General features: G+C 50.3%; 4 protein-coding genes across 6 annotated transcripts in view; 1 reads left to right on the plus strand and 3 right to left on the minus strand.

Moving 5' to 3' along the window:
* Positions 1 to 2,262, plus strand: part of LOC134497527 (zinc finger protein 398-like) — an 8,794-nt gene extending 6,532 nt beyond the window's left edge. Inside the window, exon 6 of the mRNA XM_063303224.1 lies at positions 1 to 2,262. This exon is cut by the window's left edge and continues 364 nt beyond it. Within this exon, the coding sequence (XP_063159294.1) occupies positions 1 to 949 (949 nt within the window). The 3' untranslated portion in view covers positions 950 to 2,262.
* Positions 2,263 to 6,373: 4,111 nt separating this feature from the next.
* On the minus strand, positions 6,374 to 41,633 carry LOC134497524 (zinc finger protein 135-like). Of its 2 annotated transcripts, none has more exons than XM_063303218.1 (7): positions 41,289 to 41,633; positions 40,015 to 40,141; positions 38,221 to 38,334; positions 37,865 to 37,975; positions 36,926 to 37,039; positions 36,452 to 36,550; positions 6,374 to 7,944 (listed from the first exon to the last, which is right to left on the minus strand). In XM_063303218.1, exons 1-7 carry the CDS (start codon positions 41,607 to 41,609, stop codon positions 6,389 to 6,391), a joined length of 2,442 nt encoding a protein of 813 aa, XP_063159288.1. In that variant the 5' UTR covers positions 41,610 to 41,633; the 3' UTR covers positions 6,374 to 6,388. The 2 variants fall into 2 exon arrangements, with proteins under 2 accessions (XP_063159288.1, XP_063159289.1); XM_063303219.1 differs by lacking the exon at positions 41,289 to 41,633 and adding an exon at positions 40,576 to 40,646.
* A 1,588-nt stretch (positions 41,634 to 43,221) lies between these two features.
* On the minus strand, positions 43,222 to 53,322 carry LOC134497534 (zinc finger protein 398-like). Its single transcript, XM_063303232.1, has 9 exons — positions 53,260 to 53,322; positions 51,937 to 52,039; positions 50,369 to 50,775; positions 49,487 to 49,613; positions 49,248 to 49,364; positions 47,695 to 47,994; positions 46,740 to 46,835; positions 46,269 to 46,343; positions 43,222 to 45,257 (listed from the first exon to the last, which is right to left on the minus strand). Exons 3-9 carry the CDS (start codon positions 50,687 to 50,689, stop codon positions 44,452 to 44,454), a joined length of 1,842 nt encoding a protein of 613 aa, XP_063159302.1. The 5' UTR covers positions 50,690 to 50,775; positions 51,937 to 52,039; positions 53,260 to 53,322; the 3' UTR covers positions 43,222 to 44,451.
* A 4,948-nt stretch (positions 53,323 to 58,270) lies between these two features.
* Positions 58,271 to 69,599, minus strand: part of LOC134497532 (zinc finger protein 777-like) — a 16,988-nt gene continuing 5,659 nt past the window's right edge. Inside the window, exons 5-8 of one of the 2 annotated variants that reach the window (XM_063303230.1) lie at positions 67,823 to 67,936; positions 67,156 to 67,272; positions 66,578 to 66,691; positions 58,271 to 60,224 (exon numbers count right to left, since the gene is read on the minus strand). In XM_063303230.1, the coding sequence (XP_063159300.1) occupies positions 59,215 to 60,224; positions 66,578 to 66,691; positions 67,156 to 67,272; positions 67,823 to 67,936 (1,355 nt within the window). In that variant the 3' untranslated portion in view covers positions 58,271 to 59,214. Of the gene's footprint in view, positions 60,225 to 62,200; positions 63,537 to 66,577; positions 66,692 to 67,155; positions 67,273 to 67,822; positions 67,937 to 69,599 lie in introns of those variants that run through there. The other variant, XM_063303231.1, reaches the window with a different exon arrangement.

A 69,599-nucleotide genomic window follows, 5' to 3' on the forward strand; every position in this document is an offset into this window, starting at 1 on the left:
CCCGGTCCCTGAGGCCTACCTGTGCTCGGAATACGGGAGTGGCTTCGGCGGCCCGTCTGCCTCCGAAGCGGCCGGGAGGCCCCACGCCTGCTCCCTCTGTCCTAAGCGCTTCCGGCTGAAGACCAGCCTGTTGATCCACGAAAAGACCCACGCGGTGGGGAAGGGTGACAGCGCCTTCGTGTGCGCCGAGTGTGGGTGTGGCTTCAGCCACCCAGGGCAGCTCACTCGGCACCAGGCCGCCCATGCCGACCGGCCGCACCAGTGCTCGGAGTGCCACAAGGCCTTCAACCGCAAGTCCAGCCTGGTGGTCCATCAGAAAACCCACCGCGAGAGGCCCCGCCCCTTCCAGTGCCCCCAGTGCAGCAAGACCTTTATTCGGAAGCAGCACCTGGATGACCACACCCGGACCCACACCGGAGAAAAGCCCTACCAGTGCCCTGAGTGCGAGAAGCGCTTCGCCGAAAAGTCCAAGCTGACAAACCACTACCGGATCCACACTGGGGAGCGGCCGTACCGCTGCGGGCAATGCGACAAGCGCTTTGTGCGCGCTCACCACCTGGTCAAGCACCAAAGCAGCGTCCACCAAGCCGGGGCCAAGCTGTACTCCTGCCATGAGTGTGGGCAGGGCTTCGGCCACGCACAGGCCTTCCTCAGCCACCAGGCCAGCCATGCCAATGGCGAGAGGCGCCACCGCTGCACGGAATGCCTCAAGACCTTTGCCCGCAGGAAGTACCTGCTGGAGCACCAGCGGATGCACACGGGGGAGAACCCTTACTCCTGTCCACACTGCGGCAAGCGCTTCCGCTACAAGCAGTCTCTCAAGCAGCACCTGCGCATGCATGGGGAACAGCCGCTGACGCCTGGGCCTGCTCTGCCGCAGAGGCTGCCGGTCACCGGGACTCTGGAGAAAGACCCTCTCTTCGAGGATGACCCGCCCAGCGGAACCTGAAGCATGCCACCAGGCAGTCTCCTCCACCCAAGGAACGGGTGGGCCAGGAGCAGACCCTCGGGAGGACTGGCCCCCAGGCGGGTCGGCTGAGGCCACCTTCCATGGCAGCCTCAACGCTGCTTCTCTCCCCACGGGGAGGCTCGCCTCTTTCTCGCCAGCTGGGACTGCAGAGGGCACGAGCCCAGCAAGCCAAGTTTCTGAAGCATTTCTTTGATCAGGAAAGCCGTCCAGTAACTCTGACTGCCCTGCCTTTCAGTCCGGGGCGCTGCTATCCTGGCCAGACTCAGGATGCCTAAAACGCGATCGTGTCCATTTACCCTTTTGGTCCCATCGCCCAGTCCAGCACCGGAGGCAGGACTGCTGGAATGGAAAGGGAGGACATGGAATGACATCCCGAGGCCTCCCCTTCCTCGGCCTACAGGGAGTGGCACCAGCCTCGGTGCCTGTCCCAGAGCCCTGCAGGGCTGTGGTCTCCCGGCCAAGCACCCCACCCAGTTTGCTAGATGATTGGGTGAGAATTTTAAAGCGCTCTGTGTAGTGCTTTGCAGAGTAGTTTTGCAGAGAGTGCTGCAAAACTAATAAAAACTTTCAGGGCATGAAGAAGCCCCACCTGGGAGAAAAACCTACACTGCGAGAGAAAGCCAGAAGGCAAGGGAACCGGCTGGTCTCCAGCAGCCTGCCTCTCCCTGCTGGAGGGCGATGCAGGGTGGCTGTCCCCAGCCAGCATTCTGGAGTCTCCCGCAAACAGTTCCATCTTCAGGGGCCACAGGGGCCCCTTCTGGGAAATGCTATTTCTTCTTTTCCCCCGGTCCTGATCAAGGTGCGTTGCGGAACCCGCCGTCTCCTGGTTTCCTGCCAGAGTCATTCTGTGCCAAAAAGTTATCCCGTGTAAGGCTTGGCCCTCACTTTGGCTGTGGTTTTCCACGGGCTTTTATGAATTTGTTGCGGTCCTCCTACAGAGAGCAGAGCACCCAGCTCTTACCCACTCTGCCCTCTGCCTGTTCAGGCGGTTAAGTGAAATTTCTTCCTGGGTTTTGCGGTGTGTCTCTGAGTCCACTTCTTGCCATGAGGACACAGCCTTTGCGTAGTTCTCTCCAGCCCTGAAGGTGCCCCCACCCCAAGAAGGCCCTGCGGGGAGCCCAAGGCCCTGGCTGATCAGCGGAGTTCTTCGGCCTCTTCCAGGCCTTAAATCCAACTGCACAGTTATCAAAGAAGCAGACGGCGTTCTGGAGACACCAGGATCAACAGCTTTTGCTACAAATACCTTTTAGCTTTCTAAAGTGAAAAATACTGGGGAGATGTTAATAAAGGATTGGTATCCCTCCTCTGGATTGCTCCATGCGGCACGGGCTTCTCTTTCTAAGGTGGAAGGTGGCCGGTTCCTTTGCGATCCAGCAGCTGCTCCTTTGTGCGAGCAGCAGCAGCAGCACGAGGCAAGTCTAACACTGACCGCAGGTGGCCTTTCCCAACCGGGTGCCCTTCAGATGTGTGAGAGTCCCTCAGCCAACATGGCCTCTGGTGGGCACTGAGCTGTACAGACCAGTGGTCCTCTAGGGAGGGACAAAAGGTATGGGGTAGATTTGGCTTAGAGTCAAATCAAGTTGTTTTTCCAAAATCACCCAGGTCAAATCAGCACATGCGTTTGAGACCTCCGGAGAGTAGCAGCGTTTTGTATCTGCGTTGGTCTTGCAATGCCATAGAGGAGGGGATGTTCTTTCCTCTGCTTCCTCCCTGCTCCACCGAACATCCAGAAAGTCACCCAATGGTGAAGTCACAAGATCCAGTTTCCTAGGAAGCTGGCTTTGTTCCAGCCACACTGCTGGGCAGGAGAAGGGAAACGATTTAGTTCCAGGCAGGGGACGTCTTTGCCTGCTCCTCAGCTACCAGGTTCCCGTGGCATGCAGTCAGAACAGAAAAACAGCAAAATAATACAAGGGGTAAAATACCTGGCTGGGATGGAGGGAGGGGGTTGTCAGCCAGACAGGGTATAGTACAGCTGTCCCGTCCCCCCCCCCCCCGCTGTCACAGTGGAACAGACCCTGGCTGAGCATGTCCGGGATTTCTTGAAATGCTGCACTCACTGAGCTTACGGTGGCCATCCTTGAACGATGCATTTCACCAGCCTTCCCATCCCACCCTTGCGAAGCCACTCAGCCGTTCACATCTTTCACTTGTTTTATGTTTGGGGCTGTTACCTAGTGGTATCTTCTGCACTTCGTTCTCCCATCGGCAACTCTTGTTGTTGAGCAGGTAAAAACACGTTGCTCCCACTCACCAACCTAGCTGTGTCAGTCTATCTCACAGCAACACTCTGCTCTATCCCGGGCCCCGGTTTGGGCAGAAGCACGTGGGGTTCGAGCTTAACCCATGATGATTCAGCCCAAGGATGAATCCAGTGGGTTCACACAACAGGTTAAACCCCAGTATGAACAGGTGCTTGGGAGAAGTGGCTGACGCATCCCACAGAACCTGCACATCCATCTTTAAATACGGGCTTAACGATCCCCCTTGCCAGAGGCTCCTGGTAGAAGTTACAGTGTGATGACGTGTGTCGTGGCCATCAACAAGTTCCACCATTTGCGTGATGATGCAACATGTGCCACATCACACAGACGCCCCCAAGTTCTTAGAAACAAAACTTGTTATTTAGAAGTTACCAGGATACATTCTGGGGGACGGGGGTCCCAATATATTTAGTGACTCTAGAAGGTGAAGCTTCACCAAGAGAACACAGGTACTCTCTCGTTCCAAATAAGTCACTGCTTGGAAGTTGAGGGGAGCAGCAGCATCCCAAAACGGCTCTCCCACCATGAGCATTGCAAGGACGACATGGGAGCCAAGAACTGGCTTTGGAAGTTGCACAACGGGAAGCTTTATTAAATCTCCACCAGATATCAAATCTTGACAGTGATTTCAGGCCTATACAAGCACAAAAAACTAACACGCTGACAAACTGGGGCAGCAAGTTTTTGGTATACAGGTAAGTCCTCACTTAATGACCACTCATTCAGCAACTGTTCAGGGTTCTGATGGCACTGAACGAGGGGTACTTACAACTGGTTCTCAGAGTTCCAGCCGTCCATCACCCCTGTGCTCATGTGATAGCAATTTGGGGCTTGGCAACCAGCTCACGCGATGGTTGCAGTGCCCTGCAGTCACATGATCACCATTTGTGACCTTCCCTGCCAGCTTCCCACAAGCAAAGTCAATGCGGAAGCTGGCAGGGAAGCTTGCAAGTCACTTCTGTAAAGCCCCCAGCCTCCCTGCACTCACAGTGCCGCCCCCTGCTTTTCTGCACTCACGTGTGGCCTGCGTTGGGCCTCCCCGCAGCACCCCCACATTCCTTACCTGGGACTCTAGCCACTTCCCACTTAATGACCCACACATCTTGGGGTTACAATGGGAACTGGGACTGCTGGGATTGTCACTAAATGATGCGGTCACGTCATGTTGCGCTTTACGACCACATCACTCAGCAACAAGAATCCTGGCAGTCCCAGTTGCCATCATAACCCAACAACTACCTGATTGTATTTTTCACATATCTTTTAACCCCAACAAAATATTTTTCAACACCCTGTTCTTATCCTAACTGGCTTCATTCTCCTGAAGAGTCACAAAATCCATGAGCATCAAAACATTTGGGTGGGTACAGGGTGGGGTGGCACCCTTGAACCCCAGCACAGCCTCGCCTCAGCCTCTCACCTGGAAATCAGAAAAGCCCAGGGCCATCCAGGTTTGTTGGCCTCCGTCTCCCATCATTCTGACCCAGACCTCTTCCTCTCTCATCCTGGTATCTGAAGCAAGTCAGCCCCAGAGATTCTCACAACAAAGCCAACAAGATCTATTTGTGTGTGTTGTGTGTGCAAGCACACAACTTTCTACCATTCTGTAGGTGACAGGGTTAAGAGGTAATCACAAACACGATCGCAGGGGCAGAATAGGCCAGCTCTCCTCGTCGCCACTTCCACCCTTGGGGAGACGCTCCTCAGTCCGCATCCTGGAATCTCCTGACTCTCAGAGGGCAGAGATGCAAACAGCTGCGCCTCCACAAATGGGACCGATCCACAGCTGGATTGGAGAAGGGGGTGCTGCTGGGATGCTTCCCCCCTTTGAGCAGCCTTCTCCAGCACCGCTCTAGTGGTAAGGCTGTCCCCACCTGCTTCGAGATTGCGACAGTGCTGGGGCAAAGGGGACCCACCTCTTGCTGTTCTTCCGTCTATTTTAATTCTGCCCCAACCAGCACAGCCACCTGCTGGCTCTCCTGGGCATCGGGAGGGAAGGGGGAGTGATACCACATTCACGCCACGTTGTCACAGATTGATCGATGCTGTGGTGCACACAAATGCCACTGCGGCTTGCACCAGAAAGCAACGCAAGCTCTCCTGCCTGGAACTTTCAGTAAAACATTTGCCCGCCCTGGAAAATGGGAGGGAGGGAGGGAGGGAGGGTGGGGGGAGGTTTTTCCCATTTCAACCCCCACCGAGGCTGCTTCCCTTCCTAAGGGGGCACAGCCCCAACACATCTCCAAAACGAGAGGGGAGGGGGAGAATAGGGTCAATGCAACAGGGTAGCTGGCAACGTACGTGTGACCAAGACGTCACTTGGCTACAGGAGATGCTCCTTCTGCCGTTCCTCCTACGAAAGTTCTGCCAAAGCTGGGAAATGCTTTTTCATAGAGACCAGAGCAGGCTGACACACGCAACTGTATTTGTAGCTCAGGGTCGAACTGTGGAGTCCTCGGTGCTCTCTGAGCCTTGTTGTTTTCTTGCAGACGTTTCATTGCCAGGCTAGTGCACTGAAGACATTGCCTAGCCTGGCAATGAAACGTCTGCAAGACAACAGCCACACGCAACTGCGCTCAGGGTCAACATCCCAAAGGGCTACGAGTCCTCCTCAACGGGGCTCATCTTCTCTGGGGCAAGAGCTACTTTTTGTTCCCGATGGATCGGTTGGGAGCGGCAAAGCGAAAGTAGCACCATCAGGGTGTCCAAAGTATACACCTGTCTGGGCTGCGTAAACCTAGCCTTGCACACACAAACACACACACACATACCAAATGTCTCCTACGCACCATCACAATAAGCCTTTTAAAATCAATTGATTTTCCACTTTATAATCATTTCCTGCCCTCTCCGAGCATCAGTTGTGACTGCCTGATCACTGAGTCCTCTGCCCGCGGATGCCAGAGCGCTTGCTGGTGAGATTCCTGACTGTCCTGAGTTAGGAAGGAAAAAACCGCTGGTGTCAGCGGCTAGGGCAGGAATCGACAGTTCCCCCTCCCCCAAGAGGCCAACAGGTCCTAAGGGGCTGCGTCCCAAGGCACTGGGGATGCTGAGCGGGTCTTACGGCCCAAGACGGTGCTGTAGAGCAGGGCGGCTGGATTCGCCGGGTTCCTGTACGACCAGAGCCGCCACCCGCCTCTCTTCCAAGCCAACCTCACACCGGCCAGTCTCTGCAGTCCGGCGAGGGCTCGGTTGCGTCTCCCTTGGCTTCTCCAGGGTGCAGAGCCGCTTTCGCATGCTTCCTTCTGTGCTCCTCCAGCAGGGCCTGATGCATGTAACTCCTGGTACACTGGTCACACTGGAAGGGGCGCTCCGCCGTGTGGGAGAGCAGGTGCTCCTTCAACAGGGCAGGGTGGCCAAAACGCCGACTGCACCTGGGGCAGAAGTACAGCTTTCCCACGTGGTCCTGCTGGTGCTCCATCAGCAGCCCGGGGAACATGAAGCTCCTTGAGCAGTGGCTGCACTGGAAGGGGCGCTCCACCAAGTGTGCACTAAGGTGCTCGGCAAGCAGCGACGCCCGGGCAAAGTCCTGGCCACAGACACCGCAGCGGAAGGGCTCTTCCAGGAAATGGCTCTGCAGGTGGTTGAGGAGACTAACCCTGTACACAAAGCTGCGGTTGCAGTGAGGGCACGGAAAGGGATACCCACCGCTGGGGATGGGCACGTGCTTCCTCGCCGGGTCTTTCTGCAGAGAGCAGCTGCTGCAGAGGTGGCACTGATATGGCTGCTCCAGGGTGGAGGCCTGGCCTGTCTCCGCCTTCAGGGGGCTCGGGGGCTTTCCTGAAGCAGCGGAGGTCTGGCTGGCAGAGACACAGAGGCTGAAGAAGACGGTGCCGCACTGCACGCAGGGGTAAGGCCTCAGCTGCGAGTTTGTCTGCAGGAATTTGCTGAACACCCGCCCTGGAGAACCACTGAAGGGATTCCTCAGATAAAGCTTCACCAGCTCGCCCAGGAACTCCTGCCAGCCGAAGGAGAAGTTGGCCCTGACGTGGGGAAAGAGCTTCTTCACGGCTGCTGTGTGCCGCTCCTGGTGGTTGCTGAGCACTTTTTGGCTGGCAAAGCTGCCCTGGCACCAGTTGCAGATGAAGGGCCAGCCAGCCACATGGGTCCTGCGGTGATCCTCGAGCTCAGAGAAGGAAAGGAAGCTCTTGGGGCAGCTGGCGCAGCCAAAGGCCTTCCCCACCGAGGCGTGAGCGCCCTGGTGCTTGGTGAATTCTTGGCGGCCTTCCGCTCTGGTCCCACACTCCTCGCAAAAGTGCTCCCAGGCCTGCCGGTGGCTCTCTTGGTGCGCAAGCTGCATGGACCACTGGCTGAACCTGATGCCACAGGTGGCACACGCAAAGATCTGTGGCTTTTTGGCATGCACAGAGCTTGCGCTTTTCCTGCGCAGGCGCCATCTGCACTCAGGGCAGGTGGCCGGGAGCTGGCCTTCAGGTGCTGGCGGACTCCTGGGGCCAAAGCTCTTCTGGCATTCCACACACTTAAGCGGGAGCGCCGTGGAATCTGCCTTCCCAGGGCTGAGCGCAGACCGCTTCCGGCGGAGGCGCTTCCCAGAGCCCACGCATCCGTGAGGCTGCTTCCCTTTCACATGCTGTGCCCCAGGGGCAGGCTGCACCTCGCGACCAGAAGCGGCTCTTCTAGAGGAGCGCCGGAGAAGCTGCGGCGTCACGTCTGCTTCCTCCTCTATCTTGACCGTGATTTCATGTTCTGCTGAGAAAGGAGGGGGGAGAAGAGAAAAGGACCAGGTGTTAAATGGGGAGCCTCCCCTGCAGCAGCCTGCTTTTCCGCGGCTCCGCTGGACATCAGAGGCCCCGGCTTCCCAGTGCAGAGCGCGCGCTGAGCCTTGCCCCAGGAGCGGAGGGTCCGGGAAGTCAGCCCAGCAGAGCAGAGCTGGTGCAGATCTCGCTCCCACCCGTGTGTTCAGCTCCAATCTGGGCACCAGAGAGCGCATTTGAAGAATGCGCCGAAACGTAATGGGTGGCGGGTCGTGGGGCTGCCTTTTTTCACAGCTCGGTGGAAGGGAAGGGAATCCCAGGGTAGGATAATGTAGTGGTCAAGAGGCTGGACTCATACCATGGAAATCTAGCTTCAGGTCTACCCTCAGCCACGCAAACTCATTGGGTGACCTTGGATGAGTCGCTGCCTCCTGCCCAACCCGCCTCATAGGGCTGTTGTGAGGATGAAAATGAAGGGAGAGCCACCTTGAGTGTGTGAAGGAAAAGCAGACGCAGATAGAAGAACTAAATCAATCTGTAAGGGCCTACACAGCTCACAGTCCTGGTATCCCAAGGGAGCCTGCCTTTCAAGGCTCAGCTGGACATGAGGATGAGCCGGCCTCCCCCAGTGGCACTGAACTCCACCTCCTCTGCAGGGTCTTTAGTACCTTTCCAGAACCTTTTGCAATGTTTTAAGTGGTTCTGAAGCCCCATGCAGGATTGTCCATTCTGTAGCATGGAGGGATACGAGCCCCATTTCCCACCTCACTTGCAGTCACCACAACTATGCAGACAGTATTGGGGGGCGGCAGGCGCTCTGGCAACCCCAAACCCCAGGCAACCAATTCCTAGCAAGCCTATCAATGTGCCATTCTATGCTTGTGTGTGCAAAAACACTGCGGCACGGCTTCCTAAGATCCAAATACGCACTGGAGATGTTCAGGCTTCCTTGCCAATCAACGCAGACACCCTCCAAGGGATGGGTGCACTTCCCCAAATCCCCATGGACCCAGAACAGACGCACTGCACTCTTTCATTGCAAAAGTCTCTAGAGAGTCACTCACTCACTTTTGTAAATTGCTTCCCTGGCAATTTGTATGTTATCTAAGTGGTGGTAGTTGGTGGATTTGCTTTTGGATTGTTAAGGCATAAGCCCACGTACCCTTTACTTTCCTCTGTTACATGCCAGGCCATGTGCCTCAACTGTCTCGTATAAGTAAAGCAAAGGGGTGAATCAGGAGACATTCCTGCTCGCCCAGGGCAAAACAAGCACTTTCACTTTCAATAAAAAAATAATGCCAGGTGTTCATTTTGAGGAGCCATATACAGGTAGTCCTTGACTTATTACCATTTGTTCAGTGACTGTTCCAAGTTATGATGGCGCTGGGAAAAGTGACTTGCAACCAGTCCTCACACTTATGACTGTCGCAGCGGTCTTGCAGTCACGTGCTCAAAATTCAGGCACTTGGCAACTGGCACGTGGTTACAATGGTTGGAGTGCCCTGGGGTCACCATCTGCAACCTTCCCAGCCGGCTTCCAACAAGCAAAGTCAATGGGGGAAGTTGGATTCACTTTAGAACCATGTGGTTCACTTAACCGCTGTGATTCACTTAAGGGCTATGGCAAAAAAGGTAAAATTTGGCATGACTCACTTAATGACCACCTTGCTTAGTGATGGAAGTTCTTGTCACGATTGTCATAAGTCCAGGACTACCTGGTATGTGTGGTCTCAAAACCTTGGAGCTATGGAGGAAGGCGAGGCAGGGCTTGGACCTCATCTAACCGAGCTTTTCTCGTCTTCCCAACCTCATTCAGTCCACACTCGAGTTAATCAGTGACACTTTTCACTTTTTTTTCTTAACCAGTGACACTTTTCAGACCGCTTTCTCACAAGCCCTATAAATGAGATACACGGAGATCATTTTCAAAACAAACCACAAGAGACTCTTGGCAACGAGCAACTGAGCAGAGGCCATGTCTGCCGCCCCGCCTGGGGTGGGAAGGGCAACAGTTCTTCCTGGGGGTGGCTGGCGCCATAGAGAGCCCTCCTTGCCGAATTAGATCGTGTCGCTTCTTGGATTCTATATTTATATTTATATTTTATTTATAGTCCGTTGTTTGTATTCCATTTATATGCTCATGGTTTTGTTAATTTTATTGTAAACCGCCTGAGGTCCCCCTTTTTGGGGAGATGGGTGGTGATAAAAAAATTTGAAAAATAAATAAATAGATGTTCAGATGGAAGGATTTTTATTTTCTGTTAACATTCACCCAGCACCGCGCAAAGCCAATCCGTATTTAACTGAAAGTAACGGCTTTTTCCTATCCTATGACACGGATGCAGATGTCCAGGATCTCATGGACCGTTCTGTTCTTGATCAGCATACAGAGGGCTGCACACAGTTAGACCATCGGGAGACGCATCCGTGCCCTGGCCCGAGGGCACGTGAACCTTTTGCAAGGATCCTTTTAGCGCTGGACAGTCCCCAGAAGAGAGATCCAAAACGTCTCCCAGAGAAAGGCAAAAGCAAGCGAAGCACTTAAAGTAGCTTCTCGGCCTTTTGGCTAAGATCAAGCGTAGTATCAAGTGGCGTGAATTTGATCCAGAAAGCGTTTTTACCCTAAACAATTCTCTCTTCCCTCAGCAATAACGTCAAGTAGCCCAAACTGAGAAATTAAGGATGTTTTCCCACCTGTCTAGATTATCCAAACACAGTAGAGCAAGTGATCGGAAGAAAACAGCAACAAGTAAAAAAGTAGAGTATTTTAGAATCTAGCCAGGACGTTTTAGTCCCAAACAGGCAACTATTTCAAGAGGAGAATCTCTGCAGCTCAGGGTTGAACGGTGGAGTCCTGGGTGCTCTCTGAGCTGGCGGTTGGCTTGCAGACGTTTCGTTACCCAGCTAGGGAACATCATCAGCGCTGGTGACAGTGGGGTTTGCTCCCTGTTTATATACAGTAAACAGTGAGCAATAAACAGGGAATAAACAAGCAAGCTACTGTAATGAAATGTCTGCAAGTAAACAACCAAGCTCAGAGAGCACCAAGGACTCCACAGGCAACTATTTGATGGGGTCTTACAAATTTTAGGTGGAGATGTTCTAAGTGAGCCCCGATGCGAGATTGTGTCAGAGTAGACAATGCACCACTCCCAAGTCTGTGTCAGCACTTTCCTTATAAGCAGAAGCACTCTGAACTGATTTTACAACACGGTGTGACTTTCTCCTTGTAGTGAACTCAGCAGCTTTTGGAAAAAAATATTCCTAAGGACTCAATTTCTGATTTTTATTTATTGGAGGGATTGGTCCTCAGTAAGATTCAGTTCACGGTAACTGGTGTCTTGAAGCAAGTCGGGATTTGCACCATCCTCTTGATGGAAGTCAGAACCTCAAAGATATTTGAAGGCATGGCTAGAACACCCAGGGGCATCCCAAGGCAGTTTGGCAGGGCCGTCTTTTCACACCACCACCACCACCTTGACTCCTCCTCCTCTGAATGAAACTCCTTCCGACCTCATTTATATGCAGCACCGCCGGCCGCGGTGACTTTTAGAGTCCCAGTCAAAGTACGCAACAGAACCTTAACTTAGATCATTTTGGCCTCCCATTAGGAAAGGTAGCTTTACCCCACACTTGGCAATTTTTTCCAGTTATATGACATCACGTTTTTCGCCATTACTACAGCAGAGAAAACAGATCACGTGAAGAAGCTTTATCATCCAAGTTCTTCAGTTGCTCTTCCAAAGCAGCCGTGCCATACCGTGAACTTGCGTTTACCAAACTGAGCTACACGGAAGTGATCTCGAAGACAACGTGAACGCTGTTCCCCACGTAGGGCAGGCCTTCCTACAAAACCCCTCTTCAGTCCATTCCGCTTTCTCTGGCACCACTCCCGCAGCTCCAAGTACGTCATCACGGCTTCCGCAGTAATGCTTTTGTACTTACGGCTCCATTTCTTCAGCATCCCTGTCGGGCCTCTGTGGCCAATCACAACCTGAACGGCGTGCAGAACGCCAAACAAATCCTCATACTGCACAAAATGTTCCACCTCAGTATGTCCAGGTGAGACAGGCATCTCCCTTTTGGGGGGGAGATGAACGGTGATAGAAATTTGCACAATCAATCAATCAACCAATCCTGACTTCTTTGCTTCTGCACCAACATTAAGAATGTTGATTCATCTCAAGACAGCAGTCATCTTTGCCTCTGTTGCTCTGGAGCCTTTTTGCCTCTTTGACTTCTTCAGTCAATGTCCTGTGCCTGTCATGGTTAACGTAACCGTTGTTGCCCTCTTGCTTAGTGGACAGACCCTCTTCCATCATCTTGTAAAAGGGCCTTTGGCGTTGTTCTCGCAGCGCATGCTCCATGTGGCCGGCAGGAGCATCAGCCCAAGCCAGAAAGGGGGCAGGACCTGAGCACAGAGGAAGCTCTTACTCAGGAGCCTTCAACTTCCAGCTGGGAAGAAAGGACTTCCAGCTAGACCAGGGCCAGCCTAATGTGAACTCAGGGGGCACTCTAAGCTTTGCTTCTCCACCTGCTGGAGAGAATCTCACTTCCTCAATTGATTTTTCCATGGTTTATAGTTTCGCCCATTCTTCCCTAAGGCTCACTTTATACCCCAGTTCTTGCTTTATGCCCAGAGTATCACCCGACCCCACTTAGCACCCAACACCGTGAGTCCTGTATGCACATACTGAGTCAGAGGAAACCTAAACAGAAGGCTGCTTTCCAATCTGAAACAGTGTTAAGAAGCTCCCAAACTGGTTTCTAAGAATGATTATCAGAAAGAACGGGGAAATAAATGAAGGAAACACAATGCAGTTCTGTACAAGCTTCCTCGGAAATAAAATCCATGTGACTTACTCCGAGGGAAGGGCTGCAGCCTCAAATTCCTGGGATCGAGACTACAATGGCGTACAACCGAACTGGTGCCTCCAGAAGACACAAGCCACGAGTCACCCTCTAGCCTACCTCGCATGCGCCTGGACCTCCACTCCAAATCAAGTCAAACCAAGTGTTAAGGAAATTATCAGCACATGCAGAGATGCCACCATAACCCTGGAAAACTCTTCCATGAGGTCCTAAGAAAACTCTGCTCTGTGTCGACATTGATCTGACCAATGCTGTGCTTGGACTTAGACACCCCCCCCTTCCCTGGCTACAATCAAGGGGGAAAGCATGGGGGGACTGTGCACGTTGTGTGCCTCTAAAGGAAACCCAGCTGGTTCGTGAGTGCCCCAAACCCACTAAGCAGCTGCTCCTGAAGCACAGGAGAGGTTTCTGCACAACTCCTGAGAGCCCTCCTTTGGGAATATGCCTGGGAAGCCTCTTCTTCTCATATCATCTCACCTTCCTTCCTCCTGCCTCTACTTCCAGACCTGGCACCTATGAACACCTTTCCAGCCAGCCTACCCATGGCATGTACAGGAAGGCAGGGTATGATGATCTGTGAGAAAAGCCAAAGAGCCCTACATGGGAGTGAAGTAGCAAAGGGCAAAATGCACAACGCAGAAGGCCAGAAAGACACCAAGGTTTTCCACATTCCGGGATCTGCTGCCTCTCAAATCCCTTTTAAGCTACTGGGGTCGGCCCTTTGAGACAGTCCCACAAGCAGCACCAGCCTTGGGCCCTGACACCACCTCTACTGTACAGTTACAGTAACAGGATCTTGCTAGCCTGAAAGTATCTTTCTCCTCCCTTACTTCTACTCTCCCCAAAACTAGGGAGGGTCCCTTCCAAGATGCATTCTCCACCCCCACCCTCCTTCGAACTCAGGTTTCACTTACCAGACTGTTGTCTGGGCTGTGGCCCTTCCTCCTGTCTCCCAAGGTCATTCCCACAGACCATCACAACTGGTAAAAACTCAAGATGTAAATATTCAACTTTGATCCTTCAATGCCTGTCAATTATGCGCGAAGAGTTAAAATAATTATTTTAGCAGAAGACCAATATACGGGTGGTCCTCGTTTAGTGAACACAGTCAGGACCAGCAACTCAGTCGCTAAATGACATGGTCACTAAGTGGAAAATCACATGACCATGACTTACAATTTTACTTCTGCCTTCCATATTCAATTTCTTTTATCCTTAACGAACTGAACATTTTTAACATTTTAAAACATCTTTAATTCTAACATGTATCATTATTAGGCATAATATTGCATTATAGTACAAAAATAAAAGAATACAAAATCAGATTTTACAATTACAGTACAGTACCTGTAAACATCAATATAAATCCTTCAAAAGATTAGTCTTTTTCTGTGTTTTTGCAGAAACGCTGGCATAGCTGGCTGATGACCGAGGATGTCTGGATCTTCTATTCCTGTGGACGGGGAGGGCAGTAGAGTCAAGGAAGGACTAACTTTCTTAAAGAACTAAGTTTGGTTTGCACAGGGTTATTTTCCCTCGTATATTTTACTGTAACACACGCATTTCCCGATGTACCTTTCCAAAATGATCTACATTTGGATCCATACTTTCTAATTTTGATAAAATTTTGTTAAATCCGAGAAAGCACCAGTCTCTTCGCACTGAACTTTCTGGGCTTAACTTCTACAATTTTTCTTCTTCTTCCCCAACCCCTTGTGCTTCCAATTCTTCTTTCAGTTCAATTAAATCTTCATTTGAAAGCTCTCCCTCAGTGTAGGCTATCAATTTTTTCACATCTTCAGCGTCAACCTCTAAATCAAGAGATTTTGCGAGTGTCAAAATGTTCTTATTTATTTCATCCAAATCTTTGTTATGGTCAAATCCTTCAAAATTATTTACAAGAACAGCAAAACGTTTTAAACACTTTTTCCAAATCCCTTGCATGCATCGCACACTAACGTCCTGCCATGCTGTTGCGATGTTTTTGATGCAGTGGAGGATACCGTACCCTTTCCAAAACTCACGCAACGTCACCCTCTCACTCTTCGTTGCGGCTACGGCCATGGTGAACATTGCATGGAAATAGTACGCCTTGAATGCTGCGACAGCTCCCTGGTCCATCGGCTGCAGGAGAGGGGTGGTGTTTTTGGGTAGATAAAGTACCTTCACGTCTGGGTGGAGATCGTCGAGATGCGGGGGGTGCCCAGGCGCGCTGTCGAGGAGCAGGAGAATTTTAAAAGGAATTCTGTTTTGCAAGCAATAATCTTTTACTTGGGGTATGAAACAATTCATAAACCAATCCTCGAAAAGGACTTGCGTCATCCAAGCCTTCCGATCAGATTGGTAATAAACAGGCAGCATGTGCTGGCCTACGTTTTTGAACACACAGGGATTCTCTGATTTGTGGATCAGAAACGGCTGCAGCTTGAATCCGGCGACATTTCCTCCCAACAGCAAGGTGACTCTGTCCTCAAAGGCTTTATCTCCAGGCGCTGCTTGGGCCTCATTGTGAATGTAGGTCCGCTCTGGCATTTTTTTCCAGAATAACCCGGTTTTGTCCACATTGAATATCTGCTCAGGCAAATAGTTCCCTTCTGCTATGACACCATCAAGCTCCTCCAGAAAACGCTGGGCAGCTTCTTCGTCAGTGCCCGCAGCTTCACCTGACGTGTGTATGTTGTGGTAATTAAACCTTCGCTGGAACCGCATAAACCAGCCACGGCTGGCAGTGAAGGTTTCGGTGCACTCCTCACCTGCTCGTTCCTTCAGCGTTTTGAAAATGCTGCGTGCCTTGGCCTGAATGAGCAGAAGGCCGATCGGCATCCTCTTCTGTATCTGGTCCTCGATCCAAAGCATAAGGAGTTTTTCCGTTTCGTGGATGAGGCCTTTTCGCTGCCTTGTAATAATCGCTTTCGTTCCTGGGGATCCTTTCATCGCCTCTCTGATCCTTTCCTTATTCTTCAAAATAGTGGAGATGGTGGAATGGGCCAGCCCTTCTTCTTGGGCGATAACGTTCACCTTCTTCCCGGCGTCGTACGCTCTGATGATCTTCATCTTCAAATTGAGACTGATGGCTTTCCTTTGCTTCTTGCTGCTTCCTTCCGCTGAGCTTGGGCTCTTCCTCTTTCCCTTTGAAGACATTGCCAGTGAAAATAAGAGCCCATTGCAAAGCACTGTGAATAGAGAGAGACGGAGAGATGAGAGAGAAACTAAAAAAAAAGTTTAATTGGTTCAAAACAATGATAAACAGTCTTAGGGTGGGGGAAGGCAGTAGTGCAAGAATGTGTTTTCCTTCTCTGCTGAAAATTTCATTCCCTGGACAAAAGCATGTGAACGGTCGCTGCTAACAGCAACGTATTTTTAAATTCATTTATTTACTACATTAAATATTTGTTTATACAGTCTGTCTTTGTTCTTAACTGCTCTTAAGTGACAATTGGAGAGAGTGAACTTTGAAGGCTGAACTCTACATACAGCCCATTTGTGAGGAAAAGCCAGGGTTCACAGGAAGGGACAAAAAGTCATAAAAATGGTTGGCAAAGTTGAAGATCAGCAGTTTAGAGAACAGACAGACAATAATTCATATAGCAATGTTGCTTCACTGGTATTTTATCCTCAGGTTGGATCTCTTCCATCTGCATAATCCTGTCATTTTCTCTCACACACAAACCATTGTCACACATGGAGACACACTGTCACACATGAAGTGTACACTCAGAAAACCTACAGTCCCCCTCCCTCCTTTCAACAGAAAGAACAAAAAAGAAGTTGCGGGAAGGGTAGTTACACTGGGAAGGGAAGAGGGAAGAAAACTAGACTGAGATGAGGCAAGGAGAAGAAGGAAGGACGGACGGACGGACTCTACCCAAGCATTAGGAAGCAGGTTAACTTTTCTGGATTCGGCTGTTTGAATAAAAGAGGTTTTACCATATTGCAGTAATCAAACTCGAAAAACTTTATTACTTCAACATATGCTGCCTTCATAGAAACAAAATGTTGGATATCTCATCTGCAACTTAACATTTTATTGTAAACCGCCCAGAGTCCCTCCTTCAGGGAGAGATGGGCGGTGATAAAATTTGATTGATAAACAAACAAATAAATAATAAAATAAATGTAGAAACTTCCTGAACATGTGCAAACTCATAGGCAGATATCACTGAATACAGTATGTACTGAGTAAGAGCATTCAGCCAAATGCTTATTTTAGATAAGCTAGTTCACTCTCAAACCAAAGGTTAAAATGAGTTTTATAATTTATCTCTTACCTTTAAAACGCTTCCATTTGTATTTAGAAGAACTACAGAACGTAATAATACACTACAGGTATTAACTCTGCTTGTCGCAAGTGAAAACGTGTGCCGGTTGCGAAGTACCCGAATGGCGATCACGTGACTGAGGGATGCTGCGATGGTTGTAAATGCGGACCTTGGTTATTTTTTTAGCACTGTCGTTAACTTCAAACGGTCATTGCACGAGGCAGTCGGTAAGTGAACACTACGTGTTCTATGATTCTTAAATCAACTCCTTTTTCAGCAACTACCCTACCTATTCCCTTTAAGCTTTTATCAGCAAAACTTAGGAGGATCTCCTGAAATATCACTGGGGTAGACAAGTTAACACAATCCAGTATTAGAGAAACATTTTATTGCCCTAAAGATAATAACGGTACTTCCTTTCCCTTAAATTTCTCCCCAGTTATCTACAAAAGTATTATTGTCCATTATGCAGTTATTTCAGAACGGGAAACACAATTAAAATTAAATACCACAATTTAAATTAAAATAAAAAACAAGGTAAAAAACAAGAAAGAAGACAGAATGGCGGCAGTGCATCCGGTTAACTTTCATACAGCCAACAGGCTCCGCTCTCTCATGAGATCCCCAAGTTCGTTGGCAAAACCGTTTTGAGGGCCTGAAATTCTTCCCGCTTTGCCTGTCTAATGTGCTCCAGAAGCCCCAAACAACCCAAAATCAATCTAACCAAGGTACTCAGCTCTTGGATTTCAAATCAGAAACACGGCAAGCTTTAAAGGCATTCTCCTGTGACAGCATTAACATTATTGCCCTATATATTACAGTATAATTAGCAAAACAATTAGTTTTCCATAGTCCAGACACTTGAGTGTTGTTTACTTATCAGCTCATGTAGCAGTTAATTATGAACCACCTACCAAGCAGATAGCTAAGTACACAATAACTACGTCAGAGCTAAACTCTGAGCACTGGTTGCTTACAAGCTGCAGAGATCCTGTTAAAGCCTTTTTGCCCAGCACAGACAATTCCCTCCAGTGTAAATCTTGTTTGCACTTTAAGCAGGAAACAGCCTTTGGTTTTAGCTTTCTGTTCCCCAGGATTTCCACTGCCCACCTGACCCAGCAGAAACATTTTGCTGTCAGCCTCCGTACTGTACAACGTGTTTGTGGGTCCGAGCTTTCCAAAGTGAGATCTCTGCCAAATCCATACGACAGGCAGCTATTTCGTTTAGAATTTTAAAAAGCACAATTTCGGAAACGCAGCTGTTATTTCTCCTTCTGAGATAATGGTGAATGTGTGCCGTGTTGTCCCTTGACAGTTCCCTTTAGGACAATGGATAATATCAGGAGGCAGCGGCTCAAACCAGAATCTGTAGCTCAGCAAGGTCTTCCAGGTGTCCCTGGCAGAGATTGGCTAGCTCCATCAGACAGAATAAATCCACTCCAGATCCATCTGCCTTTGCTGCAATTTTCTGTTACGTCACATATTCAATGTAGGGATGAGTTCCCCAGACATAGAAAAGGAAACCCAGGCAGGAAGCATACTGAAAGACTGACATAAAACTGGAGGGGAAGGACGGACCGGCTCTAGCTATCCACAATCCAGTACACCACCTGATACTTATCTGGAAAATATCAGAATACTGTCATCTAGGATAGTGGCTGTCTCACCAAGCATGCATTTGGAACTCAAATTTCCCAGTCAGTCAGTTGCAAAGAACTTGTTTCCTCTGCAATTTGAAGTTTCTTGAAGGGCCCGGCCAGTCCAGTCATTTGTCTACCATCTGATAGGATGCTGGTTACCTGAGATGGAAAAAGTCATCCGGGACTTGCACTGGCGAATTTGATCCAGCAGACGAGGCCCTCTTGTCCTGGTGACTACGCAGCCACGTTCGTGCAGATTCTTGGTGGCAAGGGCTTTGACGCTGCCTTCTGCCAGGGTATCTTCTTTCCTTCTCAATCTAACGGCAGTCCCAGGATTTCCTGGTGATCTCCGTTCCAGTACGACGCAGGCTTAACATTTACACCTCCCGTTTCGCAGTGCATCAGTCTATGAGGCGTACATTTTCTGTCCCAGCAGACCTTAAACAGATGCCACCTCCTCGTCTCTGTCTTTGACGGCAAGGACAGTGCGCCCATCAGCCCTCACTACGCTAAAAATGTGCCAGGATCTGCCATGCTAACGCAAGAGGAGAGGAAAGGAGCTAGGAGCTTCTAATCCTCATCAGAGCAAATGTGAACGTACATGCACGTCATTAAAAAAAATAGTGTGCGCGCCAACAACCAAAAGGTGGTTGGTGCACACACTTTTTTTTTTAAATGACATGCTTGCACGCTCACGTTCCACAGCCAAAGCTATGGCTCCCTCTCTACAGAGCAAGACAGACGAGCAATTGAATGCAGCATCAGCTGCTCGGCTTGGCACCAAGCATGTACCCAGATGAAAACCCAGGAAGTTTTGCTGGGCTGTTCCCTGGGGGAGGACTGTGCTGGTTTTCAGAGACTGATTTCCCGGAAGAACGTTTGCCAGTCAGGTATCCTCCCCTTGCAAACGTGCAGTGGCTGAGCCCTGGCCCTGGCTGCCAGCAGCTGGCCTGCTTCAAGGACCTTTTAAATTCTGCTTACAAAATCCGGAACAGATTGTGCATTCCAACCCCTGGGAGAACTGCTAGAGATCTGAAGCAGGACAATTCACAATTCCCTCATTATTCCTTTAAATGAATTCTCTAATCTTCGACAGGGTTTTAGCTTGTTAAATTGCAAGCACAACCTTGCTGCTAAGCAGAAGCCCCCAACTCATCTTGACATTATGTGGGTTGAAACTCCCCCAGTATGTTCAGCAAGCACCGCACCCTGCGCAAGCAACAGCTGAAACGACTAGAGGACCACCTTTCAGCCTTGCACTGGCTTTCTTTCCGAGAGAGGATCAAGGGCGGCCATTATCCACACAACCGAGCGTTCCCTTTCACAAACGGCAATCACATTCTGCTGCCTCCTGCTGTCAGCACGGCTGGGTTCTTCTGTCCATCTGTTCATGGCTATTTCTTATGGTCTTCAGCAAAGGATCGTTACCTTGTCGTGGTGCTGGAGCTTGAGCACCTCAATGATGCCATGAGCTAAACCATGAAGGGCCACCCAAGACGGGAAGGTCGTGACAGAGAGGTCAGACTAAGTGCGATCCCCGGGGAAAGTAATGGCAACCCACCCCAGTATTCTTGCCGTGAAAACTAAATGGATCAGTACAACCAGAGATATGTCGGTATACCATCGGAAGATGAGACCCCCAGGTCGGAAGATGGTCAAAATGCTACTGGGGAGGAACAGAGGATGAGTTCAACTAACCCCAGACGTGATGACGCAGCTAGCTCAAAGCTGAAAGGATGGCTAGCAGCCGACGGTGCTGGTGGTGAACGGCGAATCCGATGTTCTAAGGATCAGCACACCATTGGAACCTGGAATGTAAGATCTATGAGCCAGGGCAAATTGGATGTGGTTATTGGTGAGATGTCAAGATTAAAGATAGACATTCTGGGCGTCAGTGAACTGAAATGGACTGGAATGGGCCACTTCACATCAGATGACCACCAGATCTACTACTGTGGACAAGAGGACCACAGAAGAAACGGAGTAGCCTTCATAATTAATAGTAAAGTGGCTAAAGCAGTGCTTGGATACAACCCCAAAAACGACAGAATGATCTCAATTCGAATTCAGGGCAAGCCATCTAACATCACAATGATCCAAATATACGCCCCAACCACAAATGCTGAAGAAGCTGAAGTAGAGCAGTTCTATGAGGATCTGCAGCACCTACTGGACAACACGCCTAAAAGAGATGTTATTTTCATCACAGGAGACTGGAATGCTAAGGTGGGCAGTCAAATGACACCTCGAATTACAGGTAAGTATGGTCTGGGAGAACAAAATGAAGCAGGACATAGGCTGATGGAATTTTGCCAAGACAATTCACTCTGCATAACAAACACTCTCTTCCAACAACCTAAGAGACGACTTTATACATGGACTTCACCAGATGGACAACACCGAAATCAGATTGATTACATCCTTTGCAGCCAAAGGTGGCGGACATCTGTACAGTCGGTAAAAACAAGGCCTGGAGCTGACTGTAGTTCAGATCACGAACTTCTTCTTGCACAATTTAGGATCAGACTCAAGAGATTAGGGAAGACCCACAGATCAGCTAGATATGAGCTCACTAATATTCCTAAGGAATATGCAGTGGAGATGAAGAATAGATTTAAGGGACTGGACTTAGTAGATAGGCTCCCGGAAGAACTCTGGACAGAAGTTGGCAGCATTGTTCAGGAGGCGGCAACAAAATACATCCCAAAGAAAGAGAAAACCAAGAAGGCAAAATGGCTGTCTGCTGAGACACTAGAAGTAGCCCCAGAAAGAAGGAAAGCAAAAGGCAACAGTGATAGGGGGAGATATGCCCAATTAAATGCAAAATTCCAGAGGTTAGCCAGAAGAGATAAGGAATTATTTTTAAACAAGAAATGCGCAGAAGTGGAAGAAGACAATAGAATAGGAAGGACAAGAGACCTCTTCCAGAAAATTAGAAACACTGGCAGTAAATTCCAGGCAAAAATGGGTATGATCAAAAACAAAGATGGCAAGGACCTAACAGAAGAAGAAGAGATCAAGAAAAGGTGGCAAGAATATACAGAAGACCTGTATAGGAAGGATAACAATATTGGGGATAGCTTTGACGGTGTGGTCAGTGAGCTAGAGCCAGACATCCTGAAGAGTGAGGTTGAGTGGACCTTAAGAAGCATTGCTAATAACAAGGCAGCAGGAGATGACAGCATCCCAGCTGAACTGTTCAAAATCTTGCAAGATGATGCTGTCAAGGTAATGCATGCTATATGCCAGCAAATTTGGAAAACACAAGAATGGCCATCAGATTGGAAAAAATCAACTTATATCCCCATACCAAAAAAGGGAAACACTAAAGAATGTTCAAACTATCGAACAGTGGTATTCATTTCACATGCCAGTAAGGTAATGCTCAAGATCCTGCAAGGTAGACTTCAGCAGTTCATGGAGCGAGAATTGCCAGATGTACAAGCTGGGTTTAGAAAAGGCAGAGGAACTAGGGACCAAATTGCCAATATCCGATGGATAATGGAAAAGGCCAGGGAGTTTCAGAAAAACATCTATTTCTGTTTTATTGACTATTCTAAAGCCTTTGACTGTGTGGACCATAACAAATTGTGGCAAGTTCTTAGTGGTATGGGATACCAAGTCCTCTTGTATGCCTCCTGAAGAATCTGTATAACGACCAAGTAGCAACAGTAAGAACAGACCACGGAACAACGGACTGGTTTAAGATTGGGAAAGGAGTACGGCAGGGCTGTATACTCTCACCCTACCTATTCAACTTGTACGCAGAACACATCATGCGACGTGCTGGGCTTGGGGAATCCAAGGCTGGAGTTAAAATCGCTGGAAGAAACATTAACAATCTCAGATATGCAGATGATACCACTTTGATGGCTGAAAGTGAAGAGGAACTGAGGAGCCTTATGATGAAGGTGAAAGAAGAAAGTGCAAAAGCTGGCTTGCAGCTAAACCTCAAAAAAACCAAGATTATGGCAACCAGCTTGATTGATAACTGGCAAATAGAGGGAGAAAATGTAGAAGCAGTGAAAGACTTTGTATTCCTAGGTGCAAAGATTACTGCAGATGCTGACTGAGGTCAGGAAATCAGAAGACGCTTAATCCTTGGGAGAAGAGCAATGACCTATCTCGATAAAATAGTTAAGAGCAGAGACATCGCACTGACAACAAAGGTCCGCATAGTTAAAGCAATGGTGTTCCCCGTAGTAACATATGGCTGCGAGAGCTGGACCATAAGGAAGGCTGAGAGAAGGAAGATCGATGCTTTTGAACTGTGGTGTTGGAGGAAAATCCTGAGAGTGCCTTGGACTGCAAGAAGATCAAACCAGTCCATCCTCCAGGAAATAAAGCCAGACTGCTCACTTGAGGGAATGATATTAAAGGCAAAACTGAAATACTTTGGCCACATAATGAGAAGACAGGACACCCTGGAGAAGATGCTGATGCTAGGGAGAGTGGAGGGCAAAAGGAAGAGGGGCCGACCAAGGGCCAGGTGGATGGATGACATTCTAGAGGTGACGGACTCATCCCTGGGGGAGCTGGGGGTGTTGACGACCGACAGGAAGCTCTGGCGTGGGCTGGTCCATGGAGTCACGAAGAGTCGGAAGCGACTAAACGAATAAACAACAACAACAACATTTCTTATGGTACCTTTTAAAGATCAGGAGAAAGCATAATCGGGTCTTCTGAGAAGGAGCCCACAGGCAAAGCTCTTGCCTCCACAAACAAAGAAGTACGATACTATCGACAATACCTGTACAATGTCCTTCATTTCACGTGCCAGCAAAATAATGCTTAGCATCACCCAATGCAAAGCGGAGCCTATTCGAGCTGGTGTCAGACTCCACAATCAAAGGATGGCTGAATCATCTGACTGTGTTCGTCTGCATCAATGAGGCAACGCGTGTCAAGCAGGAAGAAGGGGGGGGGAATTGCAAAGAGTGTGAATTGGGGGGGGGAATTGCAAAGAGTGTGAATTGGGGGGGGGAATTGCAAAGAGTGTGAATTGGGGGGGGGGAATTGCAAAGAGTGTGAATTGGGGGGGGGGGAATTGCAAAGAGTGTGAATTGCTGCTCTTTGGGCCGGAGGGAGGGAGTCAAGGTCGCTCTGCCGGAGATGTCTGTGGCTGGCACTGCTGGCCATTAGAAACACCGTGAGAAAGGGACAGGAAGGGGGGCGTGGAGTTTTGGAATGCTTTAACGAGTGAGTTTAGGCGGGAATCTTTTAATCGCAGCTTTCTTCTGTTCTGTGCACTTGTCTTCGTTAAACCTGAATTCTGCATACTCCAGCTGTGCACGAGTTGGGTCAATATTGGGACTAAGGGTGCCAGTTCTTACATAAAGCTGCAATTGAACCACCTTTTTAACTCTACCAGAAGTTCCATGCTCTGAGGAAAGTTAATTCCTGAGCTCTCCGGAGTCGTACTCTGACGGAATGGAGGGTGCCGCTCAAACCGATCCAGAGGTGTCAGCAGATGATGGAGAGGTTCCCAGCACCTCCACGGAATCTGCGGTGAACACAAGAAGTAGAGGGGCAAAGGTCTAAGGGGGAAGGCAAGGGAGAAAGGTGAAAGCCAAAAAACAGCACGAGTCGACTGCCTTCCCTGGAATCTGATGAATTCCTAGACAGAGAACTGATTTGGTGACCTAAGCCCGGTTGGACTTTTGACGTTGGGGATGGAACAGAGAGAGCGCTGGCGAAGTGGCAACCCTTTCAGCAGGAAGCCAGAGGCTGTGAGCTGAAGAATGACAGACATCTCGCCAGAGTAGAGCCGGAGAATCAAATCGTGACAAAGACTGCGACCCACCTCAAGGAAGCGATGGACGGGCTGATAAGCCGCCTGGTCCGGAAGGAGCAAGCACCGACACCTGAGAGCGCTCAGCCGATGTCAGAGGAGGAAGCGAGAGCTTCGGATCAGGCAGGAATGAGTGAGGAATAAGAGTCTGCGCCAGCAAGAGTTGAACCAGCCGAGAGATGGGTCTGCATCCAACCTGCCCCACAATGAGCCAAAACCAGCGGGAGCCCGGCAAGGCTCCGTGACTTGAAGGTAAAGTTTGGTGGGGGGGACCCGAACCAACTGGCGTGCTTCCTAACTCACGTAAGTGGGTTTATGAAAGAGTTTGGGGATTCCTTCACCAATGATGAAGCCAAGGTGAGATATGTGTCAACTCACCTAAAGGTGGAGGCATCTAAATGGATGGTGGGGCTGCATGATGCCAGAGCTCTGGAATTTGGTGATTTTGATGATTTCATGACTGCGCTGAGGGAACAGTTTGAAGACCCTTTGACCAAGATGAAAGCGAAGACCAGTCTTCAGTACATCAGACAGGGGACATAGTCGGTGTCCGAGTATGCCATGGAGTTTAAACGTTTGGCTGGGAGTTTGATCGATTGGCCTGAGGTGCTAAAAGTGGAATTTTTCCAGATGGGGTTGCAGCCTGGCATATTAGAGCGAAAGGCAATCCACTGAAGGAGTGGATCTGCTTTAACGGAGAACGTTAAAATTCACCTGAAGAGACAGCAACAACTGCAACCAACCACAAAGAAACCGACCCAGCCAGGGAGCACTGGAGTGAAACCCACTTCAAGGAAGCCTTGGGAAGAAGAAAGAGATCATCGCCTGAAGGCAGGCTTGTGCTTTAAATGTGGCAAGGAAGGCCATTGGGCAACCAAGTGCCCATGCAACATGGTGGCTACGTCTCCCAAGCTGGAGTTCAAACATGGCAAGTCCCCATCCACGAAGTGCAAAGCTGCTGTTGCCGGCAGGAGTGTAAATCTGGAAGAGGAACCCTCCACTTCAGAAAGAGATTCCTCCAATGAACCCCAATCACCGACGGGAAATGAGCAATGCCTGCCTTGAAGGGCGCCGAAAGGCAGGCAGACCCAAAGGGGCGCGAAGATCCGATGGTGAGTGGGGATGGCCCCATAATAATGGTGGGGGTGCAGTTACAGACTTTGAGACATGGGAAAAGGGCAGATTTGGCCACTTTACTAGACTCTGGGTGTGCCAAACGCTTAATTCACCTGGCTATAGTGAATGGACTGGGGTTGAAAGTGAGGAGGTTAAAGGAGCCGATAGTTTTCACCCAGCTAGATGGGTCAGATGCAACAGGGGGCCCTGCGGAGTTTTACACAGAGACAGTGAAAATGCAAGTGGGCACCCACCAAGAGACTTTAAGATTTATAGCAGCTCCAATAGCTAACCATTCTTTAATTTTGGGACTGCCCTGGCTTCGAGCTAACAATCCTCAGATTGACCGGGTGACAGGGTGAATGCAGTTTAAGGATGGACTGTATTTGGGGACTAAGGAGAATGGAGAACCCTCAGAAGTAGGACTTTTAGCTGCCGTGTCTACAGTGTCTGGGCCAATTGGGGGTCCTGAGGAGGATTTGATTCTGGAACCGTACCGCAACCTGAGGGAGGTGTGTGGGGAACCCGAATGCGATCACTTACCGCCCCACCATAAAACAGACTGTGCTATTAAAATTGAACCCGGGGCAAAGCTTCCTAAACCCAAATTGTATTCCATGTCATTGAAGGAGCAGGAAGTGTTGAGAGAGTTCACAGATAAAAATCTGGCGCAAGGTTTCATTTGGCCCGCCAAGTCTCCAGTGGCTGCTCCGGTGTTGTTTAGAACCAAGAAGGACAGCTCTTTACAGTTGTGCACTGATTATCGGGGGTTGAATGCTATTCGTACTATCAATCAGTACCCCCTTCCACTAATGAAAGACATGCCAGCGCACCTTTCAAAAGGGAAAATTTTCATGAAGTTGGACTTGAGAGAAGTCTATTTCCAGGTTCGCATTCAAGAGGGGGATGAATGGAAAACTGCTTTTAACTGTCCCCTTGAATGTTATGAGTACCTTGTGTTACCTTTTGGGTTAAGAGGCAGTCCTGGAGTGTTTGTGCAATTAATGAAGTTTTACATGATTAATGAAGTTTGACATGAACATTTGTACAAAGGAGTATTAGTCTGTCTCAATGATATTTTAATCTAGTCCAAAAATGAAAAAGAGGGAAGTTTTAGAACAGGGACACGATGTCAAGTCGGCCAGCCATTTTGGGTTCGTAAAGACTTTGCATTTATTGCACAGGCAGTTTTGGTGGCCAAGTCTTAGACAAAATGTGAAGGACTATGTGGCTAGTTGCCCTGTTTGTGCCATGGCAAAGAAGAGGGAAAGCCCCAAGGTCTGCTTCAACTGGTAGCTAACCCCACCCAGCCTTGGAAACAAATTGCTGTGGACTATATAGTAGAGTTGCCTGAAAGTAAAAAGAAACTGTAATTTGGGTTGTTACTGACTGATTCTCTAAGCAAGCTCATTTTATTCTGTTTGCCACGATTCCCACAGCCAGCCAGCTCGCCAAGCTCTTTATTCAGCATATTTATTGATTACATGAGGTCCCTGATAGGGTGATAAGCGACCATCGCATCCAGTTTACTTCTAAGTTCTGGAAGTCATTTTTAAAGTCAATTGGCACCTCTCAGGCTCTGAGTTTGAGTCATCACCCCCAGACGGACAGATCGATGGAACGACTGAATGCCACCCTAGAACAGTTTTTACAATGTTATATTAGCTACCAACAGGACGATTGGGTAGACCTCTTGCCCTTTGCAGAGGTCGCATATAATAATTCTGTTCATCAGACCACAGGGTTTTCCCCCTTTCAAGTACTAAATGGCCAGGAATTCATGCCAATTCCGAAGCTGCCGCAAGGAACTCCTGAAGCTTGCTCCATGAACAAGTGGGTTAAGCAGATCAGTGCTACTTGGCCTGTGATTCAAAAAGCTTTAACTGAAGCTAGGGAAAGTTATAAAAAAATACGCCAATCGTAAGAGAGCCCTCGAATGGCAGTTTAAAGTGGGAGATAAAGTGTATCTGTCTACAAAATTCCTTAAATCCTTGCAACCATGAAAGAAATTAGGACCAAAGTTTGTGGAGCCTTTTGTCATTGAATAGGGACGCGGTGGCGCTGCGGGTTAAACCGCTGAGCTGTCGATCAGAAGGTCGGCGGTTCGAAACCGTGCAGCGGGGTGAGCTCCCGTTGTTAATCCCAGCTCCTGCTCACCTAGCAGTTTGAAAACATGCAAATGTGAGTAGATCAATAGGTACCGCTTCGGCGGGAAGGTAACGGCGTTCCGAGTCGTCATGCTGGCCACATGACCCGGAAGTGTCTATGACAACGTCGGCTCCAAGGCTTAGAAACGGAGATGAGCACCGCCCCCTAGAGTTGGATTCGACTGGACTTTACGTCAAGGGAAACCTTTACCTTTACCCTTTGTCATTGAAAAAGTAATCAATCCTGTCACAGTACAATTGAAACTTCCAAAGAACATGAAACAAATCCACCCTTTCTTCCATTGCAGCCTGTTAAAACCAGTGCGAGAATCGTCTTGCTGGCATCCAGAAGAGCCTTCTCCTGCACACACAATGATTGAAGGTGAACAGAATTTCAAAGTTAAGGAAGTTTTGGATGCTCGTAAATGCAAAGGGGAGCTTCAATATCTAATTCATTGGAAACATTTCCCTGACCACGAGTGGGTGGCTAGTTGAAATGTTCGTGCTCCAAATTTGTTGAAGAAATGTTATGCCAAGTATCCTGACAAGCCCAAAGACTGATCTTTCCTATTTGCTTAATTGTTTATTTCATCCCTACCTTTAATTGCTTGCATAATATCATTGTGTTTGTTTAGTGTGTTTTTTTCCCAGGGGGGCAGAATGTCAGACTCTATGATCAAAGGATGGCTGAATCATCTGACTGCGTTCGTCTGCATCGATGAGGCAACGCGTGTCAACCAGGAAGAAGGGGGGGGAATTGCAAAGAGTGTGAATTGCTGCTCTTTGGGCCGGAGGGAGGGAGTCAAGGTCGCTCTGCCGGAGATGTCTGTGGCTGGCACTGCTGGCCATTAGAAACACCGTGAGAAAGGGACAGGAAGGGGGGCGTGGAGTTTTGGAATGCTTTAACGAGTGAGTTTAGGCGGGAATCTTTTAATCGCAGCTTTCTTCTGTTCTGTGCACTTGTCTTCGTTAAACCTGAATTCTGCATACTCCAGCTGTGCACGAGTTGGGTCAATATTGGGACTAAGGGTGCCAGTTCTTACATAAAGCTGCAATTGAACCACCTTTTTAACTCTACCAGAAGTTCCATGCTCTGAGGAAAGTTAATTCCTGAGCTCTCCGGAGTCGTACTCTGACGGAATGGAGGGTGCCGCTCAAACCGATCCAGAGGTGTCAGCAGATGATGGAGAGGTTCCCAGCACCTCCACGGAATCTGCGGTGAACACAAGAAGTAGAGGGGCAAAGGTCTAAGGGGGAAGGCAAGGGAGAAAGGTGAAAGCCAAAAAACAGCACGAGTCGACTGCCTTCCCTGGAATCTGATGAATTCCTAGACAGAGAACTGATTTGGTGACCTAAGCCCGGTTGGACTTTTGACGTTGGGGATGGAACAGAGAGAGCGCTGGCGAAGTGGCAACCCTTTCAGCAGGAAGCCAGAGGCTGTGAGCTGAAGAATGACAGACATCTCGCCAGAGTAGAGCCGGAGAATCAAATCGTGACAAAGACTGCGACCCACCTCAAGGAAGCGATGGACGGGCTGATAAGCCGCCTGGTCCGGAAGGAGCAAGCACCGACACCTGAGAGCGCTCAGCCGATGTCAGAGGAGGAAGCGAGAGCTTCGGATCAGGCAGGAATGAGTGAGGAATAAGAGTCTGCGCCAGCAAGAGTTGAACCAGCCGAGAGATGGGTCTGCATCCAACCTGCCCCACAATGAGCCAAAACCAGCGGGAGCCCGGCAAGGCTCCGTGACTTGAAGGTAAAGTTTGGTGGGGGGGACCCGAACCAACTGGCGTGCTTCCTAACTCACGTAAGTGGGTTTATGAAAGAGTTTGGGGATTCCTTCACCAATGATGAAGCCAAGGTGAGATATGTGTCAACTCACCTAAAGGTGGAGGCATCTAAATGGATGGTGGGGCTGCATGATGCCAGAGCTCTGGAATTTGGTGATTTTGATGATTTCATGACTGCGCTGAGGGAACAGTTTGAAGACCCTTTGACCAAGATGAAAGCGAAGACCAGTCTTCAGTACATCAGACAGGGGACATAGTCGGTGTCCGAGTATGCCATGGAGTTTAAACGTTTGGCTGGGAGTTTGATCGATTGGCCTGAGGTGCTAAAAGTGGAATTTTTCCAGATGGGGTTGCAGCCTGGCATATTAGAGCGAAAGGCAATCCACTGAAGGAGTGGATCTGCTTTAACGGAGAACGTTAAAATTCACCTGAAGAGACAGCAACAACTGCAACCAACCACAAAGAAACCGACCCAGCCAGGGAGCACTGGAGTGAAACCCACTTCAAGGAAGCCTTGGGAAGAAGAAAGAGATCATCGCCTGAAGGCAGGCTTGTGCTTTAAATGTGGCAAGGAAGGCCATTGGGCAACCAAGTGCCCATGCAACATGGTGGCTACGTCTCCCAAGCTGGAGTTCAAACATGGCAAGTCCCCATCCACGAAGTGCAAAGCTGCTGTTGCCGGCAGGAGTGTAAATCTGGAAGAGGAACCCTCCACTTCAGAAAGAGATTCCTCCAATGAACCCCAATCACCGACGGGAAATGAGCAATGCCTGCCTTGAAGGGCGCCGAAAGGCAGGCAGACCCAAAGGGGCGCGAAGATCCGATGGTGAGTGGGGATGGCCCCATAATAATGGTGGGGGTGCAGTTACAGACTTTGAGACATGGGAAAAGGGCAGATTTGGCCACTTTACTAGACTCTGGGTGTGCCAAACGCTTAATTCACCTGGCTATAGTGAATGGACTGGGGTTGAAAGTGAGGAGGTTAAAGGAGCCGATAGTTTTCACCCAGCTAGATGGGTCAGATGCAACAGGGGGCCCTGCGGAGTTTTACACAGAGACAGTGAAAATGCAAGTGGGCACCCACCAAGAGACTTTAAGATTTATAGCAGCTCCAATAGCTAACCATTCTTTAATTTTGGGACTGCCCTGGCTTCGAGCTAACAATCCTCAGATTGACCGGGTGACAGGGTGAATGCAGTTTAAGGATGGACTGTATTTGGGGACTAAGGAGAATGGAGAACCCTCAGAAGTAGGACTTTTAGCTGCCGTGTCTACAGAGTCTGGGCCAATTGGGGGTCCTGAGGAGGATTTGATTCTGGAACCGTACCGCAACCTGAGGGAGGTGTGTGGGGAACCCGAATGCGATCACTTACCGCCCCACCATAAAACAGACTGTGCTATTAAAATTGAACCCGGGGCAAAGCTTCCTAAACCCAAATTGTATTCCATGTCATTGAAGGAGCAGGAAGTGTTGAGAGAGTTCACAGATAAAAATCTGGCGCAAGGTTTCATTTGGCCCGCCAAGTCTCCAGTGGCTGCTCCGGTGTTGTTTAGAACCAAGAAGGACAGCTCTTTACAGTTGTGCACTGATTATCGGGGGTTGAATGCTATTCGTACTATCAATCAGTACCCCCTTCCACTAATGAAAGACATGCCAGCGCACCTTTCAAAAGGGAAAATTTTCATGAAGTTGGACTTGAGAGAAGTCTATTTCCAGGTTCGCATTCAAGAGGGGGATGAATGGAAAACTGCTTTTAACTGTCCCCTTGAATGTTATGAGTACCTTGTGTTACCTTTTGGGTTAAGAGGCAGTCCTGGAGTGTTTGTGCAATTAATGAAGTTTTACATGATTAATGAAGTTTGACATGAACATTTGTACAAAGGAGTATTAGTCTGTCTCAATGATATTTTAATCTAGTCCAAAAATGAAAAAGAGGGAAGTTTTAGAACAGGGACACGATGTCAAGTCGGCCAGCCATTTTGGGTTCGTAAAGACTTTGCATTTATTGCACAGGCAGTTTTGGTGGCCAAGTCTTAGACAAAATGTGAAGGACTATGTGGCTAGTTGCCCTGTTTGTGCCATGGCAAAGAAGAGGGAAAGCCCCAAGGTCTGCTTCAACTGGTAGCTAACCCCACCCAGCCTTGGAAACAAATTGCTGTGGACTATATAGTAGAGTTGCCTGAAAGTAAAAAGAAACTGTAATTTGGGTTGTTACTGACTGATTCTCTAAGCAAGCTCATTTTATTCTGTTTGCCACGATTCCCACAGCCAGCCAGCTCGCCAAGCTCTTTATTCAGCATATTTATTGATTACATGAGGTCCCTGATAGGGTGATAAGCGACCATCGCATCCAGTTTACTTCTAAGTTCTGGAAGTCATTTTTAAAGTCAATTGGCACCTCTCAGGCTCTGAGTTTGAGTCATCACCCCCAGACGGACAGATCGATGGAACGACTGAATGCCACCCTAGAACAGTTTTTACAATGTTATATTAGCTACCAACAGGACGATTGGGTAGACCTCTTGCCCTTTGCAGAGGTCGCATATAATAATTCTGTTCATCAGACCACAGGGTTTTCCCCCTTTCAAGTACTAAATGGCCAGGAATTCATGCCAATTCCGAAGCTGCCGCAAGGAACTCCTGAAGCTTGCTCCATGAACAAGTGGGTTAAGCAGATCAGTGCTACTTGGCCTGTGATTCAAAAAGCTTTAACTGAAGCTAGGGAAAGTTATAAAAAAATACGCCAATCGTAAGAGAGCCCTCGAATGGCAGTTTAAAGTGGGAGATAAAGTGTATCTGTCTACAAAATTCCTTAAATCCTTGCAACCATGAAAGAAATTAGGACCAAAGTTTGTGGAGCCTTTTGTCATTGAATAGGGACGCGGTGGCGCTGCGGGTTAAACCGCTGAGCTGTCGATCAGAAGGTCGGCGGTTCGAAACCGTGCAGCGGGGTGAGCTCCCGTTGTTAATCCCAGCTCCTGCTCACCTAGCAGTTTGAAAACATGCAAATGTGAGTAGATCAATAGGTACCGCTTCGGCGGGAAGGTAACGGCGTTCCGAGTCGTCATGCTGGCCACATGACCCGGAAGTGTCTATGACAACGTCGGCTCCAAGGCTTAGAAACGGAGATGAGCACCGCCCCCTAGAGTTGGATTCGACTGGACTTTACGTCAAGGGAAACCTTTACCTTTACCCTTTGTCATTGAAAAAGTAATCAATCCTGTCACAGTACAATTGAAACTTCCAAAGAACATGAAACAAATCCACCCTTTCTTCCATTGCAGCCTGTTAAAACCAGTGCGAGAATCGTCTTGCTGGCATCCAGAAGAGCCTTCTCCTGCACACACAATGATTGAAGGTGAACAGAATTTCAAAGTTAAGGAAGTTTTGGATGCTCGTAAATGCAAAGGGGAGCTTCAATATCTAATTCATTGGAAACATTTCCCTGACCACGAGTGGGTGGCTAGTTGAAATGTTCGTGCTCCAAATTTGTTGAAGAAATGTTATGCCAAGTATCCTGACAAGCCCAAAGACTGATCTTTCCTATTTGCTTAATTGTTTATTTCATCCCTACCTTTAATTGCTTGCATAATATCATTGTGTTTGTTTAGTGTGTTTTTTTCCCAGGGGGGCAGAATGTCAGACTCTATGATCAAAGGATGGCTGAATCATCTGACTGCGTTCGTCTGCATCGATGAGGCAACGCGTGTCAACCAGGAAGAAGGGGGGGGAATTGCAAAGAGTGTGAATTGCTGCTCTTTGGGCCGGAGGGAGGGAGTCAAGGTCGCTCTGCCGGAGATGTCTGTGGCTGGCACTGCTGACCATTAGAAACACTGTGAGAAAGGGACAGGAAGGGGGGCGTGGAGTTTTGGAATGTTTTAACGAGTGAGTTTAGGCGGGAATCTTTTAATCGCAGCTTTCTTCTGTTCTGTGCACTTGTCTTCGTTAAACCTGAATTCTGCATACTCCAGCTGTGCACAAGTTGGGTCAATATTGGGACTAAAGGTGCCAGTTCTTACAGCTGGTTTCAGAAAAAGCTCAGGCAGCAATCCCCATTCCCATTGTTAAGCAAGGATTGCAGGTTATTAAACAAGAACCTCATGTGAGTGCGACTTGTTATTTCCTGCCAGCTTCCAACAAAGTAATCTGGGAAGCCGGCAGCAAGTCGCAAGTCCCGGGAGGCTCACAAGCCTGCTGGCAGGTGAGTGCTATAGAATGTGGCCGGGCAGTGGGGGGCGCTGTGGTGCACAAGCAAAGGTGAGTGGGGGATGGGCGGGCATGGAGGTGGCTGCTGCAGCCTGGTGCAAGTGCAGCCAGGCACAGAGTGGGTGCTCTGGAATGCGGGAGGGTGTGCAGGTGGCTGCTGCAGCCTGGCATAAGCACAGCAGGGTAGGGGGTGGATGCTTGGGAGGGCACACAGGAAAGTGGTGGGAGTGCGAGCAACTTACAAGAGTGACTTGCGACCTTCCCTGCTGGCTTCCCCATTGACTTTGCTTGTGGGAAGCCAGCAGGGAAGGTCCCAAATGGTGATCGTGTGACTGTGGGACGCTGCAACTGTCGTAAGTGCAAGCCAGTTGCCAAGTGCCCAGATCACGATCACATGAATATGCAGGTGCTGGGACAGCTGGAACTTTGAGGACTGGTCGTAAGTATCACTTGCTCAGTGCCATCATAACTTCAACTAGTTGCTGAACAAGTGGTTGTTAACCGAGGACCTGTACACTGAACAATTGAGAAAAACAAAAAATACCAAAAAGAAATCAGTATGTGCTTCATTGATTATAGAAAGGCTGTTGACTGTGTTGACCATGTCCATCTGTGGAATGTCCTTAGGAAAACGGGAATCCCAGAAAATCTTACTGTATTGTCTTTATGCAAAACTTATACAGCTCAGGAAGCCACAGTATGGGCAGAATGTAGTGAAACAGCCTGGCTCCAGGTTGGCAAAGCAGTAAGACAAGGCTGTATGCTCTCTCGTTATTTATTTAATATATATATGCTGAATATATAATGAAGGAGGCTGGACTGGAAGAAGATGAGTGCGGTTTTAAAATTGGAAGAAAAAACATCCATAACCTGCACTGTGCTGATGACACTACCCTGACAGCTGAAAATGCAAAGTAATGCAAAGCTGTAGTAATGAAAGTCACAAAACACAGGGGAAAATGGGACTACAATTAAACATATATATAAAAAAAGACCAAACTAATGACAACAGCCGTACAAGCGACAACAAAAGGAACCAGCAGTCAAGAAATATGCCACAGACTAGCACTTGGTAGGCGAGCAAAAAGGCCTTGGAAAAGATATTCAGATTCTGTGATGTGCCTATATCCATAAAGATCACAATCATGCAACCAATTTAAAGCCCTACATGGCACGGGTCCAGGTTACCTACAGGATCGTCTCACCCCCATTACATCAGCCCGTCCTACCCGATTGTGCAGAGGGCATGTTGCGGACCCTGTCTGCAAGAGAACTCCATCTGGCGGGGTCCAGGAGGTGGGCCTTCTCTGCAGTAGCTCCCACCCTTTGGAACATCCTTCCCCCAGAAGCGAGGTTAGCCCCCTCCCTCCTGGACTTCAGAAAACAGCTGAAGACCTTGTTTTGCCACCTTGCCTGGAATAAGGAGGGGAAGAGCCATTCTTGGGGCTGGCTGATTCCCTAGTGCTGCGGGGACCAGTTTCATGCCCTTATGGTTTGAATTAGATCCGCCATGGCTTGGATTTTACTGCATTTTATTCTGATTGATTAATGGCTGTATTTTTGATTTTATGGAAATTTTAATTGTTTTTATTGTGAACCGCCCAGGGTCCCCCGTCTGGGGGAGATGGGCGATGATAAAAATTTGATAGATAGATAAATAAATAAATAAACCAATGCCGCCCCCCCCCGCCCCCCCGGTGGCACTCTATGGAAGCTGAAGTTAGTCTTTGAAGAAGCAGGACAGAAAGAATATTAATGCTTCTGAACTTCTGAAGAAGACTCCTAAGAATACCATGAGTAGTCAAGAAAACAAATAAATCGACCATCAAACCAATCAATCCAGAGTTCTCACTCAAGGCACAAATGATCAGGCTTAAATTATCATATTTTGGACCTATTATGCAAAGACTCAGCTCACTTGAATAGTCCATAATGGTGGGAAAGGCAGAAGGAAAGAGAAGAAGAGGACAACCAGCAGCAAGGAGGACCGGCTCAGTTACAGCAGTCATGGTTCCATTACTGGAAGAGCTGAAGGGCCAGGATGGGGACAGATCATGCTGGAGAAGGTATGTGGTCACTAACTGTCAACACCAACTTGATGGCACACAATCAAATGATCAAGTCAACCTGAAGAAAACTGACCCCTCCTAGCTCTATGGTTCTTCCAGCAGCAGATCCTGCCTTCCCAAAACTCTGCTCCTTGATACGCTTGCAGCTTTATTCGACCAGGACTTCCAGTTTCCTACCCTATACTACGGACCAGGGTTTCTCAACCAGGGTTCCGTGGTGCCCTTGGGTTTCATGAGAGGTCACTAGGGGTTCATTGGGAGATCACAATTTATTTAAAAAATCATTTGAAATTCGGGCCACTTCACATTAAAGAGGCAAGTTTCATTCTTTAATTTTAGTTTAAGAACCCAGTTAATGCATACAGACAGACCTACCCATGAAACGAACAATTTTGTAACTTCTGGCCCATATTTGAGCCTGAATGTGCAGGGGGTCCCTGAGGCCTGAAAAATATTTCAAGGGCTCCTCCGGGGTCAAAAGGTTGAGAAGGGCTGCTCTGGACTGAGGGCAAGGTGGAGTTATTTAGTTAATTCAGTAGGAAGGCCACACAGCCACAAAGAAACTACCATCAAGTTCAAAGGGGCATCACAAGAACCAAAAAGTCTCCTCTTACCAGAGCTGGGGCCTTCGCCAAAGAACAATGGGTCCTGGACACACGGGCCTTCCAGAGGTCCACAGAGGTGTTCTTCAGAAACTGTAACAGCCTGATATTCTGTCCAGAAAGGGGAAAAAAACCCTCAAATATATAAGGGCTCTCCAATTATTGTCTTGATTTTTTTTTTATTGCATGGCATAGCACTTAGGTGTTCATGCTGCTTTTTCTTGCTGGGAAATCCTTGTGAGGATTTCCCAGCAGCCAGATGTTTTGTCTTGATGAAATACATAATATCTGAAACACCAACACCCACAGAGACTGAGGATTGTTGGAGATGCTGACCTAAACACAGAGTGGGGACAGGAAGAGGCACTGTATGGGGATCTTATATCAGCTTAACGTAACAATAGTGGCCAAACTAGAGAAAAATCTGGTCACCACAGCCTGTCAGGACTTGAAGCATGCAGCTCTCCAAAGAAACAGGGAACTCACCTGGGCTAGCGTCGTGGTGCATCTCCTCTTTCTGGGATTCCCCAGGGTCAAAGTACACCTCCTCCATTTCCTCTTTAATCCCTGAGGATATGTCCATCAACTCCACTGAAGAACCTGGGCACAGGAGAGGGTAAGTCAGGGGGCTGCTCTTCTCTGACATCAAGAAGTCTCATGGACTGGAAGAGGTGTACAGACAGGAATGAGAAGGCAGGAGAGAAGGACCCCACCTATGGCATATGGTAAGGGTGAGGGAGAAGATGGCTGGCAACAAGCTGAGATAAGCTGAAAGTTGGTTGGATTGAGCTGGAGAAGGAAACGGCCCACTGGATACCAACCTGTAGTATCTGGCCTAAGAGGACATGGAAAGATATTTAGGGATGGGGGTGCCGGGCACGGCAAAGAGAAACCTTGGCAGAAAGGAGGATCACAGCTGCCACAAAGGAATCAAGAGAAAGGAGGTTACAAGGGGTTCAGATTAAGGTTCAGCTAGAATTCCTAGCACATAAGCAGTAAGGATATGCAGAATTCATCAATACAGTACAGGAGTGGAGTATTTCAGAGAATTCTGAAATGTTCCATTTCCCTCCAGACTATGTCATTCGGGGTCTGGCAAGGTCCAGAGCAGTGTTTCTCAACCTTGGCAACTTTAAGATGTGTAGACTTCAACTCCCAGAATTTCCTAGCCAGCATGCACTCTGGGAGTTGAAGTCCACACATCTCAAAGTTGCCAAGGTTGAGAAACACTGGTCCAGAGGGAAACAACAGTCTGGAATGCTCCTTTCCTGGATCAATAAATTTTGAGGAAGCAGCCTTTTTTCTAACAATTCAGTACATTTCCTACCAAGCAATACTGCGCTTGTGGAAGAAAGTGCATTGGGGTGAGCTCCCTCTTTGTAAGCCAGACAACTAAGCAGCAATACCAGGACGCTTGGTATTCACCCTCGTGAGGACCAGCATTTATCTCCTCAGGCGGCCTGGCGTTCCTGTCTTGAGGCTCTTCTACTTCTTCTTTCAGCCACAAAGAAATGTCCACTGGAGCAACAGGGGAGTCTGAATGGAGGACAGAAAAAGGTTGTTGTAAATCACAAGGTCAAAACCCTGGGGCCTAAAAATTTACTGACCCATGTATCTTCCAAGAATGTCTGATCCCCACCCTAATCTGGGTCCCTTGTAAGCAGCCTTCATTTATAAACTTTTCCTATGTGCTTAACACTGAGAGTAATGTACCTCTTAAGAGAAGAAGATTAAAAAAAAAAAAAAAAACTAAGCTGTGTATTTTAGGACAGCGAATGTACCTGTGCCAAGGTGTCCAGGTATGTTGCTCCCAGGAATGGTTCCACTGTCTGTGTCATACAAAGAGTCCCCCTGCTCAATCCGTGTCAGGATCTCAGGCTTCGCAATTGCATAGTCTATCCAGATGATAGATGAAAAAAGACTTCTTCTGTTAATTGTGTGTGTATAAGATTTTTATGGAAAAAACGGTAAATGGAGAAAGACAAAGTTGTTACGTGCCACTCGTTACTGCAAAGAGTGGGGTTACATCATTGCCCATCATTTTGTAACATTGCCAAAAATAGTGTTTGCCTGTCGGATGGAGACACGTAAAGGCCTGTTGAGGGTCACCCTCTCTGCAAGGTGTACAAGGTACAGACCAGGTGACAAGCTTTGTCGTTGGTGGTCCTCGTTCTGCAGGGCACCTTGCCCCTCCCCAAAGTACAGCCAACTTCTCCTTGTTTTCTACTTATGCTGTTGTTATTATTCCCGTGATTGTTTTTATTTACTGTATATTGTAATTACTGTTTTCTACCCAGACTCTGCACAAGTTGGGGTGGCCTAAAATTTATTCATTTTTTAATTGTATCCTACAACTTATATACTGAATTCCTGGACGCTCTAAGCAAACTACTGTATTGCTATAATACAATTACAGGTAGTCCTCAGCTAATGACCATAATTGGGACCAGGAACTCTGTTTCTAAGTGATGCAGTTGTAAAGTGAAAAATCATGTGACTGGACTTAGGACAGCAGTTCCCGCTATGGTCCTTAAGTGCAATATCACGTGACCATGACTTCCTGCCAGCTTCCCCACTGACTTTGCTTGTCAGAAGCTGGCAGTAAAGGTCGCAAATGGTGACCACATGACCACAGGATGCTGCAACTACTGTAATTGCGTGCCAGTTGCCAAGTGCCCAAATCACAATCCCATAACTGCGGGGACCCACTGTAAGTCTCCTCATTCAGCACCACCATAACATTGAGCGGTCGCTAAGCGAGGACTAACTGTAAAACCAAAAACAATTATTACACTTACAATCAGTCCAACATGATTGTAGCGCGTTCACTGTAGTAAGATTTTACTCCTCCCCAAATGCCTTTGTGATGAATCCTGTTTTCACAGCTCTCCAAAAATGTAGTAAGGCAGAGGTGATCCAGGGGTAAACTGTTCCAAAGGAAGGGAGCCATCACCAAGAAGGTTCAAGCCCTCAGTTTCTCAGTGGTGGGACCCTCCTCCAGATCTTACCTGATGGGCAAATTCAACTTGGAGAAAGCAGTCACAGAGCTATCCAGGACCTGATCTATGTAGGACTTTAAAGGTGACAACCGGGACCTTGAACTGCACCTAGAAGCGGAGTGCCAGTGGTGCAACAGTGGGTTAAGCAGGCTCATGCAGTACCCAGGCTCATGTTGCATCAGCTGAAGCTTCCAGATACTCTTCAAGGATAGCCCCATGTAGCATGCACTGAAATAACCCAACCACACGGTGACAAGGGCACAAGTGACTGTGAGTAAAGCTTCCTAACCCAGGTAAGGCCACAACTGGCACTTAAGATATAATTATACAACAGCCCTCATGGCCACAGCCTCCACCTGCTGTTCGAGCAGGAGCCATTAAGTCCAGGAGGATCCCCAAGTGGCAGGCCAACTGTGTCTAGAAGAGGATTATCCCATTCTGATTCAAAGATGCTACCACTGGTCCCCACTGGATCACGCTCACAGCAGACTTCTTCATCCACTAAGCCTAAGGGTTCTCAGGATAGAATCACTATAAACCAAAGGGAATAAGAATGATGCCTCCTCATGCTCTCACCCATTGAGACCAACATCTCGTAATTGCTTCTCATGATCGTCTTGTACAGCTCCTTCTGCAGTTCATCCAGGTCCCCCCATTCGTGCTCATTGAAATGAACAGAGAGGTCATCAAAGGTTACCGGAACCTGAAAGAAACAACAGTTACAAGTTTGGTACTCTCTGGCCTCCATTTTTTTTTAAATTTTTATCCCGCCTTTATTATTTTTATAAATAACTCAAGGCAGGGAACATCCCTAATATTCCTTCCTCCTCCTATCTTCCCCACAACCACCACACTGTGAGGTGGGTTGGGCTGAGAGTGTGTGACCGGCCCAAGGGCACCCAGCCAGCTTCCATGCCTGAGGCGGGACTAGAACTCGCAGCCTCCTGGCTTCTAGCCCAGCATGCTTAACAGGAACTTGATAAATACCTTTTGGATAAATTGCACTGACAGAAAAAAAAAGGCAGTATTTTATCTTTAGTGCACAAAAGCCTACTGGTGCCCTCTGATTATTTAGATAAATGGGTGTTTTCAAAGGTCTTTAGCATGTCAGAGAGCTGATTAAAAGAGGAAACTCACAAAGGAAATGTGAGCATCTGTAGTACATGTCAATAATTCAGGCCTCCAGACCAACAACATATGACTCTGCCTGATGCCTTCCTTTTTTTTTTTTTTTTTAAATCGTATGGCATAGCAGTTTGGTGTTCATGCTGCTTTTTTTTACTTGCTGGGAAATCCTTGTGAGGTCCGGCAGCCAGATGTGTAGACTATTCAGCCGTGAAAAGTCCCGTTGCCCGGGGCGCACCACGAGGAGGCTGGTCTACATGGCACCGAGTTGGGCTGAGACGGCGCGACTGGCCCAAGGTCACCCAGCCGGCTTTCATGCCTAAGGGGGGACTAGAACTCGCAGCCTCCTGGCTTCTAGCCCAGAACCTTAACCACTAGACCAAACTGGCTCTCTTGCCTGATGCTGAAGCACAAAAACTTACTGTAAGACACACACACACACACCTACTGGGAAATGACAAAACGCACATCTCAATGCAAACTCTGCCCTGTACGAAAGAGTACAAGAGCGGTGCTTGTGCTCTGACACCGCAAGGTGCATTTCGTCATGCTGGCGCTGCGCGCCCAGCACACCCTAGTCCCCTGAGAGACGCCGCTGGCTGCAGCCGAGCAAACCAAGCGTGATCCGTTCCGGCCCACCGGGCCTCTCAGGGAGGTGCACGGCATGGGCAAAGGGGGCCCCGCGTGCCGGCAGGCCAAGGAGCCGCGGGGACGGGGCGCCTGACCTGGGGGGTCTCCCCCTTGGAGCCCGGGGGGAAGCGCAGGATCCAGAAGTTCCGGTTCTTGAGCAGGTTCTCCATGTTCTCCAGCCGCCGCTGCAGCCGCCCGTACTCCTGCGCCAGCGTCGCCAGGGCGGCCCACTTGCTCTCCAGCTGGTCCTCCATCTCGGCCACCGTCCTCTGGCAGCCCGCCAGCTTCTTCTCCGCCGACACGACGCGCCCCTCCAGGCACAGCAAGCGCACGCCGTGCCCGTCCACCGTCTGGTCCACGGCCTGCAGGGCGGCCACCGCCGGCCACAGGGAAGCGTCCAAGGGCTGCGCCTCCATCTCCCGCGTCGAGGCCTGCGGGCACCGGGGGAAGCACCGTCATCCTCCCCGCCCAGCCCCGGAAAGAGGTCCCCGCCCGCGGAAGCGGCCCGGGCTTCTCCGAGCGCCGCGCCCCCAGCCCCTCCCGAGGCTCGCCTGCGCCCGGCTGACCCCCCCCACCCCGAGACCGGCGCCACGCCCCCGCCTCACCTGCACGGGCGCCCGCGCGACCACAGCCCCGGCGGACGGAGAGCGGCGAGAGGAGCGACTGCGCATGCGCCCCGGCCCTCGAGCCCTCGAGCGGCCGCCTCCCTCCCCGCGGCGCCCCCTGCCGGCGGGAGGAGCGACGGGCGCTCCGTGGCGCTTTTGGGCGGGAAAGCGCCTCCTGCCTCAGACCGAGCGTCGCCGGCTGCGCGTTCCGTCGCGCCGAGGCCCGCGGGAGACGAGGGGGGCAGGGGGGCAGGGGGGCGGGGGGGCGCCCCCTGAAGGAAAAGGGGGCCCTGGCTCTCCCTGCACCCGTCTCGTCTTCCTTCGTTCCGACCGAGTACCTCAGTCTCTGGAGGACAAGTCCATCATCCGCAGCCACGGGACAGACGTGGCCCTCACACGGGCCAGGAAGTCGGCGGGTCTCGTCACCTGCGGCTGTGGCCCAGGCAGGCGGCTCCTCGGGCGCCCGCCCAGCTCCCCGCAAGAGCAGAGGAGGAGATACTCCCGGGCGGCCTCCCAGCCACCGGAGCTCTTCCTCCCGGGTCCTGCTCGGGAACCTTCAGCCCGAGCGGGCGGTTCTCGCTGGGCGGGAACGGCCGCCGCCGCCGTTCGGCTTTCTCCAGTCCTTCGCTCTGGGGGACTCCCTTAACTGCTGGCCACGTGGAGGGAAGTGCTTGACAGAGGACTAGGGACAGAGAAGCCTCAATACGTTTTCAACGATTTAGACAGAAGACTAAATAAGCTAGTGCCACTGAGTCAGCTTGATTCAGGGCAGCCCTGTGAGCCCATCTCAGCCTGTTTCCAGGAGTGACTGGCAGCTTTTCCAAGGCCACTCCAGCCATCTCTTTGGTCAGGTCCGCCTGTCATCTCCTCTTTCCTCTTCTGCTCCCCTCACTCCTGCCAAGGGTGAGCATTACCACGGGCGTGGCACGCAGGCGTTTCTCGTCTTTCTTTCAGTTACTTGCGATCCCAGCGGAACCACCACCTAAAGCCCACTTGACTAGACTGATCCACAACCTAATGCCAGCCTAAGTCTCGGAATGCAGGTCTGCCTTTCACTGCAAGCACAATTAAGACCTCTTACAGCGGGCTGAAGGAAGCTGCTCCCTCTGTATCAAGCGTTCATTCTGAAACATCTTGTCAGCACGCGGCCAGGACGAAGAACAGAAAAGTACTCCCACTTTAAAGTGCTACTGTAACAAGAAAAATCTTAGGCTTCAGCTCCAATCCCCCCAAAGTTATGGCTCAGTATCTGCCATTGTTGCTGACACACAAGACTATAGTACAAACTCTTTGCTAAGATTTTATTGGCAGAATTCAAACACGATTTGAACCCAGTAAGTTTAGCACCTGGAACAGGTCACAGGCAATTCCTGGAATAAAATTCTAAATTGGGAAGGCAGGTAAAAATGCTACAAAATCCGAGTTATTTTGGAAGGAAGTAACCATTTAATGACGAAGCAAATATTAAAACACTCACAAAAGCAATGAAGTACTTGATGGAGGCAAGTTGATTTCTGCCTTACTATAAAGCAGTTTCTTCAGAAAAATCAACCAACGCACCATCACCCTGGAAAAAGTACAGTTTGGTATATTTCTTAAATGAGGAAGAGCCTTTAGGAGAATTAATGAGCCAAGGAAATCATGAGGGAGTAAGCACACAGGATAATCTTTTAGCATATGATGAACTGAAACCTCTTAGTGACTGCTTCAGGAACAAAAAATATAGTAACTCCAGAAGTGGGAACGCTAACATATTCTTCCTGACAAGAAGTAAAAAAATAAAGCCACCTTCTCCAACCTGAAATCCTCAGGATATGTTGGATTACATCACATACATCCAGCCCACTTTGCTGTTGTCTACACACATGGAAAAGCTCAGACCAAGGAAAGCTGAAATATAGCATAGGAAGAGTACTGAGTATTTATAAATGTATGATAGCAAAATCAGAAAATGTTTCAGGGATTATATGTCCAGATTTAGCTTGTAACTAAGTCTTAGCCAGAAAAGAAAGTTTTTCGGTCAACCATTTACTACCTGACCATTATGAAACTTTTCAGAATATTCCTTCTAATGTGACTATGGTAAGCTATCATGAGAAAGTCCCAACAGGCAACAGATATGGATCCTCTATGGAGTGAAAACAAAAAGGTGAGTTGGATAACTGGGTTTGATGGCAATAGTAGCAGTCCAATTGCCACAAGCTCCTCTCTTATTGCATGCCTAAGCAGCAGCAAACCTATTGTACAGACAGCAAAGCAGCCATTACACAATGCAAGAGGTAGCAATTTCCAACACTAATTCAATGGTCAACGGAAGGAAACTGCCAACCTGATCACAAGAAAAATCAAATTTGGGCACGCTGGGGGAAGGGAGGAGACTGCAGGTAGGTTAAAGAGGCATCCTCTATATTCCACTGCTAATAGGAGCAGGGGTTTATTTTATTCCACAGCAAAATCCTTTCTGGACCAATCCAGAGTTGCCTAATCATGGAGAATGTTCATTGCTAAGGGGACTTTCATGCTATCACCATATATTCCAAGTGCATTTCTTCATACTTTTCTTAACTGCCCTGTTTCATCTTAAAGAACAGGAATCCACAAAAATAATCTTTGTATCTGATCTTTTCATACTGGGGATACATCCTAAGGAGGGCTAAGAACTAGCTTTGCCTGGCTTATTTGTCTTTTTATAGCTCATAGTCACCGAGTCAGACCCCTGAACCTGGCAAGAAGTATTGCACTTCTTGCAGTGATACAACTGAGCCCCAGTATGCTTCAGCACTCCCTTGTAGGAAAGCCATGAGCCACAGATATGGCAGCGGCGACTCCTTGTCCTGCTGTGATTCTGAAGGTGTTCCAACAGCAAGCCCTGGTGCACAAAAGTTCGGTCACACTGAGCACACCGGAAAGGCCAGTCTTCTGAGTGCATTCGCTTGTGTTCTGCCAAAGCTGCTGGATCAGTAAAGTAAACACTGCACTCCACACACCGGCAAACCTGGCCTGGCGCATGAGATAGCTGGTGCTGGTCAAATGCTGCTGTGTCCATAAATGTTCTGTTGCATGCAGAACAGTGCAGTGGCCAATCCACCGCATGAACACGCTCGTGCACACTAAGAGCCTTTTGGCTTGAAAAACACAAATTACATTCGGTACAATGGAACTGTGTCCCAGGTGCGTGTATCAGCAAGTGCTGAGACAGCTGTCCCTGGAAAGCAAAGCTCCTGTTGCATTCTGTGCACTGGAATTTTCGCTTGCGGCTATACTGGTGATCAGTCAAGGTCTCCTGGTGCACGAAGCTCTTACTGCATCTGTCACACTGGACAAGGCACCCTTTTGCATATGCTTCTTTCTGCTCAGAGTCATCTGTGGCATCATGCAGAAGAGCATTCCTACAGGCCATCAAGGATGATGGAGTCTTCTGTCCCTCTTCTACAGACTGGAGTAGCGCCGTGTGTTCAGCTGAGGCAAAAAGGAACCACTCTTTAAGGAAAAAAAACCTCTATCCATGGTTCAAAAGTTTCCAGATTACAAACAAAAGTCTATGCAAGATTCTGTCAATGTAGCATTATAATGAAGTAGAATTAGCTCATCTAGTTGTGATTCCTGTCTGGTTTACCCGAGGCCCACATCAATCTTCCGAGTCTGAAAGTACAATTCTACCCCCCATCTCCTTTACTGCTTGAGAAACTAGGGAGGGTCCCTTCTGAGCCTCTTGCCCTGCCCACTATCCAGCTGCAGGCTATGCTGTCTCTTATCCGACCGCTTCCTTGGCAGCGTCTTTGTCCAGTCTCCCAAGAGCTTTCCCACATTCCATTACATGTGCTAGGGAGTGCAGGTGGGCTGGCAGGGGCTGTGGGCCAGCACTACAAAGCGTGGGTGGGTTGGCGGGGGGCCGCGGGCAGGTGCTATGGAGCACAGGCAGGTCAGGAGGGAGGTGCTACGAAGTGTGGGCAGGGTGCCGGAGTAGGAGATCCTACTCTGTGGTGGGGCTCCTTGGGAGAAAAAGCAGTGGGAGTGACTTACAGGGCTGACTTGCGACCTTCCCTGCCAGCTTCCCCATTGATTTTGCTCATGGGAAACCAGCAGGGAAGGTTGAAAATGGCAATCACATGACCATGGGATGCCGAAATTGTCTAAGTGCAAGCCGGTTGCAAAGTGTCCAAATGAAAATCACACAACCACAGGGGTGCTGCGATGGCCAGAACTTCAAGGACCAGTCATAAGTACCTCTCATTCAGTGCCGTCATAACTTTGCACAGTTGCTGAACGAGAGATCATAACCCGAGGACTACTGTATTTGTGGGCTTAATAGCATTTTTCAAAGAGCTATGTAATAAAAAATATAATTTGATACCTACCATGTGGAATTCATTCCCTACATCATTAAGGACTAAACACTCCCTCAATTTTAGGAAATGCCTGGTTATGCTAAATAATTGCTGTACTTTGCCATTATTACCCAGCACTCACCAAGTGAAACCAAACCCTCCTGATCCTCAGTGCATAACTCCTCTTCTTGCTTAATGGTGACTTGAACAGGTGGATCTGTGCACAAAAGACGCAAATCAGAAAGGTTCTCTTGCCCCCTCCCTCGGTCTCCTTTGCCTCCCCACCCCAAGCCCAGCAGGCAGAAGGTTTTCCATGATCTCTCTTGGGGGAAACCAAGGTAACTTGAAATGTTTATCGGCTCCCCTCCCTCCCTGCCACTATTTAAATTATATGAGATGCCAAAGCATCCATTTTCAGGGCATTCCTTGTCCTCCCACTCCACATCTTTAAACCAGAACACTATTCAGAAAATGCCAAATCCGTATAAAAGTAATCACATAAGAGAATATCAGCCGGTAATGAAGTACAGCAATTTTAATTTCTGGAATATTCTACGCACATGATTTAGGTTCCCAGGACTACCAAGAACTTCTGCTTTGTTATTTCACTCACATTCATCACTGCTGGGGCTTCCAGGAGACCATGGTTCTTCTTTAATATGCAGTTCTTCTTTTTCTTCCTTAATATCATGACGAACAATCTGATATTCTTTGTGGAATAAAAAGAATTAGATCCCAAATGTTTTCAACTGGGAAACAAACTACAATACCTTTTGTTTGTCATAACTTACAGTTTACACAGTGCCACTGTGCATAAAACTTATTTCTGTGATATTCTGGGATCAAATCAGATTTCCTACCTCAAGATCCTAAAAGGGCTGCCTCCATTGCAGTTTGGTCTAAATGCTTAGGAAAAAATAGATTGGTATAAAGTCATTCCTCCTGACCTAAAAGCAGGACTAAGAGCAGATCTTAAGTGCTGGACAAACTGGTAAAGACCAAGTATTTTTAAGTATTTTTAAATAATGATAAATAATTGCTTGATAAAAGCATCACATTTGTCTTGCCAAGCAAGAAAATGTTATCACAATCTCCCACCTGATCAGAAATCCAAGGAAACAAAGGAGATGCAACAACACAAAGAATTGAAGACTGGATCGGGTTAAGAACTATTTCCGAAAAGGTCAAGCACCTCTAGGAAGCTTGCAAGCAGAGACAGAAGAACGACAGCCTTCTTCCTACTATTCCAGGGCAGCCGTTACTGAAAATACGATGCCTGTGGTTGTGGGCAGCCATCAAGTCGGATCCGCCATTAATTTCTCCAATCTACTTTTAAAGCTAACTAAATAGGTGCCTATCACCATATCCGATAGCAGCAAATTCCACAGTTTAACTATGGTCTTTGCCACCTGGCAGGTCAACACATCAGTACTAATTACCAGCTTTGGGGACAGGGGATCAGGTAGAATCACCACATTGTAAGTGGATGTCTGCCTTCAAGTACGACATTACACTGCAAAAGGATGCGGGCCAATGGCTGAGGCTCAATGTTGAGGAACAAAACTCACCAAGGCCAGAGCTATCAATGAAGCTCATTTCATAGCAATTCTCCTGATCAACAAACAGATTAGCTTCTTCCTCAGCTTCTCCATTCCCAGAAGAAGCATCTGCCACATCAACAAACAGATTAGTCTCTTCCTCGGCTTCCCCATCCCCGGAAGAAGCATCTGCCACATCAACAAACAGATTAGTTTCTTCCTCGGCTTCCCCATCCCCGGAAGAAGCATCTGCCACATCAACAAACAGATTAGTTTCTTCCTCGGCTTCCCCATCTCCAGAAGAAGCATCTGCCACATCAACTGGGGAACCTGCACACGTGGAGAAGGAAAACAACTTTTAGCTACTTGGTCAGGGTTTCCCTAGTGCTTAAGAGGAGGTTTGAATGGGATTTTTCAAGCCCATGCCAGTTCCTCTCCAAATGAAAGTAAATGGAGGATCCAGCCAAAGGCTGAGGAGTTTCAGTTATGGGATGAACAATCTCAATACAGAAGTGTCATTTCAAAAAGAATCCTGTCTCTTCAGAACACTATAGTCTTGGACTTATGAACATTTGTTTAGCGACCCTTCAAAGTTACAATGGCACTGGGAAAAGTGACTTACGACCAGTCCTCACACTTACGACCACAGCATTGCTGTGGTTGCATGATAAAGTTCAGGCACTTGGCAAACAGCTCGCATTTACGATGGTTGCAGCATTCCAGGGTCACATGATCGCCATTTGACCTTCCCAGCCGGCTTCCGAGAAAAAAAGTCAATAGGGGAAGCCAGATTCACTGAACGATTGCAGTGATCCACTTAACGACCACAGCAAAAAAGGTCGTAAGATCAAGTGTGACTCCCTTAACAACTGCCTTGCTTAGCAACAGAAGTTCCAGTCCCAATTGAGGTTATAAATTGAGGACTACCTAGTATTTCCAAATTAATGGGCTTGAGTAGAAACTGCCCTCTGGGAACTTGTAATCTCCTGTATAGAGATTGTTCTTCCCATGGGTCCCCCGTGTGGGGGAGATGGGCGGTGATAAAAATCTGATAAACAAACAAACAAACAAACTTGCTGTTCAAGTGGCCCTTGATATTTATTAACAAGACAATACATAAAAAGGCAACTAGTTGACCACAGCTCCAAATTCAGTGGATTTCAGGCTGCTCATAATATTGTCAAGGCATTATTGTATTAACATGATGCAACAGAAACATCAAAGTAGATCAACAACTGTATTGCAGTGTAAGATTTTGTGGCTGCCCATTCCATCAGATGCACAGGGTGTTTTCCTGAGCAAGAGATATTTACTTTTATTATGCCTCCTGCCCTTTTAATGCACATGCACCACCACATCTAAATCCTTAGTTTGTTGGGGTGGGAAAGTAAGCAGTGGTCAAGAATGAAGTAAAACGCAAGAAGTTCAGGCAGTGGTATAAGGAAGCAGCAAAACTGCAGGCCAGGAAATGATGTGAATCGCTCTTTCCCTTCCCATCTGCAGACCACAACAAATTCAGCAACGAACTGGAAAGAGGAATGCATAAATGAGGAAGCTTCATCTGTCAGTAACCATTAGCGTACCCTCACAGCTGGGATTCTTAGGCATTTCCCTTTCCTCCAAGACTTCTGAATCCTCTGTGCACATTTTCTCCCCTTGCTCCATCTGGGATAGGACGTGAGGCTCGGAAATGGCATAATCTACCGCAGGAAAGAAGATGGGCTGTCAGGAAACAAACCTGTTTGGGGCAACTCGCAGAGGGTTACACAGTCAACGTACAGACATGTTTAAAAGTCACCGAGCAAGAGATCAAAGTCCTTACCCAGCGAGACCAGCATGTCCAAGTTGCTTCTCATGACAGTTTTATAAAGCTCTCTCTGCCACTCTTCTAGGTTCCTCCATTCCTGTTCATTGAAACAGACTGAAACATCACTGAAGGTCACCGGCACCTAGAACATCCAGAACAAATGCTTAAAAATCACTGCGTATGCTCCGTCACGTCAACCCCATTTCCCCTCACCTGTATTTTTATAATAGATCCAGAGTGAAATGCTAACGTTCTCTCCAGTTCTAAAAAGGCACCTAGCTTGCAAAGTTACCAGCTTTAAGCGAGCAGCTTGCTCTTAGATGCAACAGTGAACCACAGTTTAGAGCCATCTGAATACCTCTAAGGTCTGAATACCTCCACCGGTCATCTTCTTTTTCCTCCTCTGCAGGGCCACAACTTGTGCCCTGGGCGCCACGCTGGGGGGGGTGCCGAAATGAGCACTAGGGGAGCACCAAAATGGGCGTGGAATCCATGTTTGCCCCAGGCGACACAGACCCCGGTTGCAGCCCGGCTCCTCTGGCACATCCACAAACTGCAGAGTGGAAGCACCTCCCTGTTTTCAACCAGCCAGTTTGTCTTGCCCAAATCAGAGCAAATTGTGATTAAGTATGGTTGGTGCAAAGAAACCATGGCATCTAATTGTAATTTTGGGGAGATAAACCACAGTCCTAAGCGAATTCCATAGAATTTATTTCTCAGGTGCAACCTAGGACTCTTGACTGAGAAGTAAGGCTCAATGGATGCAGGGTAGAACTAAACTTTGCAGATGGTTGCTGTATAATAAAGTTCATTTGCAGGTCCGGTCACATTTTGTAGCCTCCTTCCAAACTGCTTCTGCACTCTTCTCTGGATCAGGCTACTCAGTGGGACAGTTACCTTAGGGATGTCTCCTTTAAATCCTGGAGGAAATCGCAGGATCCAGAAGTTTCGGTTCTTCAAGAGGCTTTCCAGGTTGTCCAGCCTCCTCTGCAACAGGCTGTTCTTCTCCAAGATGGTCCCTAACACAGCCAGCTTGCTCTCCAGCTGGCTCCCCATTTCCATCATGGCTTTCTCACAGCCCATCCACTTCTGTTCGGCTGCCACCATCCTCTGCTCCAGATGGAGCAACTGGGCGCTGTGAGAATCCATCACGGCATCCTTGGCTTCACCCGCAGACATGGCTGACCCAGCAGATGCTTCCGAGTTCCAGACCTTCATTTCCCCATCACACCCAGGTCTGAAATCTGTTGAGACAGGGGCGTGGCAGACTCCAAGGCCTTGCACTCCACAACTGGTTTTACAAGCTAGAGGGAAAGAGGAATTAACACAGAGTTCTCCTCCAAGTTCACACACACACCATTTCAGGAATTGCGAAGTTCAGCTATGCTACAGGTAGTCCTCACTTAACGACCACAACAGGGACTGGAAAACTGGTTAAGCGGTGCAGATGTTAAGTGAGTCACCATGTGACCAGACCTGATTTTACAACCATTTTCACGATGGTCATTAAGTGAATCACCACAGTCCTTAAGTGAATCCACCCAATGGACTTTTTTTTGCTGCAAATCACGCTCATGTGACTGCAGGACGCTGCAACTGGTTGTAAATGCGAGCCAGCTGCCAAGTGCCTGAATTGCAATCACGTGACTACTGGGGTGGAGCAATGTTTTACGATGGTCATAAGTGTGAGTACATGTCATAAAGCACTTTTTCCAAGGCCATTGTAACTTCGAACCATCATTAAACAAACGGTCATTAAGTGAGGACCTGTAGTCATATATTTCCACAACACCCTCCCCCCACAAAGAATAAAAGAAAACGACTTATTCTCCACGGAAAATGGGTGAGAGAGGCGAGGAAGAGAAGTCGTTTTCTGGGATTCTTTGTAGAATCCTGGAATCGGAAGAGGCCCTTTAGGTCCGAGAGTCCCATCAGCTGTTCTGTTCGTGGATCTCTCTCACGTCCCACTTGTCACCTGCCGCTAAGGCTTAGCTGTCTATATTCTGCTCGAGGAGCTTAAGTCATCCAACCCCAGCCCCTTAGTTTCCAGTTCACATTATTTAGATAAAGTTTTTATTCCTCGTGGCTGGACAATTGCTGGGTAATGTTCAGGCAACATTAGAAAAGGCGCTGATCTGACACCCCACTGCTGTGGCCACATAAGCCTCCCATCAGGCTTCTCATCCCCCTCACTCGGAAAGCTCACCTGGCCTGATCCCCAACCACAGGCAGGCAACGGGGCGCTCCCAAGCGTTTGGGGGCCACAACTGCATGGGCCACCCACTGCAGCCACTGGCAAGGGACCGAGAGCGGTGCCAGAACAGGCCTGGGGAGAGCCAGCCTCAGCTCCCGCCTCAGCCATGGAAACGCACTAGTGCTCTCTCAACCAGCCTACACTGGAGGGTACTGAAGGGAAAAACGGGAGGAACGCTGGGATATCAATCCAATGAATGCACCATACGTACCTCTTCCTGTCTGAGGCTAACCTGCCAAAGGTGGGGAATGTGAAAAAAAAGCTGAGGGGAGGGGAGAGGGCACAGCGGGGGGAGACTTATACCTCTGAGCTGTCTGCAAAAGAAAAAAGGCAGGGTATAAAAAACACAATAAATAAATTATTATTTGTGGAGTCCCCGGTGCCCTCTGAGCCTGGCTGTTTTCTTGCCGACGTTTCACTGCCAGACTAGGCAACGTCGTCAGTGTGAAAAAGTTGGCAAGAAAACAGCCAGGCTCAGAGTGCCCCAAGGGCTCCACAGCTCAACCCTGAGCTACACGTATGCACTTTGAAAGTAATATTTTTACAGGAGAACTGTACAAGTGTCACCTGCTTTAAGGTGTTTGTTCCACAATCATCGCCAAAAGCCCCAGAGCTGTATCCCCCCCCCCCCGCCCAACCCCTACTCAAGGCAGACTAAATTCTCAGGGGCGTCTCCGGAAGAGGCGCAGAGCGCTAGGGTGGGAAAGGACCTGGGAGGTCTTCCAGTCCAACCCCCCGCCCGAGGCAGGAGTGCTGGGACCATCCCAAACGAGCCGCTCGACCGCCTCCGGGGGCGGAAGCGCACGACTCCGGGAGGTCTCCGGGTTCAGGCGGCGGGGCGGCCGGCGAGGGCGAGGACTGCACCAGGCTAACCCTGCCGGCGGAGAAGCGGACTCTGCGCCGCGCTTTCCCGGCCCCTTCCAAGGAAGGCGGCGAGCCGCGCGGCCCCCCGCGCCCGGCAGCCCCAAACCGGGCGGCCCGGGCGCGCCCTTCCCGACGGGCGCTGTCCGGGAGAGGCGGCGCTGCGGCCCGCGGAGGCGGCTTCGCCCTTCCGCGCCAGGCGCCGGGTTTTACGCAACGGCGGCCCGGCCCGGCCCGGGGCCCTCGCGGCTTCCCGGGAAAGCGCCCCCCTCCCGGGCTTGGGGGCCACCCGGGAGCAGCCGGGGGGGCTGCCTGGCAGGGGGAGCCGCCCCCGCCCGTTTCGAAGGCCTCCGGAGCCGCCGCCGGGGCCGCTCCGCGCAGAGCCCGGGCCCCGGGGGAGGGGAGGGAGCAGGGACTCCGGCCACACGTTACCGAACGGCCGCCCTCCGCTGGCGCGCTCCGGGCGGGGACGCGGCTGGACACCCGCTCCCAGAGTGCCCTGCCCGCCGCTGAGAATTCTGGGAGGAAGAAAGGCGCCTCTCGGAGGGCGCCAGGTTGCCGAAGGCGGCTTGCTGCCAATCCCTACGCAGGGGGAGGCCCCCGAAACCGCGCGGCGGCCCCCCCCCGCCCCCCAGGCGACCGCCCGGCCCCCCGCGCGCCCCCTTAGCGGTACCTGGCCGCGACCGCCCCCCCGGCGCTCCCGCGGGGCCGCCTTTGTCTCCGCTGCCGCAAAGCCGCGCACTCGCTTGGCTGGCAGCGCTGCGCATGCGCCCAGCTCGGCCCGCGAGCGGAGGTGGCGCCCGGGAGGAGCGTCTCCCCCAAGCGCTTTGGGGCGCCCCCGGCGGTTGGGAGGAGAAGCGCATGGATTCACCCCTCTTCCGTGCGGTTCAAGGCGTCTTGCGAACCCAGGCGGGGAAACGAACACGCGTTCTGTTCTGGCAGAATCCTCCCTTTCTGCAAGGTCGCTGAAGGCCAGAGGCTCCTACCGCTTGCAGCCAAGGTTGCTATCCGTGTATGAGCAGGTTTTCCAAGGAGGCATCCGTGATTTGGGGATCCAGGGAGACTGTCTGAGGGGCGGATCCTGTTGCACCCCTGAAGTGAACCGGATCGCGGTGGGAGACCCAGGAAACCTGCGCCCGGCCTTTGAAGAGGCCAGGGTGGAAGGGCACTTGCACCGGGTAACATGTGGGCAAGAATCTGGCCTGAACGAGAAAGGTTTCAGATTCAAAGCCTTGGTTGCCTGATTTGCTTCCCCCCTCCCCAAACCTAGGTTGCTCCATGTTTGTGCAAGCCTCGATACTCTGCCCCAGCAGCAAGGACAAGAACACTCTGGGTGAGCAGCAGCCCTCCAGCATGGAAGCGGGTGCCTTGTGCACCAGGACAGTATTTCTCAAGTGCACCAGCTTTAAGATGGTGGACTTCAACTCCCAGAATTCTGGAAGTCCACCCATCTTAAAGTTGATGAGCTTGAGACACGCCGCACCAGAAGAACTCTATCAGGCAGGGCAAGGTGGCTTATCAAGGGAGCCTGGCCCCACAGATAAGCAGATTCCCCCCAGGGACCTCTCCCTCTAGCTGAAGAAGGAAAAAACAGGTGATTCCTTTTCAGCCATCTATCTGACTTGGGTTAACAGTTTCCCAAAACCCTGAAGGAAGAGCTGTATCTTCTTCATGTTTAATTTACTATTTTTGTCCTCCAGGAAAGGACAAAAAAGATCCAGCCAGTCAGGAAACCTTTCCTCCCCTCCTGTCTTCCCTTTGTGGTACCCAAAAGCCGTCAGCACCCATCGCTCCCAAGCAGCGCAGCCCAGCCCAGCCCAGCCCTGCCAGGAGGGGTGATTCTCTCCCTGCACCTCCACCTCAAGCTGGTGAATTTAACCTTTCTTTTTCTGCTTCCTCCATCTCTAGCTGAACTCCTTTCTTCAGTCTGCAGTAAGTTCCTCATAATCTGAAATATTAAGGTATGTTGACTGAAGAACTCTGCGTCCATGGGCAAACTCGTAACTACTGAATGCCTGAATGCCTTTGGATGCCCTTAGCCTCAAGTCTTGTTTAATAAGTTGTGCTGCTTGGTTATTACAGGTAGTCCTTGAGTTATGACCATTCGTTCAGCAACCATTTGAAGTTATGACGGTGCTGGAAAGAGTGACTTGTGACTGGTCCTCAGACTTACAACTGTCACAGTGTTGCTGCAGTCACATGATCAAAATTCAGGCAACCAGCATGTATTTACAACAGCTGCAGCATCCCAGGGTCATGTGATGGCCATGTGCCACCTTCCCAGCCAGCTTCCAATAAGCAAAGTCAATGGGGGAAGCCAGACTCACTTAACAACCACAGCAAAAAAGGTCATAAAATCAGGCATGACTCACTTAACAATGGAAATTCCAATCCCAATTGTGGTCATAAGTCGAGGACTACCTGTAATTATAGATTCAGTATGGGATTTCTGAACACAGCCTGTTCATAAACCCCTCAACGTTTGGTCTCGATAGAATTGGCACCCAGGAGGACTGACAGCAGTTCATGCCATCTTGTATCACCACAGCAGGTGATAGCAGGAAAGTCTCCTTTCTTGCCCCAGAACTTGGCAGAACAATGGCTTTGTTCACATTAACACACTTCATGGAAACATGGTTGATTGAATTAACCCAACTGCCTGGGTTCACACAATTCCATAAGCCACACGGGCTGGGTTTGACCAACACACCAACTGCCTGGCAGAAGAGCTACATGAGTCTATATATCCATCTGGCAGACACAGTTTCCTGTGTTCTTACAGCTTTCTAAATTATTGTACGGTAAGATGTATGGTAAGACACGACTGCTGAGATGTGACCGGTAATGCTCTGTTAAATGCGAACATATGTTGGACAACAGATGCAGTTATATTGTCCCTTAATTCTCCCTTTAAATATGAGTGCGTGTTAGTTAATAGCCGTAGTATTATTCTCCTTCAATTTTTTTTCTTTCTTGATTGTATAGTTTTGGTAAATAACATTACTTTATTATTGTTTATTTTCTGATGTTATGTAAATATATTGAGAGCCCTCGCACCGAAGTCGAATTCCTTGTATGTCTAATCATATTTGGCCAATAAACTATTCTATTCTATTCTATTCTATTCATTATTATTATTATTATATTATTATTTATATGCCACCCGACTCCCAATGACTCCAAATAAAATCAGCCTCCCTCTCAAACTCTACATAAACCACCTCTTTGCCTTCTCAGTGGCCTTTTCTCCACCGCAACGCAGCACCTGTAACTGTACTTTCAACGGAAATCTCTGCAGCTCAGGGCGAACTGTGGAGTCCTGGGTGCTCCCTAACGCTAACCCCGCTCCCTCCTCGCACTGAAGACGTTGCCTAGTCGGGCAGTGAAATGTCTGCAAGAAAACAACCAGCCTCAGAGAGCACCCAGGATGCCACTATGTACCTCCATCTGAATCCTGTATCTGGTCTGATTTTCCCACTTTCTTTTGCTTTGTTACTTTATAAAGCACCAGAATTAGACGCTGCAGCCCGCAAGACCGAGCAGAGTTCCTGGCAGCGGCTGAGAGTGGGTCGAAAGTACAGCTTTGGTTCTCCAGAAGCAGCTGCTGCAAACATACCTTTGTTCCTTCTCATCCTTCCCCATTTGCTGGCTAGTCCACATGTGGCTGAGCTGAGCTGGGCTGTATGAAGTCCGTGCTGCAGCCTACCCACCGCGGTGGGAATTGTTTCTGGCCTACGAGCCAAGCCATCTTGGATGAACCTAACATGGAAACTTTCTTCTCCCAGCATGGCAGAGGCCGGCCTTCCCCCCATCTTTAACGGAAACAGGAAGGGAACGCGGTCTTGCCGCACGAGGAAGTCATCTGCTGCTCCCCAGATGTTTGGGACCACAAGACAATCCTTTGGCATCGGCTGCACTGACAGCAAACGAGACCTGCTACATCTGGAGCACATCAAGCGACTTCTCTCTACTTCACAACAATGCCTGATCACGCTCCGAGCTCGGGCAATGCAATTCTAAGATTTCTTGAGAATGTAGGATGACCTACAGCTCTCTGTTAATGACGTAAGGTGATTTGTTGGTAACCAAAGCGCTCTCGGCCACTTTGGGAATAAGGAACAAGCAGCGGAGTTTGGAGACGGAGGGGCAAAGGGCGAGGAGGGAAAAAGGCTGCCCAGAGGCTGCACCGGATACGAGGGTCGCAGTCCAACATCGCCAGGGGGCCCTTTCTCAGGGAAGGGCTGAAGATGAAGCTTGGTGGAGAGAAAGGATCAGGGAGCGAGGACCAAAACTGGGTCTGGGGGCATTTTCTTATTGTAGAGATTGAGGCTGGAATGTTTCTGCCACCCACTTCAGGATGGATGCAAAACCTGCGCATTGGCAAAGAAACCGGTATTTGTAACCAAATGTTACAAAGCCATCAAGAACTACCCGCTTAGGCCGTTCTGCGTCGCAGCCTAGGAAAGCCAAGCGTACGGATGGCGCGGCACCCTTGAGAAAAAGGACCGTCTTCGAGAGGACCAAGGCGTTCCCTTTCCTCAGGCGGCTGGGCCAGGCGTGCCAGGGCATGTGATTCCAGCCCGGCACTCAGCATCACCTGGGACACTGGAAACGGCTCGCTGCTCAAGGAGGTGAGAAATGTCCGCCCTCAAGCCCAAACAGGGGAGGCGCCTGCATTCGGTTTCCTCGTTCGACCATCCAGGCCTCTTGGTCTCTGCCTTCTTTGCGCCTCCCACCTCCACGGCCCCATCTTGTCTCTCTGGGAGGCCCGCCCAGAACTAATGCCGCTCTCCTAGCCCAACAAGGGAAGAGCAAATGGGGTACTGTCGGTGGGCAAAGCCAGGGGGGCCAGACTGCTGCTGGGGCTGAGTGGGAAGATTCAGGTCCATGGAAACTCCCTGGGGGAATAGATCTCTCTCAGCCCATCAGCCTCGCAGGACTGTGACTGCAGGAAGAAACTGAAAACAGAAGTAATTTGAATGCTGCCATAAACTCAAGTGGAATATAAATCGATCCATGAAGGCTTCACACAGCCTTGACTACAGTACTGGTAGCCCTCAACTTAGGACCACAATTGGGAGCAGAATGTCCATCACTAAGCAAGGTGGTCATTAAGTGAGTCATGCCTGATTTTATTACCTATTTTTGCAGCAGTCATTAAGTGAATCACCATGGTCATTAAGTGAATCCAGCTTTCCCCAGTGACTTTGCCTGTTGGAAGCTGGCTGGGAAGGTCGCAAATGGCAATCACGTGACCCCGGCATGCTGCAACTATCGTAAAGACATACCAGTTGCCAAGTGCCTAGGTTTTGATCACATGACTACAGGGATGCTGTGATGGTCATAAGTGCGAGGACTGCTCATAAGTAATTTTTTTCAGTGCTGTCATAACTTTGGTCGCTAAATGAATGGTCATAAGTTGAGGACTTATAAGTCGAGGTATTGATCACGACTGCAGGGACACTGATGGTCGTAAGTGCGAGGACTGCTCATAAGTATATTTTTTCAGTGCTGTCATAACTTTGAGTGGTCGCTAAATGAATGGTCATAAGTTGAGGACAACCTGTATTCTTTCTCCAATACATTGACTTTCTCCCTTCTTTTTGTGCAGATTTGATTTATTTCACTTAATAGCCTACCAAAAGTTCAGGGAGAAAAAATATCGTTTCCTCACATACAGAAGCTCATAGTAATTTTTTAATCAAGGAAAAAGATGGAGCACAGACAGCAGACGGGAGCAGAGATATTACAGAAACTAAGAAAACCCAAAAAACTATTCTCTTTCAGCCACCAATCCCCAAGTTTCACCTTTTCGGTAAGCTTTCCCAGTTAGAGCAGCACTATAAAAGAGCATAAATGTAGAGCTTAAAGAAAAGCAAAGTATTCCAATCATGCTTCCGGCCCTCCTCCTGTACCGTCTCTGTCTTTCCCCATCCTCACAACCAGTTTCCCACATGGCCTCAGAAGCAAGGCAAGCAGCTGGAGAACTTGCAAGACAGACTGAATCTTCCCGGAGGTCTTGTGTGCCTCTCAATAAGAGGAAGCAACCGCACGGGATTCAGGGGTTCTTGGCGTGTTCAGCGCTGGTCCTGCCTACCTGGAAATGCGTCCCATTCGACTGGGCAGACACGCAGGATCGGGCTGGGGAAGGCATTACAGAGCCTGAGCCAACGGGAGGGTTCCTTCCCCTCCCTGCCGCTCTTGATATCCACGCCTTCACAACAACTAGCCACCACGACGGCCTTTGAGACAAAGCAGCCTCTGCCCCATTTCCTTCCAATTCCACGCCCTTTGGGACCTCTGAAGACACGAAACGCAGAGCTGGCGAGAGACCGAACGGGCGCGCTGCCATTCACGGCATTCGCCCCACTGCTGCAGACGTCCAAGGCCTGGCCGAGGCTCTGCTTTCCGGATGAGCAGAGTCTTCCCCAGCCTGATTCCCGTGGAAGTCCCACCGGGGGCAGGGTCCACTGGGAGCGAGGCGCGAACAGGAGCTCAGCCTCGTCGTGCTGCTCTTCGCCGAGCAAGCTGAGCTGCTGCCCCCGAACGAAGGGCGAGTCTTGCTGGCCGCCCGTCTCCAAACTCGGGCGGCCCCAGCAGAGCGGGGGGGGTCCCGGCTTGCCTGCGGTCAGGGGGCGGGCATCCCCCCAGGGGGGGCCGGGGGCCGGCCCGCGGTTCCGGCGCTGGGCCCCGGGGTCGAGGCGCAGCAGTGCTGCAGGAGGCGCTGCTTGGAGGAGAAGGCCTTGGGGCAGCGGCCGCACCTGTAGGGCTTCTCCCCCGTGTGGGTGCGCAGGTGCTTCTGCAGGTGGTGCTTCTGCATGAAGCTCTTCGGGCAGAGGGGGCACTGGTGGGGCCGCTCACGCGTGTGGGTGCGCTGGTGCTTGGCCAGGTGGTGCCGCCGGACGAAGCGCTTGCCACAGGCGGTGCAGCGGAAGGGGCGCTCCCCCGTGTGGGTGCGGAGGTGGTTGGTCAGCTTGCTCTTGTCCGTGAAGCTCTTCTCGCAGGCGGGGCACTGGTGGGGCCGGGCGCCTGTGTGGCTCATCTGGTGGCGCAGCAGGTGGTCCGAGCGGCCGAATCGCCGCGGGCAGAAGGGGCAGCCCAGCGGGTCCTTGCGGTTGGGTGCGGCATTGGCGGCGGCGGCAGCGGCGGCGGCCTCCCGGTGGCTGCTCTGGTGAAGCAGCAGGTGGACGTGGAGCCGGAAGCGCTGCTGGCACAGCGGGCAAGCCCACGCCTGCTCTCCGGGCCGGCCGGCCGAGGGCACCCCTGCCCCGTGCTCCAGGCGGCCCCCGGGCGGGTGCGTGAGGGGGCTGCCGTTTGCCAGGGGCGAGGGCAGGCCGCGCCCTGGAGGGCCGAGGCTGCTGCAAGCTTGCGGGCACTCCCGGCGGGCCGCCTGGCTCCCAAAAGTCTTCATGCGCTCCCGGCGGGCATCAGCAGCCCCTTCACCCGCTGCACTGCCCCTGCTGCAGCTGAGCCCGCCGGGCTCTCCCAGAGGGGCCCTTGGCCACACGGTGAACTCGAGGGCCTCTTCTCTCCTCAAAGCACTCTCCCCGGACGTGTCTCCCGGCATCATCCACGTCTCGAAGGCCACAGAGTCGTCCTCCTGCTCGCTTTTGATGAAGACATGGCTTGTTGGGAGGGCTGTGGGAGACAAAGACAGCATGAACCCTATATTCGTTGTGCTTCGCTCCCACCACAAATGGGAATGTGGAGCACGCCCCAAATCACATGGGCGACCCCTGGGGAGGGAACTGAAAACAAGGGGCCATTTCACAACGTTTTGTATGAAGCAACCGCAAGGCCACATTTATAACAAGATGGAGTTGGGGTCATAGATCTGATCACGTAGGGCTAGAAACAATGCAGGAAAGCGGAACCAGGACAGACAGACAGAACTTCTTCACATGCTTAGCCAGCGGAATCTGCTTTATGGGGAGAAGGGTTCTTAGGATATTTCTACAGGTAGTCCTCACTTAATGACCATTCGTTTAGTGACAGTCCAGACCTAAGATGGTGCTGAAAAAACCAACTTGCAACCAGTGCTCACGCTTACGACTGTCGCAGCGTCCCTGTGGTCACGTGATCACGATTTGGGCACTTGGCAACTGGTTTGCATTTATGACTGTTGCTGCATCCCGTGGTCACGTGATCACCATTTTTGACCTTCCTGGCCAGCTTCTAGCAAGCAAAATAATGGGGGACCACGTGATTCACTTAATGACCACATGGTTCGCTAAACAGCCATGGTGATTCACTTAATGACCATTGCAAAAAGTCATAAAATCAGGTTGGATTCGATTAATGACTGCTTCGCCTAGCAACCAAAATTGTGGCCGTTAAGTGAAGACTCCCTGCAGTCCTCCCAGGTTCCCAACCACGAGATTCAAATGGGAACAGCAATAACCCTAATGCAATAACAGAGAGGCACTGCCAGGCAGGGGCGGCGAAGTCCCAAACCTGGGGACCCGAAACAGATGCCCCAATGCAGGCTGCCCTGAGTCGCCAGGAAATCCAGAGCTGTGGGGGGGCATGACAGGCACAGCCTGTGTTGCCCCAGCCAGCAAGCCGGTTTCAAAATGGGGACCGGTAACTGGGTGGCGGACAAGCTATCAATGCCCGCTGCCAAGACGGCCCCACCTTTCACCTCCAGAACCAGAGGGAGGACACCTGCCTGCCAGCCCCCACTGGACAGGCAGGAAACCAGCCCTGCGGCCTCAGCACCCCAGAGAAGATCGGCCTGCTGCAGAGCCCCCGGCGCCCTGGAGGGTTCAGAGCAGTGCGGCCCACCCCCATCGCGTCCCCCAGGATGACACTGGAGGGGGAAACCGGAGGATCAAATTACCAGCAGCCCAGATGGATTTTACGTGGGCATTTAAACTGCTGCTTTGGACTTTTTAAAACTAAGTGATGGCATATAAGCATTTTAAATAAAAGGATACATAAAATGACAATTGCCCATGAAGAGTTTTCAGTTTGCAATTACTTCATTGGCTGGAGTCACCCTACAACCAATGCTCAGCTCACCAGTTCGGGTTTTACGTGTTGGGCAGATCCAGGCAATTGGCTCACTTCAGCTAACCATGGTCAATATTGAGTAAATTCAGCCACTGCATTGAAACAGTGGCTCTTATTTTGTGAATTGTGCTGTGGAGGAAACTCCTCTTCAAATAGCTGATGGACAAGAAGGTACTTATGGCTTAACAGGCGATGCGACCAGACTCTGACTCCCGAAGAGGAACAAACCAGAATCTCTGGTTTGGACAACACCCTAAACCATCAAGGCCGAACCATCCCACGCTTGCTAGTGACATCAGCCTGCAGAAAGCACCAGGAGGAACAGTGGTGCTCGTTTATGGCTAAGACACGTTATGGCTTAATGTGAGGTGCTGAAAACTTTTTTTTCAAGAAAGAGTTTTCCTTAAATCCTCTCAATTTTTTTTTTTTTAAAATATAGCTATCAGAGCTTTTTAGCGCATTCTGCAGATAAACCGCTTAAGTTATTCTGGAAAAGGGCTGTGGGGCAGTAAAAATGCTCCTGGTCTACACAGAATTAAAAAGTGAACACACGTGCCCCAAAAGCTGATCCACGGGCAAAACAAAGGCAGCACACACAGCCATTTCTTCACATCTCTAGTTTATTTCTCAGTTTCCACAGAACAAGAAAGAAAAAAAAAATCCAGAAAATATATATAAAAAAGTGTTCTGTTCAGACCAATTCACCGAACGGGAATTGATACGTCACCTCTGGACAGTCACCCGTCTTGAGTATTTCGAAGTGAAAAGATTGTGGTTGGGGGACAACACTGGGAAGATACACCTACAGTATTGTACGCTGCAAACAAGACCGAAAGGACAATCCCGGAAGTGCTTCGTTACTACCCACTTTGTCAGCTTAGCCGTTCTGAACCGCTGCCAGACACCCCTTTGGAAAAGGTTCCCGCCGCTACTGAGCGCCAACGTCGACAGGAGCCTAAATGCCGGGCAAGAGGGAGGCTGCCAGGGGCACCTCTCTGAGGTAGCCTCAGGTCCCAGGAGGGCTGGGCTAGATGAAAATGGCGTCCAGCAGGGCTTCCCGGACGGCCGTGCCCATCAGCCGGTTCTGCTCCCGCAGGTGGATCTTCTGGTGCTGCAGCAGGTGCTGCTTCTGGGTGAAGCTTTTGTCGCATTCCCCGCATCGGTAGGGCCTCTCCCCGGTGTGGATGCGCTGGTGCCGGACCAGGTCTGAGGGGTGGCTGAAGCTCTTCCCGCAGTAGAGGCAGGCCAGGGAGGCGCCGCCCCGCCCGGAGTGCAGCCGCTGGTGCGTCACCAGGCCCTTCTTCTGGGAGAAGCTCTCCGGGCACCGGCGGCACCTGTAGGGCCGCTGCTCCCGCCCATGGCTCTTCGGGTGCTGCCGGTAGGAAGCCTTGACGCTGAAGGTCTTCACGCACTTGCTGCCGCCGTAGGGCTTGTCCCCGCCTTGTGCCCGGGGAAGGGGCGTCAGGTTGTGGCTCTGCTTGAAGGTCTCCTCGCACGCCACGGAGGCGTAAGCGGCTCCCCCGGTGTGGATGCGCTGGTGCAGCGTGAACTGCTGCTTGTACGTGAAGCTCTTTTCACAGGGGGCCCGGAAGCCCCCGGCTGCGGCATGGCTCTGCTGGTGCAGCGAGAGGCTCTTCGGAAGCCGGAAGCTTTTCCCGCACTCCGGGCACGCAAACGCCTTGTCCTCCGGGCGGTCGCGCTGACACATCGATGCGGGACCGCCGCCACCACTAAAGCCTCCCTCTCCGGCAGTGGCCGCCTCCTCCCCAGGGCTCTCCGAGTGCCTTCGCTGCTGCACAAACGCAGAGTACCGGCTCCCAGCGGAGGCTGCTTGGTGGTGACTGTGGAGGGCTGATCCGTCTGCACACTTGAGCCCCAAGCTCTCGCACAGCGCTCGCTGAGCGTGGAGGACCTCTGCTTTGAAGGCCAGCCCGTCATCTGGGGGATTGAAAGAAAACGTCATGGGGCATGCTTCTCCAAGAGAGCAGCTCCGTCCACAGGAGGGAAGCCCAGACACGCGCCCAGCTGCCCTGGTCACCAGTTCGGGAGGATCCTCCCGGGGGGCAGGCTGATGCTCCGGCGCACAGCCAGGAGACCCCTTCGCCCAGGCGCCTCCGCACTCCCCCCACCTGCCGCATGAGGCAGCCAGCCTCTTCCCTGCCCTGTGGCGACAGCAGTTGGCTTTTCTTCTGTGAGAAGAAAGTGCCATCGAATGTGGTCCAAGAGCCCTGGGACAGCTCCATCTGGCTGTGCGCACTGGAAGGAAAGAAAACCCTTTCTCGCTTCTTGTAAGGAGTGGAAAGCCAATTTGGGGGGGCTGACAAACCCCAACACGTGCTGGTTTTGATTCTAACAACGCCATTAGTTCGTGCCAAAATCCCAGCAGGGAGTCACTTCAGCCAAGCCATCCTAAAACCTCCTCTGGTCCCGAGGCTCCTGCCTTTCATGAGGTCTTGGATGTAACTTTCATAAGGATTGCTTTGTGGCAACGCACACTCAGCACACCTTTTGCATCGCTGCCCAGTTCACGCTGCAGCCTTGCCCTGGATCATCTAAGAATGTGATTACGCACTTAGACCGGAGGATCAGCAGGGAGCGCCGCCCCTGCGAAACCACATTCCGAGTGCATTTTAGCAAGTCTCTAATTTGGAAACGAGGGAGAGAAGAAACGTGATGAGACTTTTCCTCCCCAGCCCAAGGCGCCTGTGGGAAAGGAGTCCGGAAGGGGGAGAGGCAAAGGCTTTGCTCTTACATGAAGGTCTCCTGCTCGCCCAGAGGCTCCTCGCAGCCTCGCCGGCCTGCTCCGCTGCTCTTCCCAGCCCATGTCTTTGTCCAGGTGGGCTCTAAACCAGCCTCTCCCCTTCTCCAGGTTCAGAACCTTGGAGCCTCCAAGCCTCCACGCCATCCTCGGCGCTGGGGCCCCGCGAGCACCAGCCGCCACCAACCACCACCAGCTGACATGCCTCGATTTCCTGCTACCAAGACAGACCTTCCCAGGGCCTCACCGCCCTCTCCAGCCAGACAGGGTGGGTGGCTTAGTGGGTCCGGACGGAGCCGTCTGGATGGGTTTACCGAGAGTCTCACTTCGGTTTGATTCGGCTGTAATTACAGTCCATCTGCACGACTCGTTCTGGGGCCTGAGAGAGCCTGGGCAGGGTTTACATTTTACAAGGGACATACAGCGTGTCAGAGGAGGGAGAATGAGAGGCAAAGCATCACTTAGGGATTTAGGTGGGAGAACCGAGACGCACGTTTGCCCAACCAGTGGAAAACGTTCGGGGACTACGGACCAAATTCCAGACGCCCAAATCCAAGCGCTCGTCTCCACAGGTAGCCGCAGGGCCGCAACTAGGGTCTGAGTCACCCGGGGAAAACATGGATTCCACGCCCATTTTGGCACCCCCCCCGCGCAGCGCCTGGGGCACATGCCCCACTTGCCCCCCCCCGTTGCGGCCCTGGGTAGCCGCAGCGGCCCGAGGCAAGCGACCCACTCTCAGCCACAGCATCTCAGCAGCAACACAAAATCAAGACAAGAAGTCGCTCTGCACATTCAGCGGCGACACAGAACACCACACAGATGCCAGCCCAAGGCAAGTGACACTGGGCTAACGAGGAGCGGCAGAAACTCACTACTAGCCCGTGAGCGAAAGCGGTCCTCTCCTGACCGCTGCATGGGAACCTTCAGAGAGGCCTGAGCTGGTTCCACTGAATTTGCAGAAAAGGACTGAAAGGAGAACCCTTGTGGGGAAGGGGACCTTGCAACCCTCCAGACCCAGTTGACGGCCACCTTTTACTAGCTGCCACGGCCTTTTCTTACAGCACGAGACGTGTTCCCTGCACTGAGGGGAGGTGTGTGTGCTCCATCCCCTGGTGCTCCGCTCTGCCTGAAAGGAACCGTGCCCAAACCTGACCAGAGAGAGGCGGAGAGAGAGAGAGGAGAGGTAATCACGCTCTGGCCACAACACGATAGCAACTCCCCTCCCTTCGCTGGGGGCCGTCACGTGACTTGAGGGCTGGGAAGGCCGCCTCGCCTCCAGGCAGGTGCGCTAAACATCACGATGGTGGGACCGCTGCAAAAAGGAGGGGAGACACAGAACACCCAGAATATTTTAGCCTGTATCCAGAGCAGCGTGTCTCAACCTCGGCCACTTCAAGGTGTGTGGACTTCAACGCCCAGAATTCCCCAGCCGGCTTGAGCTCCACACACCTTAAAGCTGCTGAGGTTGAGACACGCTGATCCAGAGGACACCAGTGCATCCCAAACGTTCCAAAAGAATTCACGCAACGCGGGGAAAGCCAGAGACAAACCACTCAGAAAGACAGACTCAGACCAAGGGAACCCAACCATGGGGCTCCCCAGTGGGGCCACAGCAACGGCCCGAGCCTCTCGCCTCCTGGGCCTTGTTACAGGAAGGCCGGGGGTGATTGCGGGGAGCCCATCTGTGTGTGGACAACAGCATACAGAGCAGCGGTAGGAGCGAGTAACGTCCGCACCAGCCACGGCTTCCGGTGTCAGCAGAGGAGCCGCAGATGGCCGGCCTGGAAAGCTGCTACTGCTGCACAGAGCCAAGCCGAGGGTGGCAAGTTAATGGCAACTCCCCATGGGAGAGTCCGCAGGCTGGAAAGAGGAAAGCCTCCGAGTGTTGATAATAAAGTACCCTCCAGAGCGGATCGTCTTCTCGGTGGGCAGCAGGTGCAGCCCCCCCCGGCAGCCAGGGTGGAGGATTCATGAGCACGCAACCCGTCCCATCCTGTCACCAAACGAGGCTTTTTGGGCGGTTCTGGGTTCAGACAACAACAAATAGGTTCCAGTTTGGCAACCCGGGAACAAGCTCACAGCTCAAGCCTGGCGATGACAAGTAAAGGGCATCATCCGTGGGAAGGGACGCTAGATAAAAGACGTGGGAGTTGAGCGATCTCGCCCGTTCCCCATCCTAGGAGCCTGTAGCACAGCACCATCCGTCCAGCAAACAACTTACCCGTGCTTGGCCTGATATGCAGCTCGCCCTTCTCCGAGAGGTCTGCGGCCTCCACGTTCCCCTCCAGATCTCGCTGCCCGTGGGAGCCAAAGGACGTCTCAGCTACGCCGTCATCTGTTCAAGGAAAAAGGAGGAAGGTGGCGCTCGCTGTTGGGGTTCGACCTTCCTTCTCTTCCTGCCGAGCAGCAGGGTGGGCATCCAGCTCCCGGAAGGACTTTTGGAGGCACCTTGGCAAGATATGCAGCCCGCAGAGGTTATGCCAGGCCCTTCCTGGGCAGCCCTGGTTCCCAGGAATGCAAACGTGTACCTCAAAGCAACTGTTTCAACCATGGGTGTTTTAATATATACCAAAATGCATTTTGCGTTCAATGCTTTTCTAAAACAAAAGCATGCTTTGTTTCTACTCCTGTTCCTTGAGTTATTTGTCACTCGTCAGTTGCTTTCCAGCACATTTTAGCTGCAACACCTTGATGCGTGAGGGAAAGCCAAAAAGGGTCCTTTCCTGCATTCAGCACGAAGCATCGTTGGTGCTGCAAGCGCCGAAGAATCTGCCAAAGATTCAGACCGCTTCCACTCACCGATGTTGGGAGCGTGTGGGACCCTCCTCCCTTCAGCTTGCTCCCCTTCTCGAACAGCCTGCACCTGTTCTCCTTCTTCCGCTGGGGAGGAAAGGCACGGCCTAAAGACCAGTATTTCTGTTTGGGATGACATGAGGGAGACACACTTAATGCCCAGCAAATCTTTATTAAGCACTGATTCATTTTAACTTGATTGTAAAATTCAGAGGAGCTTTAAGATGTTCTTTTATTCTATTTTGTTATAAGAGCAATTACGGAGCCCACAATTCTACCACCTTCCCCCATTGAGGCACAAGTCTCAGAGCCCCACCAGGAGAGCTTTTCAAGACATTTTTAAAGGGAAAAGACAGATAAGGTCTGCTCAGAGCTAGAAGGAATGGCAAGATGGGACCATCCCTCTGACTCAGCTACACCATTTGTTTGCTTGTTTGTTTGCAGATTTCCATGCCACCTTTATTTTGTACAACTCAAGGCAGTGCGCTCAATGATCCTGTTTCCTGTTTCCAACCCTGTGAGGTGGGCTGGGCTGAGAGGGAGGGACTGGCCCAGGGTCACCCAGCCGGCTTTCACGCCTAAGGCAGGACTAGAACTCACAGCCGCCTGGCTTCCAGGCAAGCATCTTAGCCACCACACTGAACTCTCTCGCTTCAAGCCCTTTCTGCCTTACCTGGGCTAGGTTCTGAAGAAATCTCTCTGTCTTTCGATACCTCCTCTTCCTCCTCACAGGGACGTTCTCCTTGTTCAATCCGGGACAGAAGGTCAGGTTTAGCAATTGCATAGTCTGTTGGAGAAAGGCAGTGCTCTTCTGAACTGTTTGCCACGCTACACAAAAGCTTTATTTGTATAAAAGAGATGCCACGAATCCAGCTATTGCTACAAAGCATTTATTGACTCTGACTAGTCTGCTGGAGGCCACACTGGGCACAGTTCTGACCTGAATGCTGTTGGAAATGGAAGTGGGGAAGGAGTAGGGAGGTAAATTGAAGATAAACCAGATCTGTTTGGGAGCAGGAAAAAACTCCAGGCAGGGGAGACAATTCCAAATCCAGGAAGAAAAGTCACAAAGAGATAATTGGGGAAAAGAGTGAATGACAGCACAGGCGCCCAAGTAGACTTTTCCATCATGAATATGGGGATGAATGGCTAGAATGTCTTGAAAGGACTACAACAGAGATCACTGGCAAATCTATTTAGCGGAGCTGACTTTTCACCAGGCATTATTAAGCAGTGAAGCCCCTCCTGACCTGCACATAAAAGGGACCCAATCAAATCACTCTGCTGAGCTTTGTTATATCCCCTGCAACACAGGAAATGAAGTTTGGGTGGATCCCACGCAGTGACGTTTCTGCAGACATTTCTCGAGCATCCCAGCCCCCTCATTTACTGGCGGACCCTTTCCAGCCCTGTCCCTTGTCAGCGTGTCTGCCAGGGATTCTGGAAGGGGTGATCCCAGCGTCATTAGAGGTCAACGAGTTGCTGAAGCTGTTTTACGCTGACACTGGACATGGGACAGGCTCCGCTCTTCCTGGCAGTCTTATGCCATACGACTTTCGACAGAGCTGGATGTCCAGCAAGCTTCGGGGGCTGCTGGATGTCTTTGGCAGAACGTAATGGGTTCTCACAAAGGGCTGCCAAGAGGGAGGACTCACCTGTGCTAATCCCCCAGAGCGCTCCCTTCCACTTCCAGCTTCCTTCTGCACTTTTTCTTGGCAGGTAAGAACACACCCAAGCAAAATATCACACTTCAGCCACCTACTGTGTTTAGTTTCCAAGTCTCTTATGAACCCTCTTTTAGGCCCAGAGGTGTTCCTAAAAATAAAGATGGGGCTGTCGCTTTGCAGCATCCCACTTCATTTTTTTAAAATCTAAACTGCAAGAAAATCAGATATGAACTAAGAGGAATGTCCAGGCACACTGGACCCCCACATTCCTCACTACCTACCACCTCAGGAATCCACGAGCTGAAATGCTGAGAATTACATAACGTAAATGATTTTTTACGATAACCATATGGCCCACCTCTCACTTGTAAAACTTAACATTAAGCTGCGTTCCCCCAGCAGGCCCTCTTGATTTATGATTCTTTCTGAACCTTTAACAGTTGAAGGGCATCCCAACCCACCACGTCCAGCCTTTTGTCTTAGCGAGAACAGCCCAGGATGGTACTTCAAAAGAAAACCGAAAGCAAACAGGAGTACTGGATGAACAGGAATGGACGGCCGGCCTGCCTTGCATTGCTCTGCATGTGGTCTCCTGAGGTTGTTCTGTACAGTTCTAGGGACCACGGGGGGAGCCAGTCACCCAGCCCAGCCTTGCTCAACCTTTTGACCCTGGAGGAACCCTTGAAATATTTTCCAGACCTCAGGGAACCCCTGCACCTTCAGGCTCAAATACAGGCCAGAAGTTGCAAACTTGCTATATTCGTTTCCTGTGCAGGCCTGTCT

The sequence above is a fragment of the Candoia aspera genome, chromosome 4 (genome assembly GCF_035149785.1).
Source record: "Candoia aspera isolate rCanAsp1 chromosome 4, rCanAsp1.hap2, whole genome shotgun sequence".
Lineage (NCBI taxonomy): Eukaryota > Metazoa > Chordata > Lepidosauria > Squamata > Boidae > Candoia > Candoia aspera.

Excerpts from the sequence above, each read along its gene's own strand:
- LOC134497524 (XM_063303218.1), bottom strand. The coding sequence starts at position 41,609 with ATGGAGGCGCAGCCCTTGGACGCTTCCCTGTGGCCGGCGGTGGCCGCC. Across the intron at positions 40,142-41,288 it reads CCAAGGGGGAGACCCCCCAG|GTTCCGGTAACCTTTGATGA; the intron begins GTCAGGCGCCCC and ends TGTTTCTTTCAG. Across the intron at positions 37,040-37,864 it reads AAATGCTGGTCCTCACGAGG|GTTCTTCAGTGGAGTTGATG; the intron begins GTGAATACCAAG and ends TCCTGTGCCCAG.
- LOC134497534 (XM_063303232.1), bottom strand. The coding sequence starts at position 50,689 with ATGAAGGTCTGGAACTCGGAAGCATCTGCTGGGTCAGCCATGTCTGCG. Across the intron at positions 46,344-46,739 it reads AAGCCCCAGCAGTGATGAAT|ATCCACCTGTTCAAGTCACC; the intron begins GTGAGTGAAATA and ends TTTTGTGCACAG. Across the intron at positions 45,258-46,268 it reads GGAGGGTTTGGTTTCACTTG|CTGAACACACGGCGCTACTC; the intron begins GTGAGTGCTGGG and ends TTTTTGCCTCAG.